The following is a 69,754-nucleotide window of genomic DNA, read 5'->3' as shown; positions in this document are numbered from 1 at the left end:
CCATCTCTACAACCCTTCCCTGCCCAGATGTGTCTCCTTATCGGACTGGGGTGGGAGGAGTTGACACGGCAGCTGGGGACACAGACTCTGCCACTCCATGAGCCCTTGAGGGAGATGTGTAATGCCAGGTGTCAGTGGTTTTCCTCACAACTGTCGGGTACTTAACACCTCTTTGCCCTCAGCCTCAGTCCATAACTACCTATTCTGGGGTAACAGGAAAAGTCCTACATGATATCCTGTTTTGCATAGAGCTGAACACAGAGGTGCAGGTGTGACCCGATCCGCCAAAGCTACACTGAGCCTCTCACAGCCCTTAATCGGTGTGTCACGTTGCATTTGCACCACGTCTGAGCACTGATATGAAAGGAATCCCCAAAAGGCGAGAGCAGACTTCCCAGGAGAGTGGAAGGTCTTCCACCACGTCTGGACGTCATATCCAATAAGCGAGGAGGTGCGCGGTTTCCAAGTGTCCGCTGGCTCTGATGATTTGCATAGGGTGTAGGGGACACGGTGCAGGAGCCGGGAAGGGGGTCAACCTGGGAAGGGCCTGGAGGACAGAGACGTTAGGGTAAGAGGAAAGCATGATGACCTCCAGCCCCACTCACCGTGTCCTGTGTCTGAGGCTGCAGGTGAAGTGGTGTTGGGAGTCACGGGGCCCTAGCATCATGGCTAAGGCACACAGGTGACAAAACATGACACTCATGGTAAGGAGAGATTCTTCCTTTTTCTTTGAGGACCATGAGGACTCGCTGGCCTTCTTGGGGAAAGGTGGCTTCGGAGACACTGGGAGCGTCCTTCTTGGTGGGATTCGAAGAGAGCTGTCAGCCACACTGGGAAGGGACTGTCATAAGATGGACGGAAGGAGCCAGAATGTCTAGTAACAAAGCTGTGGCAAGTCTGCTTATAGCTTTATGTTGAAGAAGAGGATCTAGATGTGAAAGAAGGTAGCGTCTATGATTGCACTTATATGGACAGAAAGGAGAGGTCCAGGAGGATCCCTGGTGGCAGAAGTCAGAGTGGCCCTTACTTCTGTGCTTCGTGCAAGGCCACCTTTGGGGTAGATAGGACAATTCCCTATCACCTCCATCAGTGGGGAAGGTTGGTTATGTGGGTGCCTGCTTATCAAAACTTCCCCAAGCTGTGCACCTAGGATCAGTGAACTTTGCTGCGTCTAAATTATACTGCAATAAAAACAAATAAACAAACAAATCCATAAATCCATAAATAAATAAATCCACCATAAAAATAAGAATGTAAGAATTACATAGAGGGGGTGTTCTTTTAATGACATGAACAAATGCCTATACTGTGGTCTTTAGCAAAAAAAAAAGAAAGAAAGAAAGAAAGAAAAAAAAGAAAAAACCCAAAAAACAAAAGAAAAGACCAACAACAACAAAACACCACAGAGAGAAGCATATAGAATCGGTATATGTGTGGGAACAATAGGCCAAAAAGTGTACATGGGAAACAGTCTCGATTGAAATATATCTTGTGTTTAAAAGGATTGTTTAGGGGCAGCTGGGTGGCTCAACCAGTTAAGCATCTGACTTTGAGTCAGGTCATGATCTCAGGATCCTTGAGATCAAGCCCCGCATCGGGCTCTGTGATGACAGCCTGGAGCCTGGAGTCAGCTTCGGATTCTATGTCTCCCTCTCACTCTGCCCCTCCTCCACTTGAGCTCTCTCTCTCTCTCAAAACTAAACGTTAAAAAGAAAAAAGGATTGTTTGAGATTGTGAGACTGTCTGTTTCTTTCCCTTATTTTCCTTTTTTCTGTTTTTCTTAACTTCATACAATGAGTGCGTATTGGTTTTATTAGGCATTTGTTTCATTTTTTTAAGTTCATTCATTTATTTATTGTGAGAAAGACAGAGACAGCATGAGCAGAGGAGGTGCAGAGAGAGAAAGGAAAGAAAGGATCCCAAGCAGACTCCTCAATGTCAGCACAGAGCCTGACGTGGGGTTTGAACTCACAAACAGTGAGATCGTGACCTGAGCCAAAATTGGACGTTCAACTGACTGAGCCACCCAGGCGCCCCTTAGACATTTGTTTTCAAAACTAAAAGACACATTCACTATTTAGACAGCCCATCTCACTGTTGACTGGCGTTGACCTCGAACCAGGCTGGAACTGCTTGCCAGCTGCCGTGTGGTGCGTTTCAGGAACCGTGCTCGTGCAAAAGACCCTCTGACCCAAGGAGAAGAACAGATGTCTCCCCATCCTGTGGCTGATGCTCTGAATGTGTGGTGCAGAGACGCACAGGCAAAGAGAAGAGAGTAGCCCGAGCAGGTGGATTCAATGTCTGGGCGCGGCGCAGCTGCCCACAGGCCAGCCTGCTCCCCAAAAGGAGGGCTGCGCAAGACACCCTCCAATATGGGCATCGAGTCTAGAGCGATGAACAGGTGAAAAGATCATTTCTCACCGGAAGTCTGAATGCCATCTACACGGGACAGCAGGAGCCTTCCAACGGAAGGGCCAAAGAGAAGCAGAGGCTGTGAAACAAAGTCACAGCACGACAGACTGAAATGCTTCCCTGAGTCTATGCTGAAGAAGTGCCCAGGAGTCCTCACTTGCTTGGAGCCCCCTGGGATGAACCTCCATCCTGAGAGCTGACCAGAATCCACCCCTGGACCAGAAACCCGAGAGGGGTAAATAAGAACCCTGCTAAGTGGTGCTTCCGTGTCTAATTTGGCCACAATTTGGGCAGTCTCATGTTTGGTTGGGAGTGCTCGGCGGACAGTGGTTCCTCAGCCCCTTGGTAGGCGTCCTTCTTTATCAAGGGCCACTACTTTATTGTGGAGATCCCGGAGCTAGCCATCCACAACGACGAGGAGCTTAACAAGCTGCTGGAGCCAAGGTTAAATCCCACATCTGGTGTTAGCGGCGTTTCAGGTAGGCCATCAAGTGCGTGGTGGTCGGCGACGGGTGAGTGCCCCGTGCGGAGGCCACAGGTTGGGCGGGGAGACTTTGCCTGGGCTGGACGCACAGCTTCAGGGACTTGGGAGCGGCAGGGGTGCGGGCAGCTAGCTCGGGGCCGGGCAGGGCGGCCCTTATGTCCCTATTGCGCGCTCCTTAGAATGTTGAGCCCAGTATCCATTAGGAACTCGGTGGATTTCCCTTTCACTTTTTTTTGTTTTGTTTTGTTTTTTCTGGGTTTTTTTTTTCCTCTTAACTTTTATTTTATTTTTTTTTTACGAATAGTTTATTGTCAAATTGGTTTCCATATAACACCCAGTGCTCATCCCCACAAGTGCCCTCCTCCACGCCAATCTCCCCCCCACCCCCACATCCATCAGTCCTCAGTTTGTTCTCAGCATTCAAGAGTCTCTCACGGTTTGCCTCTCTCCCTTTACCCCACCATTTCCCCCCTTCTTCTCCCCCATGGTCCTCAGTTAAGTTCCTCCTAATCCTCCTATACGTGCAAACATACGATATTTGTCCTTCTCTGCCTGACTTATTTCGCTCAGCATAACACCCTCAAGGTCCATCCATGTTGCTACACATGGCCAGATTTCATTGTTTCTCATTGCCATGTAGTATTCCATGGTATAGATAAACCACATCTTCTTGATCCATTCATCTGTTGATGGACACTTAGGCTCTTTCCATGTTTTGGCTATTGTGGAGAGTGCTGCTATGAACATTGGGGTACATGTGCTCCTATGCTTCAGCATTTCTGTATCCCTTGGGTAAATTCCTAGCAGTGCTATTCCTGGGTCCTAGGGGATTCTATTGTTAATTTTTTGAGGAAACTCCACACTGTTTTCCAGAGGGGCTGCACCAGTTTACATTCCCATCCCTTTCACTTTTAGGGTTACCCTGGGTTTGGGGAGGGGTGCCGAACCCCATCTCCCTTAGTCACTGTCATCTCCCATTATTAGAATGGGAGCTTTATACTTTTTCTTGGGGCAATTTTTGGCCCAATGTCCTTCTTTGCAGTAGGCACATTGATTTTTGCCTAAGCGGGGGCGCCCTTTGAGCCATTGGAAGTTTTCCTTATTTTCTTCTCCTGAAGTCAACTGCCTGAGGTGTCTTTTCTGGTCCTTTGGCTCAGCAGTTGCCACGAGTAGGATCTTGGCTAGACCTTGGTTTTATCTCTTTTCAGCTTTTATCTGTTTATCTTCTGCACTTTCCCTGTTGCTATATACCCTTTCTGCCACGACCACTAGATCTTGGAGGCTTTTTCTCTCCTTTTATATTTATTTATTTTATTTATTTTATTTTTTTTTTTAGAGGATCTAATTTGTGAAGTTTTCTCTGAATGTCGGGGGCGGATTGATTGATAAAAGCCATGGCCACTGCAGCTACGTTTGCTGGGGCCTCAGGATCCATAGGGGTGTACTGGCGGAGTGCCTCTGTTATACTCTTAAGGAATGCTGCGGGGCTTTCCTCTGGTCCCTGACTGACAATGTAGCCTTGCGAGCGCAGCCTTGAGACCTGCCGATAGAGTCTGGCAGTAGACTTAGAGACTCTCCTAATTGGAGAGCCTAATTGTGGCCAAAAAAAAGAGCAAAAAAATTCCTCTTTCTACTCCCCTTCCTCTTATGTTCTGTTGGTATTAATTGTCTCTAATCTAAACCCGATTTGTAACAGCAGGGCACCTTCAATGGAAGATTCTGTTAAACTAACCCTTCCTTAGTGTGATGATTGTGAGTTACAGGTCTTACAGGAGATCAATTATGCTCTCACATGCCAAATATGGAGCATTACTGCACTGATTGCCATCATAGGGTCTGTGGCTACTTCCATTGTCTCCCTTATCCAAGAAGTACATACAGCCCAACACGCTGACCAATTAACTAGAAATGGCTCTTTTGCATTGGCCACTCAATAAATAATTGACAGGAAATTGGACACTTAGGCTAATGCCTTAAAAGAGGCACTACTGTTTATAGGAAATGAATTACGTTTCCTAAAATCTCGTTTGGCTCTTCGATGTCACAAGGAGTATAGTTGGATCTATGTCACTCCCCTCCAACATAATGATACCACCCACACTTAGGAGAATATCCAAAATCACCTACTTGGTATTTGGAATTATTCTAATAATTCCCGACTAGCTCCGGCAGGTCCAGGGGTCCCTGAAGGATGGACTGTGTCGTTGGCGAGAGAGAGAGAGAGGGAGCCCCGAGATTCTTTCTGATCACCAGGCAGGCATCTCTGTCCTGTCAGTTTTTGTATCTTTATTTAAAGGTTCAGCAACAAGATGAAGTCATAGAAAGGAATTTCTTACAATGGGATTCCTTTTGTGATATCAATATTAGAATTATTCTGACCAAGGAAATAACAGAATGTTCTTAGTGAAAAATAGGATAGCATATAGGTCAAATTGTATATAGATAAGTTAGGATATTTTGTCTGGCTCTCAAGAGGATGAATGTTTCTCAATTGGTTTGTTTGTGGAGACTATCATGGGGGCCCTGAATGGGTCAGTCTTTTGTCCCTGGGTTATGTTTTAGCTACTCTTATCTTTCCTCATCCCAGCTGCCAGTGTAAGAGAGGGTGTTTGTGGAAAGTAGGCCTTGAGGAAGGGACTATTATGTTTCACCAATTAGCAAAGATATATGTGGTAACTATGTTTTGCTCTTAACCTCAAAATAGGCCCTTGGTCTCAGGGCCAGGGTCAATTGTAATTCTTGTGTTCTTAACCCCCTAAGTCTCAGATCTGCAAGGCCCATAGGAAGAGACTTTTGACAATCGCCCATAGAGCTTTCATCTAAAATCTCTTTTGTAAAGGCAGGAATATGCTTTTCCTTATGAGGTATCTGTGTTTAGAATATGGGTCTGATATGGAATATTGTGAGGTCTGGTCAATACCAGCAGACTTATATCCAACATGAGCCAGTAGTAGCAGAAGGAAAAACCAGTTTTCGTCTCTCATGGCAGCAGCTGTAAACATTGTCACTTCCTTGCCGTGATTGCCATCCAAAGAGGCTGGTGCGGCTCCTGGCATCAGCCCATATAGGAATCATCACCCTGTTTCCCTTCCAATGCGTCTTGTCCAAACCTGTGTGGCCATACAGTCATCTAAGAGGACTGAATGGGGAGCTGCCTTCGGGACCCCTGGGGATCTAGCCAATCACTTGACAGATGAGGAGACAGAAGGGCAGAGAGGGGAAGATCTGGAGGAAGTCAGCACAGTCTGGGACTCCAAGCCTGCTCCTCACTGCTCCACACTGCCCCCTGGGGGTGAGCCGGCCACCACATCCTCAGCGGCCCTGACACTGGATGCGCAGAATGCAGGGCAAAGCCCCCGCCCTGGTGGCGAAACTAAAAGCTAGCCAGTAACACATACAGAAATAGAATGTTCGTCCAGCAGCATCCGAGAGCTCCCCACATCCGCACAGCTCAAGCAAACACAAGGCTGCTCTTCGAAGAACCAAAATCACACTCCCAATTTTCTGCGAAATTGAATATTGATTCATTCGCTACCCATTTTGTGACCCCATAACTTGTGAACTGTAAAGCACACTAAAGTAGCCCACAGAGGGCTGATGTCTGGGAAACACTCTTCCCTTGTTATATTATTTGATCTTCACCACAGACCTATCGAATATGTGGGGGGGGGGCACTTGCCCCCATTTTTAAGGATAAGAAAACTAAGGCTTGGGAGAGTTTCAAAAACCCTGTTCAGCGTCAAGCAGTGGAAGGGTGATGCTGGGCCGTAACCCTGCAGCAAGGCTGCAGAACCCAGTCCTGAAACATTCTTTCCTGAGTTCCACACACAGGGTGAACTCGGAGATGATTTTCACAACTCACTCTCATGGTTGTGATTTCCAGTTGCTGGGCTGTGTTGCGACACAAGCAGACTCCCCTGGATGTGTGGTGGTGGATGCTGGGCTATTTCTGTGGCTTTTCTGACGCTGCCCAGCCATCATTTCCCCTGTTCTCCAAATGCCAGTCATTAGCTTCCCTCTTTCAGCTTCTAGTTTGCTGACATTACCCTGCTCTAGACAAGGACCTCAGGGAACCAATTTTGTTAACATTTTATAAGATAAACTCTCCCTAGGAAAGGATCATGGGATGAGAAACTCCAGGCTTGATGTTTATTGAGTGTATATTATGTGCTACATTCTTGATGTGGCTGCCTCGTGAGTCTCTCCCCCACAAACCCATGAGGCAACCAATTATTCAGCCCATTCCACGCATCAGAAAACAAAGGGTTAGGCCGGGCTTCAAGCTCAGGCAGTCAGGCTACGGAGGCCACCTGCTTAGCCCTGCGTTATGCTGCGTCCCTAGGTTTGGGGTCTCCTCCACCTTTTCTCAGACCACACAAGCCAACACTTCTGATTCTATGGATAAAACGAAGACCCCAGAGGGCACTCCTGAGGCTTAGGCTGGCTCTCCGCTGTGTGGTCGGCTCTGCCGTCAACACCTGCGGGGTTCAGGTAAATAACCAACCACCGAGAAAGCTCCACGTGGCTGCCTGTGCTATCGTCCCAGAATCCTGAACCGGACCCTACCCATCTGTCAGTTCTGCTCCCTTCATATGGAAAATCTCTCATGGCTACAGATAGACTGTCCTCGGAGAGAGGCTCTCTGCTGCCTGTGTCTGGCACGGTACAGGCGCTTGTGAACGCCAGCTGGTCGGCAGGGCTGCCAAATAGTGCCCGGGTGGAGGAAATTTGTGATGACGTGCCCCACAATATTCCTGACCCCAAGAAAGATGAGAGAGATGGGTGATGTGTTCAGCTCACAGGTGAGCCTGTAGGTAAAGCCCTTTAGATGACCAGCTGTTTTCACTTACAGAGAAAAATCGTACTGGGGCGTGAGGTAGAGATGTGGGCTGTGGGCTCAGGGGACAGAGCGCCGTGGGTAAGGGGCACCACGGGCTTCATGTGAAGCATCCCCTCTGTTTCAAGTTGGTTTCAGTGGCTCTCATGGAAGGCAAGTAGTAAAAGAAGCAGAATCTCTCCTTTGCAGCCACACCAGTGATAATTATACAAATTATACAAATTTTATACAATTTGCGGTTTTATACAAATAAGCCATTGGCCTCTGAAGCCGCTTTTTCTTTGGACAGAATGAGGAGGTTTGACTCCATAAATGTGAATGCTTTTCTAGTGTTGATATCCTTCAATCCTTCTCTTTCCTAAACAGACTCAGCGTAGTTGCATGAGCAGAAAACAAAAGAAAACAGTGTCGTCAGGGAAGCCTGTAAATAAGCATTCAGGCTAGAAATCTAGTCTCTGTCCTATTTTAAGCAATTTTAAAAAAAAGAAGAAGAAGAACCAGTCTTTGATTTTTTTTTTTTTTTTTTTGGTCCTGAAATATAGCCATTCATTAAAACTCCGCCTCCCCTTTTCAGTCGAAACCCTGTGTTTCCTACTTTTATGCTGTCTATATGTTCAGTGTGCACAGCTCAGCTAGCCAGAGTGGCTGAGACATCCGTTCCCTTACAAGAACCATCCTGGTAAGTCACCCCACAACCACCTTGCCTTTTAGTTAGCTCAACTCCTGTGATGAGTAAAAGGCTTTACAGGAAACCCTAGAAGCCGAGACAAACTCCTGGGCTCAGAGAGCTTTCTTAAAACATAATCTTTGAGAGGAGAAAAGAGTTCGAATTTAGAATGAGTTTCAGACTGGGATCACATCGAAGATACAAACACGAATGTGAATGAAAGGTTGTTGTAAAGGGAGCATTATTTAAAAGGAAGGAAAGAAGGAAGCAAGAAAGCAAGGAAGGAAGGAAGGAAGGGAAGGGAAGGAGGAATAAAGAAAGTTCACCTTTCAAAAGAAAGCTTTTCAGGGAGATGATTCTTGGCCAAAATCTTGACAGAATGATCTTCGGGGAAGAATGGACACTGACCAGGCAAGATGCCCTCGGAATGTGTGTCCAAGCAGAAGTTGGGTCCAAGTTTATTTCTTTTGTTTGTTTGTTTGTTCCCAGAAAAGAGGGAAGGCTAAAGATTGTCCAAATTAATATTGGATCACAAGTAGCAAATAAAGTGTCCCTTTACTGGATCAGCTCTGCAGCGTATTTAGTGTGTGGCTCTTGCTCTGGCTCAGAATTTAAGGTGATATTTTCTGTATGCGCTACATAGTTTCTGCAGCTATATTTTCATGTGCTATATTTTCTGCAGCTACCTACTCTGAGGTCTAGGGGGGATGAAACCCATGAGGATTCATTAAAGAAACTTCTAAATAGGAACTGGAACTGCAATAGACCAGGCTAGCCAGGCGGTTATGAAGGGTCTGAGCAAACCCAGAATAAAAGGGGCAGCTGAGATGTTTTCTACTTGGATGGCTTGTGTGTGGGGGGAGGGAGCCCTTCCCCATAGCAACTCGGGAACTGTAAGCACAAATGGCAGCCTGGAATTTCTACCTGGCTACTGGCTCCTGTGGCCTTCTCAGGGGACTTGGGCACCGGCCCATTTCTTTCCGACTGCTTCAAGGTGCCAGGCTGATGGTACCATGCTCCAATTCCCTCGCCAAGAAGCAAGAGATGAAGTGAATAAAAGTGCAGGCTGACCGCATTCAAACTCAGCTGCTTTCACACACGTGTGGTTGGCAAGTTACTCATCCTCTCTGCTTTGAGGTTCTGATCTGCAAAATGGAGACAGTAACATGACCTAACTCACAGGGTGACCAGGAGGACTAATTGAATGAACGGATGTGAAGTGGGTGGCCCACAGAGTGCCCTTGAGAGCTGATACTGGCTACCAGCACACACTCGGGGTGATGCCCACCCCAGGGAAGGGCAGCAACAGCAGCAATTGTAACTCAGCATCAGATGGCACCAGGGCCAGTTTCTTGAAGTTGTGATCAAAGCTTCATTCACTCACGTGGGTATCGAGCACCAGGTTTCATTTGGTCAGACGATGCTTTAGTGAACTCCCCCCAGAGTCGTGCTCTCCATCTAGTGAGCAGAGGTGATAGCCGCGATCCTTCTTTTCCTGAAAATGTTCTTTTTTGGCCAGACAAGGGAACTCTGTTAAATGTAGAAATCTAGGTACCCGTGCTGAAGAGCTCATTCGTATATAAGACAGTTTGAACCCAGGGCAGACAGCTTAATCCATTCTTGGGCTTTATAGATGATCACTTTTGCTTTATTCACAGCATCGAGGAACATGGATTATGAAACATCGAGTCCATACTATGACATTGAATACGAGCTCTCAGAGCCCTGCCACAAAGCCGACGTGAGGCAAATCGCAGCCAGGCTCCTGCCCCCGCTCTACTCCCTCGTGTTCATCTTCGGCTTCCCGGGCAACCTGCTGGTCATCCTCATCCTCATCAACTGCAAAAAGCTGAAGAGCATGACCGACATCTACCTGCTCAACCTGGCCATCTCCGACCTGCTCTTCCTCCTCACTCTTCCATTCTGGGCCTACTATGCTGCAGACCAGTGGGTTTTTGGAAACAGAATGTGTCAATTTCTGACCGGGATCTATCACATAGGCTTCTTCACCGGGATCTTCTTTATCATCCTTCTGACCATTGATAGGTACCTGGCTATCGTCCATGCCGTGTTTGCTTTAAAGGCCAGGACAGTCCTCTTTGGGGTGGTGACAAGCGCAGTCACCTGGGTACTGGCTGTGCTGGTCTCTGTCCCAGGGATCATCTTTAGCAGATCCCAAAAAGAGGGTTCGCGTTTTACGTGTAGCCCTCATTTTCCACCCAATCATTATCGCTTCTGGAAGAACTTCCAGACATTGAAGATGAATCTCTTGGGCCTGGTCCTGCCCCTCCTCGTCATGATCATCTGCTACTCAGCCATCCTCGAGACCATCCTCCGGTGTCGGAGTGAGAAGAAGCACAAGGCCGTGAAGCTCATTTTCGTGATCATGATTGTTTACTTTCTTTTCTGGGCCCCCAACAACATCGTCCTCCTCCTGAGCACCTTCCCGGATTCCTTTGGCCTCAATAATTGCAGTAGTTCCAACAGGCTGGACCAAGCCATGCAGGTGACGGAGACTCTGGGCATGACACATTGCTGCATCAACCCCATCATCTACGCCTTCGTTGGGGAGAAGTTCAGAAGCTACCTCTTCCAGTTTTTCCGAAAGCACATTGTCAGGCACTTCTGCAAACACTGTCCTTTCTTCCAAGGAGAGACCCCCGACAGAGCAAGCTCAGTTTACACCCGATCCACTGGAGAGCAGGAAATCTCTGTTGGCTTGTGACCTGGACCAGGTGTTTGTACACAGCCTGGGGGCGGGAGCAATTCTTTTAAAAAGGAAGTGACTGTCATAGAGGGTCTAAGAGCCATCCATGCGTCTGGCATCTGAGTATATCATATCACTCGAGACTGTCACTTCCAGAAAGCCGAATCAATACATGTCGATGATAGGGCAAACCTCCTCCCTTCCCCCCGCCCCCCTGCCCTGCATATGACAATTTATTGACAAACTCCCCCTTTGCTGCAAAAGTTTACTATAAAAAAAAAAAAAAAAGATCCTCAGGGAACTCCTAATTCTTGAGCTTGGTTACCTAGACAAGAACAATAAAAGTAATCAGGATGCATATTGTACAGTGTCTGACCTGCTCGAGGCCACAGGTGCCGGTTGTAAGTGTGCTGAAAGCAGGTGCTTGGGATGATACGTTAAGAAATGAGCCCTTCCAAGAGTGATCTCCCCGCCAAGGTGTGGTTGGTAAGTTCCACAGGCGATCAAAATGGGGTGAGAGCTGGGAAGGCTTCTTCAGGGAGAAGGGGAGTGGTGGGAGGAAGGCTGAGGGCCAGGCTGCAGACCCCGCACATGTGCGGGGTGGCTCTGCGGTGGGAGGTCAGCAGTGGCCGGGGAAAGGATGAGTGAGCCTGGACCGTGGGAAGCGTGCACAGCACTGCTTGTCAAAGCCAGAGCAGAGCCGGGAGACTCCCAGGCACCGCAGCAGAGAGCTCATTGCACGGCAGAAGGGTGGCCTAGAAAGACGAACTTTTAGGTCAGGTGAGGCAAGGAGTCTTCCATGCAGGTCCAGACACCAGGGATGGTGGCACCTTCTCCGCATGTAGGGAGAGAGACAGCAGGACTTGGGGTGGACAGGGGTTGGAGGTGAGGAGCCGTGGGGAGGCAGAGGGAACCTCTAGGCTTCAAGCACGCAGACTGGAGACCCCCTTAAGGAAGTCCTCAGGCATGGAAAGGGGACAAGGTTTGCATCAAAACCAGGAGGGGCTGGTTGAAGAGGAAGGGTCTGGTTGTGCAGGCTTGAACACAGCCTTCTGTTGACAGAAGCAGAACTGCCCCTCGGTGGCTGCTCCTGCCTTCGGAGTTGTCCATTCCGTCACAGCCCCAACAGTAGGGCATCTCCAGGAGACTTGGAAACACTAGGTTTAGGAAACACGTGGGTCTGAGGGCAGGAGCACTTTCACATCAGATGTGACATCCAGGTGAGGACTGATTGTGTAGGTAATGAGCACGCAGGGCTTTACAAGCATTAAGCAAAGAAGCCCCGGAGATGGGAGGGAAGCCAGGATGACTAAGTTTCTGCCCACCTGGAACACACTAGAGTTAAGTCTCAGTGGGCAGAAGGCAGAAGGAACAGCCAGATTCATTTGGAAACAGGCCGCCTCCAGCTGACTCACCTCCAAGAAACACAGTTTTATGGAACTTTCTGTTTCAGGCTGAGTGTGGTGGCTTGGGACACTCCTTTCGATGCCTTCTCTGGACACATCGCAACCCCGAACACTAAGGGATCTGTTCCTTTCAAAGAGAAGGTCATGATTTCATGTTTGGCAGTTGCTACTTGTTTGGTACATGCCCAAGATTGTTTTGAATTTGGGGAGCAGCTAAGACCATTTGGGAAAGATTAGGTGAGGAAACATAAGAGCAGTGAGACTCACTCAAGAGACTAAGGTATCAGAATAATAAGAGGTGCTACTGATTTTTCTCAGCTCTGAGATATGACCTTGAGAGCATGGGTGTCAATGGGGAGCAACCGGAAGTGCTCTTAAGGTTGTTTCAAGGGTATAAATATCATATGACCCTAGCCTCTGGGTCAACTCAAAGACACTCTGATATCTTTGTATATGTATGTATATCATGTATGATATGGTATATCTTATGTATATACAAATTTACAAATTGCTTGTAAGAAAACCCTTACCTAATAAAAACCACACTGTAAAATAACTGACTGTATTCCCACTCTTTCAGTCAAGTGCTCATTTAGAGAATAGCTTTCAAAACCGTGAAAGCCAGGCCCCTGGGTGGCTCAGTTGGTTAAGCAGACGACTTCGGCTCAGCTCATGATCTCGCAGTTCATGGGTTCGAGCCCTGTGTCAGGCTCTGTGCCGACAGCTCAGAGCCTGGAGCCCGCTTTGGGTTCTGTGTCTCCCTCTCTCTGCCCCCTCCTTCATTCCTGCTCAGTCTCTCTCCCTCAAAATTAAATAAACATTAGAAAGTTTTAAAAAACAAAGACAAAAACAAAAAAAACAAAGCTGTGAAAGCATTTTGTAAGTAACTGTTTTGGAAAATTCCATTCATACATATGCAGAGAACTATACTTTTGAAATATTTTTTAAAAGTTGTCCCCCTTCCTGGGTCAAATTATCAGAATAATTTGTTTAAAGATGTTGCTTCTAAGGGTGGCGTTTCTGAGCAAAGGATACTGAAAACTTCCAAGTTTCTAATCTAATTCTATTCCTGGAACCAAAAAAATGACACATTTTGAAAAAAAGAAAAGAAAAGAAAATTGATGTGTTGTGTAAGCTCCTGCCAGCTGTGTTTGAAAATGAGGAAGACATAGTTTGAAACTGAGCCAGCGCCTGGGTAGCTCAGTTGGTTAAGCATCTGACTGTTGATTTTGGCTCAGGTCATGATCTCATGGTTCGTGAATTCAAGCCCCGAGTCGGGCTCTGTGCTGATGGAGTGGAGCCTGCTGGAGATTCTCTCTCACTCTCTCTCCCTCTCCTCTCTCTCTCTGCTCCTACCCTGCTCACATGTGCACGAGTGCGTGCTCTCTTTCTCTCTTAAAATAACTAAACTTAAAAAAAAACTTACAAAAAGAAAATGAAGCAAACATACAATGTCACAGTCTGGTCATTGCTCTGTAATCTCAAATTGCAGACACATGACACATGAGAACCTGGCTTCTATAAAGGTTGCTTTTCTTTCATTTCAAATCTCTTCTAAAACCTTGCCTGTGATTACAGTGATGACCATGGGGTTGTCCTTGACATCTGGATTTCTGTGCCCGTGTCTCTTGTCCCCAGAGAGGACAGGTGCTCTGGGAAGAGGCGACTGGCCCAGGTCACATTTACAGTCTGGGGTAGGCTGGTGTTCGGATTCTCACCTTCCAGACCAGGTAGGTCACTGTCCTGCTTGGAGATCTGGGGAATGGGCAGAAGGCAAGGGCTTTCCCCTCACAACCGGAAGGACTGCCTTCCACCTCCTAGTCAACAGGAGGCATGACCCAAGGAAGGGAGGGAGGGGACTGAGTCGGAGTAGAGGAAGGGTCGAGAGCACACTCCCATCCTCCCTGCGCCCCTTACTTTCTGAGGCCCTCCTCTGCCCCAGTCCTTAGATTGACAACCCGGCTTGAACTCATCATGGCTATCGGGTTCGGACTCCACTTGTCATGTCCTGGGTGAAGACGCCCGGCTCCCTGGCCCAGGGGCCTCTGCAACCTAGGGAGTCACGTATGTGCCATGGATATAGCCCAAGCAAAGCAAACACCCTTAGCAGGGAGGGAAAATGTGCAAATTCAAAAATTACGATTCTGTTCACACTTGTATTCCAAGGTTCTAAATACCTCTAGCTAAAAGGCTAACAGCCTTCCACTGTTGTGATTAAATCAAGTCATTGATTTCCTATCTAAGGGCAAGACAGATTCCTTAATCGAACATCGGCTTTTCATTGTTGACTTTCTGATGAAGGCACAGGAGGTGTGGAGCTGTGAGCAAGGGGGGTGACTGTGAACATCCTGACTCCTCTCCCTCACAGCTAGTCCAGGCCACCCCTCTGCTTACCCTGAGGGCGTGGAGAGCTCCCCCAACCTGTGGCTGCACCCAGGCAGAAACAGGAACGCATTCCCAGAGCTCTTGCTTTTAAGTAAAACTCACTACGAAAGTCCTGCTTGGTATTTTTCTGAAACACAGTCAAACTTTAATATTTCTGTAGGTAGATGTTACAATGGTGCCATATTTTCTAGTGTTTTTTTTTTTTTCTTTTTAGATAGAGAGACAGAGAGAGTGAGCGCATATGGGGAGGGGCAGAGGGAGAGAGAGAATCTTAAGCAGGCTCCATGCCCAGCACAGGGCTCAACGCGGGGCTCGGTCCCACCACCCTGGGATCATGAGAGCCGAAATCAAGAGTTGGCGGCTCAACTGACTTGAGCCCCTCAGACTCCTCATGCCTTCAGTTTTTTCTATAAGTATTTTTATTTTGGGCTTCATATTGTTACTACTTTAATTTGATTGTAAGTTCTGTGTCATTGTGGTTCCGTTTCTTTTTCTTATGGTGGTAACTGGTGTTCCAAACACTTAAAAGTCTTTTCAGAGGAACCACTGGAAGGAAGGCCCTTCGGAGCCATTAAGAACCTTGGGCTATACTGCCTCCCTGTGGTCACCTTGGCATCCAACAAGGGCGCTCCGCAGCCAGCCTTGACTGGGGTGGTTTATACGTTTGGCTGTTTCATGTTGATCTCTGCTGACACCATCGGTGTTGTGCACAAGAGGTGTTTCCACAGCAGCTCAGGGTAGATAATGCTCCACTGGCTGAAGAGGAAAAGGAGGTCCAGTGGAGGACACAGGTCGATGCCTGCGGGGCACTGAAGGTCCCAGCTGTCTCGGGCCCATCTCTGCAGATCGCTGAACCCACGGCCTTGCAGCAAGGCCACAAAATGTTCCATGACAAAGCATTTTTCACCATCCGTAAAACGCCACAAGCACCCCCTGCATGTCTTCCTTGTGTATCCAGCAATGGCTGGATTCACCCGATTAGACTGTGATATGGGTGGATTTCTTCTTTATTTACATGTCCCTTTCTCGATTCCTGTGTCTCCCTCTCTGTGGTCCCTCTTAATGGTATCACATCACCTGAAAACAGGAAGGTTGTTGAGGACCCGTCAGCCCAACCTCTCACGTTATGGAAGAAGGACAGAGCCCACCCCCAGCGCCAGACACACTGACCTAATTAATGGGTGTGGGGGGGTCAGAGCATCAGGCCCCGCCTCAATTCCCACGGGCTTCTCCCATTGCACCGTCAGCCAAGGATGTGCCATTGAGGAAAGCGGGTAGGAGCCATTCTAACTCCCTTGACGCCCGGCACCCACGTCGATGAGGGAGAGAGCTGGATCTGGAATTCATGGGGGCCACGCTCATGGCCCCTGGCTTAATCTTAGCTGCTTCTTGGAGTTCCCTGGGGGGTTTTACACATAGTGATACCCAATCCCGCCCCCGGGACTCTGATTTGATAGGTCTGCAGAAGCTCTACATTCTAAGAGCCGCTGCTCACAGCCCATCAAACTGAGCCTGCTGGAGTGAGGACAGCTGTCAGGAAGATCCCGCAGGCCTAGGAGTGGGTGGCACATAGGCCAGAGAGGGTCCGGATTCAACTCCTCGATGGTCACAGCAGAACATTAACTCTGTCTTCCCACAGGCTGGTCTTCAAAGCGTATACGTCTAGCCTCACTTGGCAGCATAAAAGATCTCTGCTCGAGGCTCCAAGCATCTTTCTTTCATTTCTGCTTTTGGATTATGTTTTAACCAGTCCATTCCAAGTGAAAAGTAAACAAAAATGAGATGTCTGTTGCCCATGCAGAGCTTGGCGGCTTCAGATTCAAGACAGAAAAGTCTCTCCGGTAGAAAAGGTCTGTTCGAGATGTTTTACAAATGAATACTGGCTTTGCTTATGTTGGCAAAAGAATTCTTCCCCCGCCCCTCCCCACCCCATTTCCTTGTCCGTCCAGGGAGCCATCCTTTTAACTGTGTCCTGTAAAGCATTATCCCTGAAGACCTGGAAAGCTCTGGGAGTCTGTGTCAGCCCAGGGTAAGGCAATGATAATTCTGCAGAGAAAGCAACACAGCGAACAAAACAGCAACAGCTCATATTCACCCTAAAATTCCTGTGCTTTGGTTTATTTCCACTAGCTAATATTCCTCAAAAACCCCTTTTAAGAAAATTATGATTTTTTAAAAATATTTATTTAGTTTTGGGAGAGCACAAGCAGGGCAGGGGCAGAGAGAGGGGGGCAGAAGATCCAAAGTGGACTCCGTGCTGGCAGTCTGACCGCAGTGAGCCCTATTGTGGGGCTCGAACTCACAAACGGCGAGATCATGACTTGAGTTGAAGTCAGATGCTCAACCGACTGAGCCACCCAGGTGTCCCAGAAAATTATGATTTTTTTTTTTCTAACAGACCATCAAATCGGGACTCTCTGTTGATTGATTATCTCACTGCTTCCTACAGGGTGGAAAGTAGAGCCTGGTGGACAAAAGAGTGGGGATTTCAAAGTCAGACTGACTTGAGGTCCAGGCTTGAGGCTGTGGGAGCTTGGGGAAGTATCCGTCTGTGGACCTCAGAGTCCTTCCCTGTAATTCCAGATACTACTATATACATCAGTATATAGTATCCGGACCAGCCCTGACGGGAAGGACTCTCTGTAATGATGGAGATGACTCCAGATCTGCACCTTCCAGCACAGTAGTCACCAGACTGGTGCAAAACGTGGCTAATGTGACTATGGGACTGGATTTTTAATTTCATAATGTCCAATGCATATATGAATGGACAAGGGTAAACCTGGCATATAGTAAGTATTTAAGAAATATCAGCATAACTTGGATTCTGGGACAGGGATTCCTAGGCAAGCTGTAATGCTTCTAGCCTCAGTTTCCTCATCCGTGAATGGGGCTGACAACAATACCTACTACGTCATACGTTTGTGAAGAGGATTAAATGAGAAAGCACATGTTGGTTTAACACAATGCCTGGCACGTAGAAGTTCTTATAACTGTTTGCTACTTTCCTAGTAATGGCTATTTCCTCTTTAAATTAGAATTGCACCCCCCCCCCAAAGAATGCTGTTAATATGATGGGTAACCCAACCCACCTTATGCAGTAGAATGGAAGCCCTGTGGACCTGAGGGGGCTCTCAGGGGTGAAATCAAACACTGTGGATTTATAGCAATAGATGGAAAGGGCCTCCCAACTTTGTGACGTTGTGATCAATACATCTGAACTTGTGCAGTGCATTTGGAAAGGCTTTGGGTGGGGTGGGGAGATTAATGAGAAACCGTAATGCTAGCCAGATGTGGACCCTACAGCTCTTAGCAAACTGGGAGATAGGGAGGCAGGCCAACTCCCCACCCCCGCCTTCTGGGATTCCGACAAGCGGCAAGATGGGAACACGGTTCACTTGGGCATTAACGGTGGGCGGCCCACTCACTCACTCACTCATTCATTCATTCATTCAGTGAACATTCATGGAGGAGCTTGCTGGACGCAGTGTGTGGGTGAGTGAGAGTTGCTTAGAAAACTCTTAGAAAAGAATCTAAGGTTTCTTTCTACAGAGGGAACACCATCCTCCCAAGATCATTTATTAAATAATTTTCCTACTAATTTAAAATGTCATTTGTTTAGAGAGAGAGTGGAAATGATGCTCTTCCTGTTTCTAGTTCTGAGACTTCTATGTGTTCTCTAAGCTACCATTTTATTTTTTGGGGGGTGGGGGAAAGGCAGAGAGGGAGGGAGACACAGCATCTGAAGCAGGCTGCAGGCTCCAAGTCCTCAGTGCAGAGCCTGATACGGGGCTCAACCCTATGAACTGTGGAATCATTCCCTGAGCAAAAGTCAGATGCTTAGCCAACTGAGCCACCCAGGGGCCTCTAAATGCCATGTTTATAATATTTTCTCCCTGCTCCCGTGGTTGCCCTATTTCTATATTTTCTGTTAAATGACTATCCCTGGGCATCGTTTCATGTGCTTTGTTCCTCGGGGAGGGCCCTCAATGCGTGGGGCGAGGCCTTCTGCTGCTGCACACAGGGCACACGGCCACTGCTTCTGTGATGTGAACATTGATCGGTGGAGTTGGGGACAGTCAGAGCCACCAGCGTCCCCCACACAGGCTTTGGTGATCTTTTCAAGGGCCATTGCAGTGGTCACAAATTCGAGAGGCCGCCTGCCTACCACCAAGGCCAGGTATGTGTTGTCCAAGGTGAGCCAATCAGGTGCTTGCTCCTAAAAGCAGTGACTACAAATGCAGAGTGGCCGGCAGTGCCGTGGAGGGGGGACTCCAGACCACCTGGGGAGATGCCCCAACATGGAGCTGCCTGGTGATGAGGAGCATGGGGCCAGCTGAGGGCAAAGTACGGGCTAAGGGCATAGGCCCCGCCCCCGGGGGGATCTGTGTGATGATCCTCAGACACTGCCGGCTCCCCAAGGACAAAGGAAAGAGGTGTAAGTGCTGGCCATGGTGATGTGGGAAACTCACATTAAATTCCTCTACTGCCTACAGCCCATTGGCAAGTCCGTGAGACAAGCAGAGAGGCCTTCCTCCAGGAGCTCAGCTGCCTCGACGATGACACTTTGCTGGGGGCAAAGAGAATCTTGGCTTAACATTATCCTGACCACCCAGGAACCTGTAAGTCTACTTTAACATATAAAAATCCTTTTGGAAACTTCCTTTATCTCAACCCCCCCCCACCAAGATATATGTTGGGAATCACACTCCAAGCATATGGCCCCTGATGTACATCTGAAGGGTCTCATGACTGGGGTTTTACCAAACGGTAATAAATGGCATTTTCCTAACAGCAGCTAGTCCCTTAAGGTCCTAGAAACCTTGCTTCCAAAATTCCTTGGAGGCTGACTCTGTCTCTATCCCCCTCCCCACCTGAGGGTATATGATCAGTCACCCATCACAAGCCCAGTGCAGCTCTTTCTGCCCATGGTCCTGTCCCTGTGCTGTAATAAAGTCACCTATGTGCACCATAGACGTCTTCAAGAACTCTTTCTGGGTTGTCGGTTTGAGCCCCACTATCACCCCAAAACCCCAACACCTGGGGTCCGGTCTTTCCCAAGAGAAGACGTGGGGCAGTTCCTTCTCTCCTGTGATTGACCCCGGGGTGGCCCGGCTCCCTGCATCCCTGCTGGGTGAGCCTGCGCTCCCCTAGTACAGTCCCCCACTTCTCCCACACTCAACAAGAGATGTTTCTCCACCCCACATTTTGTAGCTGCCCCTCTCTTTTTCCAGATGACTTGATGGATTTTCGTGCACAGATTGTTTGCCAGCCATTGTCGACTGTGACACCTCAAAATTCATATGTTGAAATCCCACTCCCCAATGTGATGGTGTTGTGGGGGGCTTTGGGAGGGGATTAAGTCATGAGGCTGGAGCCTCACAAGCGGGATCTGTGCCCTCGTACAAAGGGATGTGAGAGCTTGCTCCTTCTCTCTGCCCTTTCCCCTGTGAAGATAAAATGAGAACTCGGCCATCTGCAAACCAGGAAGTGGGCTCCCACCAGACACCACGTCGGCCGGCAACTTGATCTTGAACTTCCAGCCTCCACTTCTGTTCTTTCAGCTCCCCAGCCTGTGGAATTTGATACAGCAGCCTGAGCTAAGACACCAAACCTTTCTTCCAAGAGGCGTTTGTCTGTCCTTTTGGAAATCGCTTTCTTAAGGGACCTTGGGTTAATTACACTAGACTCTGGCTTTTGGAAGAGAGCCCTTTCGCCCCTCTCAGAGTACTGTCCCCCCACCCCCCACGGTATTCCTCCTCTTTCCTCCACTCCCTCCTTCATCTGGCACAGAGTTAACTCACAGATTACGGCAGAAGGGGTCACTAATTTGGGACTTGCCTTTTCAATTATTCAGGTCTTTACCTCATGTTTATTGAGAAGTTCCACCTGCTGCTAGGGCACAACATGGCCGGAGTCCTGTCATCAAGGAATGATGGGAGGCTAGAGCCAGAGAGCCGGACAGTCCCCGTGAGAGTGAGGGAGTGAGGGGAGGGGCGCCTTCCCATGCCCAGGAGGAGTCTTCGTCCCCCCACCCCCCCGACTCCCCTCCCAATATCCCCTCCTTTCCCCCTTCCCCCTGCCCTGCCCCTGCTGCGCTGTCAGCACTTCCCGGCAGTAGTTATGGCTCAGCTGGAGCCTGGGAACAAGGAGGAGCTGACGGATGCCTCTTGGTTCCTTCCATCTGGCCCACACGCAGAAGCACAGATGGAACTGGTCTATAACCCAACCAACTTTCCCTTGTTCTTTTTTTTTTTTAATGTTTATTTATTTTTGAGAGAGAGAGAGCACGCACGTGAACAGGGGAGGGGCAGAGAGAGAGGGGGAGACACAGATTCTGAAACAGGCTTCAGGCTCTGAGCTGTCAGCACAGAGCCCGATGAGGGGCTCGAACCCACGAACCGTGAGATCATGACCTGAGAGAAGTTGGATGCTTTGACCGACTGAGCCACCCAGGCGCCCCCAAACTTTTCCTTGTTCTGAGCCCTCATGCACACATGGCAGAATGCCATGCCCTCTGACCCGTATTTACGAGTGTGTGTCCCCTGTCCGCCCCCGCAAGGTGCCCTGAGAACATAGCCATGAAAGGCACCTTTCTCCGTGATCCAGCCTGTGTGTGTGGGTGGGGGTGGCCATACAAAGAGGAAGTACAAGGACAAGTGTGTATATGTGGGAGGAATTTCGGTGGAAACAGCGTTTGAGAAACACAGGGGCAACTTCAGGGAACTGCCGATGGTTCTGCGAGAGCCGAAGGAGAGAAGAAAGTAGGAAGAGACATGACTGCAGAGGGCAAACAGGCTGGGGCTCACACGGAGCGCTGAGGAGTGCGGCCCCCAGCAGGGGGGGGGGTAGGGTTTGAAGACAGGCATACTCTGGACATCTGATTGGCCCCGCCTTGCGGAGAATGGACTGGAGGAAGGCAGGGATGGAGTCAGAGACCCCAGACAGAGGTTTGGCTGTGCTCCTTCTGGGACATGGTAGAGGTCTCTGCCAAGGTACAAAGCTCTGGGTGGAGACAAGTGAGTGGACCTGAAAGCTGCCAAGGACAAGGACTCATCAGGACGTGGATTGAGGGTGTAAGGGAGGGGAGAGAGCAGGGCTTGGGCTCCGGCCCAGCCGGATGGGAAGTACTGGCTACAGGGGCCATTTTTAGGACAGGCTGAGTTAGAAACCCTGGGGGACACCTAGGTGGCAGTGTCAGAAGAAGCTGCCTTGGATCCAGAAGAGCACATGCGTGGATGAGACCCACAGTCACAGGCAGCGGACACCACAGGGGTGGACATGGGTCCAGACAGAACCCAGAGGACAGGCAGCAAAGGGGCTCCCCAAAGAGAAGAAATGCTGGGAAAGGCAGGGCCCGTGCAGAGAGGGGGCCACACTGGGAGGGAGAGGAAGTAACAGCAATATCAAGTTCTGCAGATATGAAGCAAGGTAAAAGCGGAAAAAACATGCACTGACTCTGTGATGCAATCAGAAAGACAAAATAATTTAATGGCCCCTGGCTTGTCTGTTCCTGTGCCGACTCACGGCTGAGGATACAGAATCATATTTCCTCTTTCCTTGTGGAAAAGCACTCACTTTGTGCCCAAGGTATGGACCTTCTGGAAGGGACAGGACCTTCAAGCCTGTGTGGTTTGACGGTCCCGGTCAGCTGCTTAAGGGCCCCTTTCAACCACCCTTTCCAGGGGGTGTGGCTGAATCCTTTGGGACAGGAAGGCAATGGGGACCTTGAACTCTGGTGCAGAGATAAGAGCCCCAAGGCCTGCCAGGGAATGGCTGCAGAGCTCCGTGGCCGTCCCATCCCTGGGACACTGGGCAAGGAGCGAGCACACCTTCAATGTCCAACCACAGGGGCTCACAGGGGCCTAGACCCTACGAGGGTCCCCCAGCCACCACCAAGGCAAACTGTCCTACGCACATCAAATCTGTTGTGGTTTAATTTTGTTAAAAGAAGGGGCGCCTGGGCGGCTCAGTGGGTTAAGCATACAACTCCAACTTCAGCTCAGGTCATGATCTCATGGTGCATGAGTTTGAGCCCCGCGTTGGGATCTCTGTGGTCAGCGTGGAGCCCACTTCAGATCCTCTGTCTCTCTCTCTCTCTCTCTCTCTCTCCCTGCCCTTCCCTCACTCGTGCTCTCTCACAAAAAATAAATAAAATATTTTAAAAAATAAAATAAAAGAAGAATGCCACCTTGTTAGCTTTTACTTCTATTCACAAAAAGAGATTTTTAAAAATCTATCTTAAAAATGGCTGCTCTCAGACGAGTGACTGTCCAACCCTCCTGACCCTGTGGAAACGGGAGCGTGGCCACCTACGTGGGGAAGAAGACAGAGGAAAGAAAAAGCTGGAGGATGGGGCCGGGGGTGGGGGATGGCAAGGCCAAGTTCCTCTTCGACTCTTCACACTTGGACAACAACGGGGGACTGACCACAGGACAGTCACGTAGAGAGACTGGACGGTGTGCCCTCGCGAGACTCATAACTCCCTGGGGGTGCACACAGCGGGGGTGTGGTCTTATGACAGAGCTTTCAGAAATTTTAGCTTCTGGTTCTTGTTATGCAGGGCACATGAACTCTGTGGGAGACCCAGGACTGTCCCCGCCTTCCCCCGCAGCTGGTGCGGTGAGGCTCTGCCCCTTTCAGGGTCGGTGCACTCACCCTCCAGCTGCTGGGGACGGGTGCCACCCTCAGCCACTGGGACCTGCCCCTCCCCTCCGTGTGGGACAACGCTGCAGGGCCATCCCGGGCCCACGGTCCCCCACAGGGTCAGCTGGGGCTTCGGGATCTGCTCCACCCTCTGTCGGATCCTGCCTCCTCGCCCACCCCCTGACAGGGGTGCCTCCTGAAAGCTCTCCCCAACAAGGCCCCTCTGCCCGCTGCTGTCCCGCTGAGCTCTGGATTCCCAGGAAGTGGATCTGAAGTAGTCTGTCTCCGTTCCTCCCCCACTTGTGCGCTCTCTCTCTCTCTCTCTCAAAATAAATAAATAAAAAATTTTAATGCATTAAAAAAAAAAAAAGGATGGGGGCCTGGGTGGCCCAGTCAGTGAAGTCTGACTCTCTTGACTTCAGCTCAGGTCATGATCTCACATTTTGCGAGTTCGAGCCCCACATCAGGCTCTGTGCTGACAGGGTAGAGCCCGTTTGGGGTTCTCTCTCTTTCACTCTCTCTCTGTTCCTCCCCCACTTGTGTTCTCTCTCTCATGCTCTCTTTCTCTCTCTCTCAAAATAAATAAATAAACATTTTAAAAATGCATCTGAAATAGTCTGGTTCCTGATTGCAACTTTCTCTTCCACAGAAACTCGGTCCCAGATGCCGATAAGTAAGAAAATGTCTTCCCCTTGGCCCGTCTCTGAGGTTAGGACCTGAGGAAGGCTTTAGGAGGAGAAGGGAGGCAGGGAGAGGCCATGCACGCTCACCTGGCTGACTTTCACCCAGGCTTTGTGCTCCCGCCGGACACCTTCCCCGGTCCCCCTGGGCCAGGCGCTTCTCCCGGGACAGCACGAGACTCCCCGGATTAGAATCACTTCTGTACCTGACCGGCTCCGGTTAGGACATCGATGCCGGGAGGGCAGAGAACAGGTCTATTTGCTCGCCATCTTCTCGGGGGGCCCTGGCCAAGTCCCTGGAATCCTGGAGACGTGTCCTGCAGAATCTTGGCAGGAAACAGATGGCGCACTCAAGTGAGGCAACTGAGGCAGATTGGTAAGAGGACACCTCCCAAGGTTCAGACACGGTGCAGGGAAAGCGTAGTGCATAGTGCAGTCTTGGTGCGGGAGGGCACGGGCTGCCAACCCCCCCCCCTCGGGGAGCAAAGCGCAAAGGAGCCGGGAGGGGCTCCCTAACACGAGCTGTGTAAGGTCAGAGTCAAGGGACACACCAGCCCCACCAGGAAGGAGCCGGGGAGCTAAACTCCTTGACTTCAGTCTCTACCCTCCTGCCCAAAGCCCCCACTGGCCAAACCCGTCTTCGACTCAGAGGCAGGGGAGTCTGCAGTTAACAAGATGAGCTTACGGGACACAAAGCAGACTCGAAGGTGTTGGAGAGTCCGCACAGAAAGGCAAAGGGGAGCGATTTCCCAGCCAACAGGCGCAAAATGTCTGTGAAATGAACAAATAACATTTCTCAGGTATTTACTGAATCTTCACTCCATGGGTATTTATTATTTTGATCACTGATGTGAATAAAAGGCACACGCACGAAAAGACCATGGATGGAGCGGAACTCCATCGCGGAGGCAGACAGGGAGGCCTGAGGCCACGTGTGATGGGGAGCCGGTGCCCAGAGGCCCCCACAGAAAGCTAGCACCAGAGGAGGGGCACGCTGGACGACATACGCCCACAGGTGGGGACAATAGAGAAGCTGGCCTGGTTTTGCCTAGACTCGAAGTGGTAGGGGGACATCTCTGAGACCCCCAAACCTGTGTCTCATGCAAACATGAAGTTCAATTTTATAATGGCCTCAAAAGGGAGACCCCCAAAACTCAGATTCAGCTCAGGCCACGGATGCCCCCTTGTGCTACGGGAAGAAACAAATGCAGCCCTCCTCCCAAGGGGACTGCTCCCCCTGCAGGCCATAGAGCATTGCTGCAGGGCCAGGAATTCCCCATAAATAGGAACTCACTAGAACACTACACAACACACGAGGAAATGAGTCACCATAGATGGCCAGGCCTAACAGCCCCTAGGATTACAACCCTGAAAGACTTCATGAAATCATTCGTCGATTAAAGGTATTTTTATAGGGGCTCCTGGGTGGCTGAGGTCATGATCCCACAGTTCGTGAGTTTAAGCCCCACATCAGGCTTCTTGCTGACAGTTTGGGGCCAGCTTGGGATTCTCTCTCTCCCTTTCTGTCTCTCTGCCCCTCCCCTACTCGTGCTTTCTGTCTCTCTCAAGTAAATAAATAACCTTTATTTTTAGGGGCACCTGAGAGGCTCAGTCGGTTGAGCGTCCGACTTCAGCTCAGGTCATGATCTCATGGCTCATGAGTTTGAGCCCCACATCAGTCTCTGTGCTGACAGCTCAGAGCCTGGAGCCTGCTTCCAATTCTGTATCTCTCTGTTTCTCTGTGCCCCTCCACAACTCATGCTCTGTCTCTATTGAAAATAAATAAACACTTTTTTAAAGTATTTTTAAAAGTATTTTTAAAGCTTTTTTTCCTGTAAGTTTATTTATTTACTTGAGAGAGACAGAGACAGCCTGAGTGGGGAGGGGACAGAGAGGGAGAGGGAGAAAGAATCCCAAGCAGACTCTACACTGCCAACGCAGAGCTCAACGTGGGACTCAAATCCGCGAAACCGTGAGATCATGACCTGAGCTGAAACCAAGATTCGAACGCTCCACTGAAGGAGCCACCCAGATGCCCCTAAAAAAGTATTTTTATAAGGAATCAAAATCCTGAAAACAAAAACAAACCAGAATATCATTACCAGGAGCCACTGAGTGTGAACAAGCGTGTATTAGACTCTCTGGCCCATGTTCCGCACATCGTCTCAGAACAGGAGAAGCCCAAGGAACCCTTCTGGAAGAGGAGGGCTTTTACTCAGTAGGTATTTTTCCTTTCTTTTCCTAGGGATACACACCCCCCTTCCACCCACTTGTCTCCCAACTGGAGAGTATTGGGATAACTCTCAGGATTTACAGATTTTCCCTCTTTCTTCAGCACTGTGCCTGTAAGAGCATTAGGTTTAGACGTCGCTGTAATGCCCCATCTTTCCAAGTTTTGAAACAAGGTTGTACCCTATTTCATGTTCAGTTGCTACCGGCAAATTTTTGGAATTTTTGTTGGTGTAGCTGTTTTGTGGTCATCTTATAAGGTACCGATGGAGGGACAGGCCATGACCCTGCTTCCTTCTACCATCTTTACTGGAAAGGCCTGTACGAATGTGTTTTTAGATTGCGTGAGGTCCTCAGAAACACCAAGCGCGGCTTCAGCATGGGGGGCCCTGGATGTAATGGTGCCTGTACCCTGTCCACCTTATCGCGAGTAGGGGGATGGAGGACACTTCCTGCTCACGGGCGCGCCGTGAGTCAGCTGCCCCCCTTCACAGAGCAGTTCATGACCTTCCCCCACGGGATGGTGTTGGTGACCACGGGGAGGCCGATCTCAGAGGAGCGGTGGAGACAGATGCCAGGCTGGAAGGGACTGAGTAGGGAGTGAACTAAGATAATGTGGGAAGACTGGGTTTGGACAACGAATGAAGGCTGCCCAAGAAGAGGGAGGGTGTGTTGTTAGAGCAACGTGTGGGGCTAAGGATGGGTTTATATTTTTTTTCCGGTTTTTTTCATGTATCTTTTTTAAAATTTTTACATTTTTAAAATATAACTTATTGTCCAGTTGGCTAGCATACAGTGTGTGCAGTGTGCTCTTGGTTTTGGGGGTAGATTCCAGTGCTCATCCCAACAAGCGCCCTCCTCAATGCCTGTCACCCATTCCCCACCCCCCACCCCAGTCCCTATCAACCCTCAGTTTGTTCTCTGTGTTTAAAAGTCTCTTACGGTTTGTTCAGTTTGTTCTCTGTGTTTAAAAGTCTCTTACGGTTTGCCTCCCTCCCTCCCTCTCTGTTTGTAACTATGTTTTTCCCCTTCCCTTCCCCCATGGTCTTCTGTTAAGTTTCTCAAGTTCCACATAGGAGTGAAAACATATCTCTCTTTTCCTGCCTGACTTATTTCACTTAGCGTAACACCCTGCAGTTCTGGCCACACTGCTGCAAACGGCAGGATTTCATTCTTTCTCACTGCCAAGTCGTATTCCATTGTGTAGATAAACCACATCTTTATCCATTCATCAGTTGATTGACATTAGGCTCTTTCCATAACTTGGCTATTGTTGAAAGCGCTGCTGTAAACATCGGAAAGGATGGGTTTATCATCTTTATTTAAGGGAGACACCAGAGCATTTCAATATCATGAAGAATCCAGTAGACACTGGAACTGACACAAAAGGGAGAAACAGCTGCTGGAGGCCAGAGCACCAGAGGAGAAATGAACCTTTAATATCAGAGGAACGGCCCCATCCATGGCGGAGGAAAGAATGGAGATGCCATCATGACATTGGAAGCCGGGGCCCAGGGAGTGGAGGAAAGCAGAAGACGGGGCCGTCTCTTGAGCACAAGTGTGGGCGACAGCAGTGGGGGTTCGAAGGCACCAGAAGAAGTTTTGGGTGCTTGGAACAGCTGATGGAAAATAGGAGAAGGGAACAATTTGGGACACTCAGAAGGGAGACTAGAAAAGTCTTAGAAGCTAGCTGAAATGGGAGCCCACAAATTACTGATAGGTCTTCTCTTTGTGGCTAAGTGGTTTTAACCAGCGATCCTCAAACACACATACTCAGAGAAAGAATGAAAAGGAGAAGCAGATGGAGGGGGCTGATCTAAGGCCGGGGCTTCAAGGGACAGCGGGGTATTGACCGGAGAGAGCGGCTAAGTGATAGACTAGGATCCCCGTGAGACAGGAGGGATGTGACCACCCGAGGGTCTCAGGGGGAGAGGCTGGGGGGCTTGAGGAAGTAGCACGGGTGGGAGCAGAAAGTGAACGGAATGAGAGGGGTCAGAGCAGTGGAAGCTGTAATCAAGAAAGTGAGCAAAGTGTGCTGCAAGGCTCCAGCGGTGAATCGGCATTAACGGACCTGAGTGAAGTCCAATTCGTGAGTTCATGGACATTATGACCCGGTACTGGATGGGGGTCACCATGGCCGGTTAAGTCGCCAGGGACATGGAGGAAGTTGGGGTGGACAGCAGCTCATTATTCATGGCTTTATTTTTTAAAAGATGAGGGGGAGGGGGGGAAGCAGGGATTTGTTGGAGCAGAGGGTGATACAATTAGAGGGCTGGGGACCGGAGGCATCTCCTCAATACCTGGGAGCAACACCTGGGAGCAAGTGACACGGGAAACAGGAATATCACCTCCTCACCCCCAAGTCGGAGGTAGGTGTGAGAGGGAAGGAGTATCCTCCAGGGATGAGAAATGTTAGGAATATTCTGGGATTCGTTAAGGAGGTCAGCAAGAGAGTCTGTTGTGGAATTCAGATTCCAGAGGGAGTCCCAGTGCTCATCCCAACAAGCGCCCTCCTCAATGCCCGTCACCCATTCCCCCCTCCCCACCCCGTCCCCATCAACCCTCAGTTTGTTCTCTGTGTTTAAGTCTCTTGTGGTTTGCCTCCCTCCCTCCCTCTCTGTTTGTAACTATGTTTTTCCCCTTCCCCTTCCCCATGGTCTTCTGTTAAGTTTCTCAAGTTCCACGTAGGAGTGAAAACATATATCTCTCTTTTCCTGACTGAGGAAGATCATGGGGGGAAGGGAGCATGGAGAAGTGAGCTGAAGGCAAAGGTAGCCCGAGGAAGATAGCAATGAGAACCAGAGAAGGTACGTGACCTGAGGATTTGACCCAGATGGGGCCGTGACAGCACACCTGGTCCCATGTGTTCTAGAAAGCGCGATCCCAGCAGGCCACAGATAGATGGGACGCGGTGCTGCAAAGCGTGATCACTCTCCAGCAAGCCAAGGGCTCAAGAGTCTAGAGACGGATGCCTCCCTTCCGAGGCCGCGTTAGCTTGGCTCCTTTGAGATGGGATGATGTGGCGTAGAAGAAATGTATTACAGGAAAAGTCTCTGAGAGACCGTAAGGGAGACAGGAGAAGCCGGGAAAGCCACGGGTCACAGAGCAGATCTGACCTCCAAGTAAAGAAGAGAAGGAGGGGGCAAGGCTTGGGGGTGGGGGGAAGCACCAGCCAAAGTCACCATCAGAGGAGCCCACCTCCCAGGACTGGGCCTGCACCGGTGTCCCTAAGAAGGTCACTGGCCGGAGCAGTCCCTGGTAAGCATGGCCTTTGGAGGGAAGGTGAGGGTGTGTTTCAGGGTGAGTGTGTTTTGGTCACTAGGCTCCCTTCAGAGAGGCGGAGGCCCATCCCCATGGCCGCCCCTTGACGCAGTACTGTGTGTGTGTCAAAAGCAACACTTCTCAAATTGTGTTCTGCGGAGCCGGTGGCCCCTAAGTACCTGTTTGCGAACATAAAAGGGGGTTCCACGGTCAAACCATTTTGGGAAACACCGCAAACCCTCTCTTCCTCGGGGAGGATCACCATGCTTATTAGCAGACTAAGAGTTCCGAGAAGTCCTGTAGTAAAGAAACCTGCTTCAATTTTTCAGTTCCGTTTAGTTCCCGGGAGGAACACACTTGGAAGGTGCCTTCCATCCCAAGGATGAGATTCAGAGCTTGTTGGAGATGGTGTGACTGCAACCCACTGAATCACATGCTTTCCAATGTCCCTTAGTAATGGGGGAAAAATGAGATCGTGAGCATTCGTCATCGGGCCCCATCATGTGCCGCTCCTGTGCACACCTGTCGCCAAGCTTCCTCTGAGCCATCCTGTGTAAGATGGGAACTCTTGAACCCCCGTGGCCCTTCCTACCCTCTTTCCTGCTTTGCTTTTCTCTACAGAACGTCTCTCTGACGACCTTACAACTTACTTACTTATTCTGTTTCGTCTGCAGCATGTAAGTGCCGTGAAGTTCAGGACGTTTGCCTAGTTTGTTCATTGATGTTCACCTGGCTTACCCAGAGCGGTGCCGGGCATATGCTAGGCACTCTATACATATTTGCGGAGAAGGTGAATTGAATCAATGAGCGATCTGTGTGTACAGGGAAACAAGAGTTACAGTTTCCTACTTTCTTAGGCTGAAATTGGGGAAACCTCACAGAACCTGGTGAGGCTTCACAAATGGTGAAGACACCCTCTCATGGCTCCAGCTAGTTAGAATGGTGATAACACTCTCCTCTTGCCTCCGCTTCAGACCTCTAAAGCCTTCCTTCCTACCAATTTAGAAGTTTCTAGAATCCGTGGCCTTGGAGGTCTAACACACAGTGCAGTGATTAGAAGCAAGAGAACTGTATAATACTCATCAAATTTGCCAGCAGAATAGATCCGAATTGTTCCCACTACTAGAAGAAGTGGTGGTGGCGAGGCAGGAACTGAGATGCTGGCTGACCTTGCAATGGCGATCCTTCTGCAATATAAACGTTCAAATCAATACACTGTGCACCCTAAACTTACACAGCGGTAGATGGCAATTGTATCTCAATTTAAAAAAAAAAAAAAAAAAAAGGAAAAACTCCCTGGCCTGAGTGTGAATAAGCAGAATGTTGGGAATCAAGTCAAAATAAAATAATACTGAAAGTGAAGACTGTACTAATATCAGGAAGTTAGGGTGACCCTGAATTTCCAGTGTTTTTCCTGGGGAAATTCAAATTCCATGCAATTCTGTGACACCCCTGAGGTCCTGCTGGCGGCTATTTTCCTCTATTTAACCACATAGTGTGCGTGTGTATAGCCACGGGGCTTTTCATGCTTTGGAGTTGACTTGACTACTCGTTGCCTCACCCGGGATGGATCAGTGAGACTCAGACAGTAAGGCACCATGAGCCAGCATCCCTTACTCACTCAAGGTTCTGGGGTCGTAGGGTTGGTGTGGCTCCAAGTAGCCCGGGCACGCGTGGGAGGTAGAGCTCCAGGCTCACGGTCCACGTCTGGTCCCAGAGCTATGCCCAGTTGGCAAGGCTTCCCGGGTTGGGTGCCTCCCGCTCACTCACAGAAGCCTGTTGGGGGCAAGGCTTGCTGGGAAATGCTCACAGCCAGGGTTCCCACTGACACCAAACCCCTCCATGCAGAAAAACATCATCTTTGAGTGAAATGTAATGTTGGACCACATGTTTGTCTGAGCCCTTTGATGTTTGTTTTCCTTTTCTTTTAATAGTGCGCTCATTTCTATTTCCATCTCCGCAGGTCCACGCTCCGTGTCAAATGCTTATGTCAGACACGTTTCTGACATCCATTAACAGGATGTCATTTTACCAACTCTGTGCATGCTAAGCCACAGTGTAGGTCTGGCCCCCAAGTTAGGGCAGTCACAGGTACAGAGAATTGATTCAGAGGGAGTTTGTACAGACTTTCCAGCTGGTTCACACTCCTCCTTCTTCCAAGCCACCCTCATCCAGCCCCCCACCGGCGAATCCCTCCCACCCTCCAAAATCTGGACTCTTCCCAGCTTCCTTTCTCTCTGGCCTCAGACCTCATCCCACCCCTGCCTCAGTCAGGGGGTGGCGTGTTCCCTCACCGCCTCTGTAGCCCAGACTTGGCACGGCTTCCATGGAACTTCCTGGCGTCTTCTCAGAGCAGGGTCGTCACCTCGCGGCTTGCCTAACTGCGGGTTTTCCCCTCTGTTGGTTTTCCTCAAATCCCACAGCAGCCCCACGCTCACTGGTACTGAGCATCTCGGCAGCAACCCTCTTCCCTGTCCCAAGTAACAGCCCTTCGTGGCTTCCTTTGTCCCAACCAGGTCCTCTCTCGGGACCCCACCCCTCAGCCACAGCTCAATGTCTCTCGACAGTGACAAGGAAAATCCAAGCATATGCCACTCACTGTGGTTCTCCCGGAATGTTCTAGATGCCCTGTGGTTTTGAGCCACTGCAGGGGAGTGCCAGGCCCCAGGGTCTGGACACAGAGCTACCACAGGACACTTTCTCCTCCGCTGCTGGCTGTTACCTGCTCAGAAGAGCCCTCCTATCACGCCACCTAGTATCGCTGGGGAACAGCAGTGACAAGCCAGTTCCCTTATCTGGGGCAGCCAGCCGGACGCCTGTCTAAAGGCCACGGGGAAATCAAAGGCGGGGTCCGGGGCAGGGGGGGGGGGAGCCGGGAGGAGAAAACAACTTCCTGGTTTGGCTCAGAGGCTTGAGAAACACTCTAGGGGTCTGCAAGAGCTTTTGAGTTGCTTTATTTGGGTTATTCCTCGAGACCGGGGGCTCGTGGTGTAGACGTAGACCTACCGAGGGCTAAAAGTGGCTTCTGTTGCCCCTACAGGTCCGGACTGTCTGCTCAGAAGAAAGCCGGTCTCCCAGCTGCCCTCAGGCCTTTCCCACAGCAGCTCAGATGGTGGGCCAGGAAGCCGTGCCCTCCTCCCCACCCCCGGAACTCTGTCAAGTGGTAAGTCATCTCTATGTTTGACCAGTGACGTTCCTGTTGATGGTTGGGGATGGTTTCACTTTTGCAAACCTTTGTTTCTATCCTTCGAGAGGAGAACTCAGTCGCCAGCCAGCCCGTCACAGGAAGCTCTTTCACAGGGTGAGCAGACCTTCTGAACACATAGAAATTAGGACCGAGACCGATTACAATGAAACCAAACCACAGTTCTCAGCCCTCTTGGTGGCTTCTTAGACAGTGTCCTCAGCGAGGCAAGTCTTGTTTCCGCCAGGAGAATGAAGTGCCCTCAAGATGCAGAAGGTTTCCTTTTATTCCCCTGTGGTGTTAGTACCCTCCTAGAAGTACCTCAGGGCTGAAGGAAGGGATGCCTTATAGTAGCCACACTCCGCAAGCAGGGATGTGTGGCAGAAATGTTTAGTGTCAGCCTTCTGAGATGTAGACTTCCTCCGGGTACAACGAAATGCCAGGAGAGGGAAAGTATGGCTTCATGGACACTAATCCGATGTTTTTTCCCCTGCAGGACCACCCAGCTGTATGAAGGAAAGATAACCCTTCGCTTGTCCCCAGCGCGGGCTGAAGATGACTAATTACACATCAGCCCCGGAGGAGGACTACGACGTCCTCATAGAGGGGGACCTGAATGGCGATGACATGGAAACATGCCCTCCGTACGACGCCAAACTTCTCTCGAGCCGGGTGGTCCCTCTGCTCTTCAGCTCCGTGATTCTGGCTGGTCTCCTGGGCAACACCTTGGCTGTGCCTATCCTGGCAAAACACAAAGGACTCAGGCACACGGAAAAAGTCTATTTCCTAAACGTGGCGTTTTCAAATCTATGTTTCTTGCTCTCCCTGCCTTTCTGGGCCTACGCCGCATCCCATGGTGGGGTTCTGGGCAACCCCATGTGTAGAATTCTCATCGCATTTTCCTCCACAGGCCTGTACAGTGAGGCTTTTTTCAACGTCCTTCTGATCGTGCAAAGATACCTGGTGTTTTTCAACATGAGAACCTTCCTCCCCGCCAGGATGGTGCGCTGGGACATCGTCTCGAGTGTCCTGGTGTGGGTCCTGGCCACACTGGCCGTTTTGCCTGAACTGGCATTCTATGAACCTCAGATGGAGAGCCAGAAATACGAGTGCTTCCTCAGCAGACCTCACTTCCTGCCAGCTGATGAAGTGAAGTGGAAGCATTTTCTGTCCCTAAAGATGACCATTCTGGGCTTCCTTATTCCACTGTGCGTCTTGACGTTTTGCTACGCTCGACTGCGAAAACCACTGAGGTGTAGGGGACGGGAGGACCACCCTCACAACCTTGTGTTTGCCGTAGTGGTTGTTTTCCTTCTGATGTGGGGGCCCTACAATATTGCACTCTGCCTGTCTACCTTCAAAGAACATTTCTCCCTACACGACTGCAACAGCAGCTACCGCCTGGATGGAAGCGTGCAGATCACCAGGATTGTCGCTGCCACCCACTGCTGCGTCAGCCCTCTGCTCCACGTGGTCCTCGACACCACGTTCCGAAGACACCTCTGCCATCTTTGCTGTCTGTGGCGTGACAGGCCACTTCGGGCCACCGAGGATCCCGTGTAAGATGTGTCCGTGGAAGAACATGACCGTTCCACCAAAGTGTAAACTGGCTTCCGTCAACGGCAGGATGAACACTGGGTTTTGTATTGCTGCATTGTTTTTGTGTATTTACTTTTACACACCTGTATGCAAAATAGGATATGAGACAAGGGGCACCTGGGTGGCTCAGTCAGTTAAGTGTCAGACTCTTGATTTCAGCTCAGGTCATGAGCTCATGGTTCATGGGTTTGAGCCCCTCATCAGGCTCTGCGCTGATAGTGCCAAGCCTGCTTGGGATTCTCTCTCTCTCCCTCTCTCACTGCCCCGCCCATGTGCGCGCTCTCTCTCTCTCTCAAAATAAATAAAATATAAACGTGAAAATATTTTTAAAAATAGGGTATGAGAAGAAAAGTGGGGAGCACTGAATTTGTCTCAGGTGCTGTGCTACGTAGGTTTTTTGCAAACACGAGCCCCTTCGTGCCTCAACACTTGTCTGTGGGTATAGATGGAATTTATCTCATTTCACTAAGGATGAAACTAAGGCTCAGAAATTGGTCTAGGCTCACACAGCTAGACAGTGGCAGGGCTGGGACCCAAATCTGAGTGCCACTCACTCTAGAACCTGTTATTTGTCCAGCACCCCCAAACTGCCAAACAGTGGGCAAGGAAACACACGAAATAAATATGTATTCTTAAAACTAGACCACATTCCAAATTAGAAGCAACCAGTTGATATACAAGTAATTGTTCGGGCACATTTTCTTGCAGGCAATTGAAGAAACTGGCTAGCTGAAGCTACAGATAAAAAGGTAAAAGTGACTTGCTCTTTGGAATTCACTAGGTTTTCTTACCACGTGAATCGTCTGCACAAAATAACTCCAGGCAAGAATATTTTGAAGGAAGTGGACAGAACACTAATTCAGTACAGTCTGAAGTGTGATCTGCTGATACGTGTGATAATTGATGGGAGTTAAAAGTCTCATGTGGCCAAATTTACAAGATTTGTAAATCTTGTAAATCTTGTAAAGTCAATGGTTATTCACTAGCAGTGCTTTGTGGGAAATATTGGAATTTACGATGTGCATTAAACCAGCAGTTTCAACAGTGAAGCCCATTTGCTGCCATGGGCTTAACTGTCTTTAATTCTGTGGATTTTTTTCAGAAATAAAAATTTCATATCGTGACTCACCCTACCACACAGCAGTGTGGTGGCTCGGCAGTAGCAGATTGAGTTCAGGGCCACGACAGAAATTTTTCTGAACAAGAAGGATGGTCCTTATCTATTTTATAGAACACTGAATGGCTTTGAAAATTAAATTGCTCTGCCGAATCCATTATGTTTCCTTTTTTTTTAAATTTTTTAAATTTATTTCTGAGAGAGAGAGAGACAGAGTGAGCAAGGGAGGGTCAGAGAGAGAGGGAGATGCAGAATCTGAAATAGGCTCCAGGCTCTGAGCTGTCAGCACAGAGCCTGACGCGGGGCTCGAACCCACGAACCGTGAAATAATGACCTGAGCCGAAGTTGGAGGCTTAACCGACTGAGCCACCCAGGCGCCCCTCCGTTGTCTCTTAATAAGCTCAACCTAACATTACAAGGCAAAACAGCACTTGTATATGAAACATACACTGTAGTAAAATCACTTGAAAGCTAATGTTGGAATCACAAGAAACATCAAGACACTTTATATACTTCTGATGTGCTACCAAAGTTAAGTCGAAGATATGGGTGGACCTAGAGAGTGTCATGCTAAGTGAAATAAGTCAGACTGAGAAAGACCTCACTCGCATGTAGAATCTAAAAATCAAAACAGGGGCACCTGGGTGGCTCAGTTATTTGAGCGTCCAACTCTTAGTTTCAGCTCAGGTCATGATCTCGAGGAGTGTGGGTTCGGGCCTTGCATCGGGCTCACTGCCATCAGCTCAGAGCCTGGAGCCCTCTTGGGACCTTCTGTCCCCATTTCTCTCCGCCCTCCCCTGCTCGTGCTCTCCCTCTCTCAAAAATAGGCATTTAAGTAAAAGTTTTAAAGGTTTTCACCTTTCCCTATGACGCCTGTATCTGTACATTCACTGTACCTGATGCAATTTATTGAAAATACCAAGTAATCAAAAACCTTTGGGATACTCACCAATCCTACTCCCTATTCCCTCCCTGCCCTAGAAACACATGCATCCACAAGCGCACACGCACACATGCATGCACACGTACACGTGTGCACACATACACACACAAGGGCACATGCGCACACACAATCACACGTGCACACACAGGTGCACGTGCATGCACACACGGACACGTCACATACACACACACACCAGCACACGCACACATGCACACCTGCACACACATGGCAACAATCGCGTGAAGGCCCGGATGCCCCCAAGGAACCCAGCTCCTGGGCCTGTCCTCTGGTTCCAGACCAGCAGGCCCCGAACCCAAAACTGCAGGAAAGAGGAGGCACTGGACCTGGGAAACACACAGGAAAAGCACAGCTGGGCCCGTATTCCATCAGACACGTTTTCAGTATAAAATTCTAGAAAAGATGAAGGATGCCTTCTAAGGAATGAAAACCAACCCGCTTTCTCATTTCCTTTATTGCTAGAATGACAGCAGGGGGCTGCGAAAGCAGGTGACTGGCCGGAGGGGGAACAGCCCAGTGCCCCGGGCAGGGCCCAGAGCAGGGCGGGCCTGGGGCAGAGCAGGGAGGGAGGCCCCGGAGTCTTCAGGTGGCTTTACCTCCTCAGGAAGGCGCAGGCTTCCAGAAGCGCTGTGGGACACACCAAAGCAGAAGATTCAGAAACTCATTTCCTTTTTTATTCAATAGTTCCAGCAAGGAGGGCACTAAGACACAGACCCTCCCCTGCCTGCGGCCAGAGCTTGGCTCACATGTCCCCCTTTGCCTTCCTCCTCACGCCGGCCCAGCCGCTCCGGCCCTCGCTGACCTGGGGGACGTCCTGCCCTGGCCTGACGGACACAGCCCCCACCCCATTTGTCTCTAACGGAATCAACTGTCACACTCAAGTTCACAAGACACGATGGCCCTCTCATGTCTGAAAGGGGGCAGTCCACGCCCTCATCTCCATGCAGATCTGCTCCCCGGTTCACTCAGTCACCCACAAACTCTCGAGGGGGCCTGCTTTCTGCGAGTCACTGTGCTACGTGCTGGGGGCTTGGCAGGGACGCACGGGCCCTGGCCTCATGGGGCACGCGGTCAGTGCAGTCCTGAGCCCGCTGCTCCCAGGCACGGCCCGACGGCCTCTTTCTCAAACTGTAGCCCGCCCAAGGACCACCGGGTCACCGTCCCCTGAGATCCCGGGTGGTAAAGAACAGGGACACTATCGACATTTGGGGCCGGGGAATTCTTTGTTGAGAGGGCTGTTCTGTAACTTGTTTAGTAGCATCCCTGGCTTCTGCCCACAGACACCAGCAGCGTCGCCTAAGTTGTAAGAATCACGAATACCTCCAAGCACGGCCAGATGTCCCCGGGGCGCGGGGAGAACTGTGCCTGCTTGGGAACAGCTGATACAGAGATTCTGGGGACCATCCCTGGACCACCCACCATCCCGATGCCTCCAGACTGTCTGCATGAGGTCTGGGAAATAAGACTCTAGGTGATACCCCCCCATCCCCTGAATAGGGGAGACAATGCACGTTGACATTTTAGAATCGCTGCCTGGAGCCTTACAACACTGCCATGTCTCATAAATGTTTCACAAGGAGCGACTTATTTGTCAATATATTTTCCTGGCTAAGATACTTACTGAGAATTTGTATTCTCGACAGTTGGTATTTATGATAATTGTCTAGGGACCAGAATTTGTCATTTTTTAATACATATGTATATATACACATACATATATGTGGGGGGGTATAGGTACCTATACCTACATATAGATACACACACATTTCATTCTACCGAATACAATGAATTCTCAGTTTCTAAAAACCGCACGACAGGCACTATCAGGATTATAAAAATTTACTATATAATCTACTGCTTTATTTTTCCTGAGTCTTCCACTGCATCAGTGAGACTATAACTTCCCAAGGCAGGGAGATATCTCATTGCCTTAACATTTTTATTCCCATCTTCGCTCCTGGAATGCCCTTCGGCCCCCCAACCTTGCCCTTCACGCGTGGTGGTGTCTCCCGGGCATCCTACTTACGGGAGCTCGAGCACTGTCTCAGGTTACCAACGGCCGTGACGTATGCCGATCCCAAATATTCTTCATACGACCTTTTGCCTTGGAGTCTGGCCAGGCACTCGGTGTTGTCATTGAACAGGAGGTTTTTGGCTTTGGACCGGAACAGGCAGAACTCTCTCGGGCATTTATCTCCATTTTCCCCAAACTGAGCCTGTATCAAAAGGGCAGACAGTAAGCGAGTCACTGAGGGAAACAGGAAAACGTGTGGATTAGGGAGAGGCCAAGGACATGCCTTCCATCCCGGCTCAGCCCTGGCTCACCCGCGGAACAGAAGGAGCTGAGTTCTGGAGTCCTTCTGCTGCCTCGACTGAGCCTCCCCCTGCCAGCAGGTCATCCCGCAGCCCGGGCCCCGGGTGGCCGACCTGCCAGGCAGTGCCTGGGACCCCCTCCCTACCTCTGATCCACCTCCTGCCCCCTTCCCCTTGTTAATCTGTGGCCTTTTCCCTTAGAACTTCTGGGTGGCCAGGTGACAGCTGAGGACACCGGAGATCACCCACAGCATTCCAACCGGCCAGCTCTCCCGGAGGAGCCGTCTGCATTGGAAGTCTCTGCCTCCGAGCAGGTCATTGTCTTGGGCGGGTCGCTTAGCCTCCCGTGGCCGCAGATCCCCCTCCAAGCCCAGGCATGAGGGCAGAACCCCTCTTACCAGCTCTGGTGAGACGCCACAGTAAGGTGACGCACCTATTACTACTATGCTGGGGGCACTGTCTTTAAACACACCTAGATGCGTGGCGTTTTAATACAAAACTAGAAGCTCGAAAAGAGAATCCCAGGGGCACCTGGGTGGCTCAGTCGGTGAAGCGTCTTGACTTCGGCTCAGGTCGTGAACTCATGGTTTGTGAGTTTGAGCCCCACATTGGGCTCTGCGCTAACAGCTCAGAGCCTGGAGCCGGCTTCAGATTCTGTGTCTCCCTCTCTCCTTGTCCCTCCCCACTTGCTCCCTCTCTCCCTCTCCCTCTCTCTCTCTCCCTCTCCCTCTCTCCCTCTCCCTCTCCCTCTCTCTCTCCCTCTCCCTCTCTCTCCCTCTCCCTCTCTCTCTCCCTCTCTCCCTCTCCCTCTCTCCCTCCCCCAAATAAACATTAAAAAATATTTTTAAAAAAATAAAAGAGAATCCCAGACTTTAAGGAAATTGCAGTTTCCTCCGAACCACTTGCTACAGATACCCTTAAATCTACAGGCGTTCTGGGTGTGTCTTCTTAGAGATTACAAATGTGGATGCCTCTGCTGGTCTCACAGAGACTCCGGGTAGCTCCTCAGCACGAGCCAACACTGGCCCCACCCACGTCAGGTGAAGGGACGAGACAGAAGGGCTTTGGTGGGCAGCTTCCCCTGCGAGCGCCCCGCCCAGCGAGAGCCCGGGCAGTTAAGAAAGGGCAGGAGGCTCTGGGATTCGCACCTGCTGGTGGAGCAGCACCTGCTCCAGGTGTTCTGCCTTATCTCCCCGAGACACCACGCCATGGTTCGGAGCCCTGGCCAGGTGGCACCTCTGAGCCTCCGTCACAGGCTGCCGGGTGCCATCGAGGCACAGCAGCTCAAAGTCCTCCGGCTTCAGATCCTTCGCCCATGCATCAGGGTTCTCTCCTGGGGAGAGAAAAAGAGGCGGCATGAGCCACGGCTGTCCAGCTTAGTCAAAGGTCCTCTCTGGGTGGGCTGGACGTGTCCACCGGCCTCTTGAGACGCACACAGGAGGGTGTCAGTGACGCGAGGGAGAGGGAAGGAAGCTTTGCCTGCACAAATTTCCAATATATCACACGTTAGCGCTGCTTCCGTTCAAGGGAACAGGATTCAACAGTCAAAGGGAGGGAATCATTGACATGTTCTACAACGTGGATGGACCTTGAAAACATGATGCCAAGTGAAAGAAGCCAGTTGCAGAGGGCCACATGATTCCATTTGTGTGAAACGCCCAGATCAAGCCAATCTACAGAGACCAAAAGTAGACTCACAGCTGCCAACTCTGGAAGACGGGGGAAGGGCACAGGGTCACGTGATGGGCTTGTGTGAGTTTCTAGAATCGGACCGTGTGGGTGGCCGTGCAGCTCTGTGAATGTGCTGGAGACCACTGAATCACACACTGAATGCATGGCTTTCATAGTGTGAATTAAAAAGAACCCCTTCCATCCATGCCATATTTTCTGGTGAGCTCCAGAAAAAGGATTATCTGTTTCATGGTTAAGAAGAAATTGCTTTCTGCTTCCTTTCGTGTTCAGATGACCTTGCTATAACTAGGATAAGGCGAGGAACCTCTATACATTTATCGAATATGCTCAGTAAATTCCAGTAAAACACAGTTGTGAAATCCCAAAGTAATTGACATGCAATTAAATCTGACATCACTCTCAGGGATCAAGAGTCCCCTTATCCTGAGGAGCACTGAGGAATGTACAGAAGTGTCGAATCCCTATACAGTATATCTGAACCTGCCATCACACTGCAGGGTAATTATCCTTCAATAAAACACCTGACATCAATGTGATCCTTGGACATCACTAACAGTGATGGCTCATAAATTCAAATGTAGTTGTATGCACATCTGAGTGTGTGCAAATACAGGTTCATTGCTTGGGCCCCTGCTTCTCTCCTTCAGCTCTCTCTCCGCAGAAAAAGGGGTGCCTGGGTGGCTCCGTCAGCTGAGCAAGTGACTCTTGATTTTGGCTCAGGTCATGATCCCAGGGTCGTGGGGTGGAGCCCCTGTGTCAGTCTCTGTGCTGAGTATGTAGGCTGTTCATGAGTCTCTCTCTCCCTTTCTCTCTCTGCCCCTCCCTCCAGCTTGCGTGCTCTCTCTCTGTCTCTGTCTCTCTCTCTCTCTCAAATCTAAAAAAATTAAAAAACACTTCATTCTCTTGGCCTTGTCTGTTTGATACTGAGATCATTCCGAATTCACGCGTCTGTCCTCAGTTCCTCTCCCAAGAGCTATGGGGAAGGACAGACGGAGGGGGCAGCAGCTGTGAGTGCCGATATTTGAAGGACAGAGGCTGGCAGGAAGTCCAGATGGCTCTTTCTCGGGGGGTGAAGTGGCTAGTTGCCTGTTGGGGGATGTGGGGGCTGAGGGGGACTGCAGTAGAAGGCGGCAGTTTGGAAGGCAGTCAGATGTAGGGGTGCTAAAGTTGGCAATTATTATCATTCATCTTCCATTATCTGTATCTGCCTGTGACTTTGTCCCCAGTGACTCCCAAGGAGTTTTCCAGACTGAGAGCTCACATGGGTCCAAATGAAGCCCCTTACTTTCTTTTTTAAAAGGGGAAAATTGGGGCACCTGGGTGGCTCAGTTGGTTAAGTGTCTGACTTTGGCTCAGGTCATGATCTCACAGTTTGTGAGTTCGAGCCCCGCATTGGGCTCGCTGTTGACAGCTCGGAGCCTGGAGTCTGCTTCGGATTCTGTGTCTCCCTCTCTCTCTGCCCTTCCCCCACTCGTGCTCTCTCTCTCTCTCAAAAGTAAATAAACATTTAAAAAAAGGAAAATTGTATTTGTATGTATCAAATTGTTTTTAGTATCATCCACATTCAGTGGTCCATAGGCAGGAACAGGCAGATGGTGTGGTTCATGGTTGACTAGACAAAGCCAGAGAGACATTTGCTACTGAGCATGGCTGGTGTGTGTGTGTGTGTGTGTGTGTGTGTGTGTGTGAGAGAGAGAGAGAGAGACAGAGACAGAGACAGAGACAGAGACAGAGAGGGAACTTGGTTTCAAAATCAACGTGACACTCACAGATATACCATGGTGTGTAATGAGGTAAAGAATTTTGGAATTAACTAGATCCAAAGCCTGGAAAAGGTAAGAAGAGCTTCCCAACTGCACATCTGAATACTGGGACGTATTCACTCACCGTTCGTGTTCTGCAAGACGGTGGAGTCTTTCACAAAGGCGACGTCTCCAGCCCTCTCAGCCAGGCACCTAAAATGTTCCAGAAAATAAACACATTGCCAGAGAAGAGAAACTATTAGGGTTTTCACAAACATTTATAATATACACGGGACAGACAAAGACAAATATTCCTGGAACGTATGATTTAAAACGGTAGCTTGAACACAGATGTTCAAGCTTAGAACCTTCCCTGCTTCTAAGATCCCAATGAAATAACATTAGTGAGATTTTTTTTTACATTAGAGAGTTTTTTTTGTAAACCGTAAACCATGAGCAAGAGAAGGGCAGGAGGGAGGGAAGATAATATGACAATGTTTGGAAGGTGGAGAGCAAATCAATGAACAGTGGTTTCCCCAGCAGAGCAGAGAATAGCCGCACCATAAGCTAGAAGTACAGGAAGCTCAGAAGAAAATGGATGTGCAGGGCAGAACTCCAGGAAGACTCACCAGTTAGAAGTCCCAGGTGCCCTCCCACCCCAGGCACCTGGGAGCTCGCTCCCCCTCCCCCCACCCTACAGAAGACCAAAGGTTTGTTCACAAGAGCTTGAACCTGAACAACACTATGGACAGATAGACAAGCACAGCAGAGGGCAGAGGCCCAACACTGAAATCAGAAAGCAGATTGAAAATTTCTATTCTGGAAGATTAAATCATAACCCCTTCCCCTCCTCAGCCTCCGGAGAAGCATACAGGGTGATTCTTTTCCTGGAAAAGCTGGCCAACCCAAGAAAAATACCTGTCGATTCCAATATTCGGATGCCCCACAGTGAAATGACACAAACCACCTGCCCCACAGGGGAGGCCCCTACACGCCAAGATGTGCTACCTGAGGCAGACCTGTGACAGCTCCAGTATTTCCTTATTAAATAGGGACAAATGGCCAGAAACCACTGGATGGTTGAAGAAATACCAGGGGAAAAAATGGAGACCAAAGTAATAGTACTCAGAAAATACAGAGACAACACAGGAGAGAGAATAACACTTTTAAAAAACTACAATGAATGTCTTTAAAGAAATGAATGGGCAGCATTCCTGAAACAAGAATGCAAAGTCTGAAAAACGGGCGGTCAGAATACAAAGAGTCTTAAAAAGTTGAAGAACCGGGGTGCCTGGGTGGCTTAGTCGGTTAAGCGTCCGACTTTCGCTTAGGTCATGATCTCGCGGTTCGTGGGTTCGAGCCCCGCGTCAGGCTCTGTGCTGACTACCAGCTCAGAGCCTGGAGCCTGTTTCAGTCTGTGACTCCCTCTGTCTCTGACCCTCCCCTGCTCACGCTGTCTCTCTCTCTCTCCTAGAAATAAATAAAACATTAAAAAAAAAAAGTTGAAGAACCATCATCATAAAAATTCTCAAAAATGACAGAACGATTAGAAGGCTAAGCTGAGCAAATATGCCAGAAACTAGAAGATAAAGAAAAGCACATAGGAAAAAATAAATAAGAAGGAAATGAGATGCTAATCCAGGAGTCTGTAATTTACGAATTAAAGGGAAGCAAATTTGAAGAGAAACCAGAGAAAACAGCGTAGGAATCATCAAAAATAATGAAGGAAAATTTCCCAGAACGGAACAACTTGAGCTTCCGGATGAAATGGGTCCACCAAGGGCCCAAACCCAAAGGATGAAAAGGAGACCTACATACGGAAATATCAGTGTGAAGTTTCAGAATACTGGAGATTTTTAAAAATCATGTTTTTTAAAAACTCAGCAACTTTTTAAGAAACTTGTTGTCGAAGCGTGTTACACTGGATAAAACCCCGAATGCATTTTTCCCAAAAGGTATTTTTCACTCATTGTTAAATCTCTGTGAATTTAGAGAGAAATATACATGTAAGAGAGAAGAACTATAGGTTTCTGATTTCTTTACTCTTCGTAAAGCATTCCTGGCAGACACCTATGCGTCTAGGGCACTTTCTAAGCCCTCTGAACATTATTCTCTCAGGATGAGGAAATTACAAATAAATTGTTCAAAATTCAAAATTAGAGTTTTTTCAAGATGGAAGTGTCATATACGAAGAATCAGAAATCCAAAGTGATATCTGATTTCTCAACAAGAGCTCTAGATTTTGAGGACAACGGATTAATGCTTTTAATGTTTTGAACTTGCTGTATATTCTGTTTTTCTACTAAATTCTGGATAGTTTTTCATATATCTTCCTTAATTCTCCTTTGACTGCGTCTATGCTGTCAATCTGGTCAATTGCATAGCTAGTTTCAGTTGCTGTGGGGTTTTTTTCCCTTTTCAGAAGTTCTATGCATTCTTTTATTATACAAATACTACCTTGTTTTTTTCTGCTGGATTTTGCTTCTGGTAGCTTTCCCACTGCGTGTTGCTTAATATTATTATAATTACTTAAAAATTTTTTTTTACATTTATTCATTTTTGAGAGAGAGAGAGAGACTGCAAGTCGGGGAGGGGCAGAAAGAGAGGGAAACGCAGAATCCGAAGCAGGCTCCAGACTTCGAGCTATCGGCACAGAGCCTGATGCAGGGCTCGAACTTGCAAACTGAGAGATCATGACCTGAGCCAAGGTTGGACGCTTAACTGACTGAGCTACCAGGTGCCCCTGGGATCATTTTTAAAGATATTTGTGAGTCGAGAATTTCTGGATCATCCTAGGGGATCCAAATCTGAGCTATAAATCTATTCGGGAGCTGGCTCATAGTTTCCATTTCTCAGAGGGTGGTATGCATTCTCCCTCCCTGTTTTCCTCTGCATCCAGCAACTTGATGTCCCCTAGGAGTGGAAGTTACTTCCGGTTCACTCCTACCTTAAAGGTGTAGGTAAACTCGAGGTTCATGTCTGTCATGTCAGGAAGATGTCCTGAGGACAAAGTAGACGCTTAGCTCTCTGAATTCCTAGTCTCCCTTAGAGTTTAGTCTAATAGTCCCTTACTACTTTGTCAGTTACTCAATACTCTAAAGAACATGTGTGTGAAGGGGCGCCTGGAGGGCTCAGTCAGTTAAGCGTCTGACTTCAGCTCAGGTCATGATCTCACAGTTTGTGCACTTGAGCTCCATGTCCGGCTCTGTGCTGACAGCTCAGATTCTGTGTTTTCCTCTCTCTCTCTGCCCTCCCCTGTTGGCACTCTGTCTCTCTCTCTCAAAAATAAATAAAAACATTTAAAAAAAATTGTTAAAGAACATGTGTGTGCGCACGTGTGTACTAATCCAGCACTTTTGCTTGTTCTTAGTGAGAGAATCAGTCAAAATAGCTAACGCTACCATTTCCCAGATATGGAAATCGTGTCAAAATCCTTAGGGAGAATGTTTTTCAACCTCCACTTAGTTATCCAGCCAAACTATGAGTCATTTCAAAGAAAGAAGAAAGATGTTTTCAGACATGTAATACTCAAAACACAGCAAATCCAAGTCCCCCTTTCTCAAAGAGATGTGTTCTATGCCAACAGAACCAAGAAAGCGAAAGATATGGGATTCAGGAAACAGGTCATTTAAACACAAAGTACAACAAAGGGAAATCCCAGCACGATGGTCAAGGGAACCCCAGGACCACGCATGCAAGAGGCTGGAGAAAACCAGCCTTTACCATGCAGGTGCAACATTCCCCCAGCATCTGATGAACCCAGGCCAGTACTCACTCTGGGTGTGCATTGTTAGGAGGTTTACACTACTGCCTAGGGGTTTTGAGATGAATTAGTGATTTTTTTTTTAAGCACAGAAAATTAAGCAAATAAAAAATAAGATACCAGTTAACTCTAGAGTAAACAAAAACTTTGTGCAATAAAGGAAGTACAACCTTATTATACCACACATGTAATAGGAGAATGATATTTACATATTCATAGTCACATCAGCACTGAACATGACATAAATTTTTTGGAGGCTACAAGCAGGGTGGTTGTAAGTGGAACAGGCACAGGAGAGTCTAGAACCTCTTCTTCCAGAATAGAAAGTCTGCAGAAAGTAGCTGATGATTGAAAATTAAGAACTGGCACTATAAGGATGTTAGTTAGAAATACAGTGGTAACAAGACTTAGGGTCCCAGTTCTCAATGTGAACAAAAGACAAAGCGTTTCCTTCCAGTATAAACAGGAATACCAAGGTGTAGGAGTTTCCAGTGAAATAATACCTTCCCACAGGTTTAAAAGAGAAAACCCATGATTCCTTTGGGTTTGGATCAGAGATGTGTCTACTCAATGTTTCTGAGCGCAATCACATCACAAGTCTTCCATTTGCAACCCCTTAAAGATATTCTGGTACGTTCACAAAATATTTGTATGAGCCACTGAGACTACAGTAAAAGCTACTGCTATAGCATCCCGTCACTGGAGAAAAGGCTTACTGAATTTATGTATTAAAAAGCTCAGAGGCACCTGGGTGGCTCGGTCGGTGAAGTGGCCAACTCCTGGTTTTTCGCCTCAGGTCATGATCTCGCGGTTTCGTGAGTTAGAGCCCCATATTGGGTAGGTTCAGCTTGGGATTCTGCTCTGCTTGGGATTCTCTGTCTCTCTCTCTCTCTCTCTCTGGCCCTTCCCCACTCGCCCTTTCTCCACGTCTCTCAAGATAAATAAATAAACTATAAAAAAAATGTTAGGCTCCAAGTCCCAAGTCTGGCCACTGCCATTGTCAGATCCATGGCGCCATCTGGAGGTGAAATATATTCTTGGTGATTGAGGAGGATTCTCCCAGCCACCTACCCACCCCCTGCCCAAAAAGTGACGGCCAGCATCCACAGGAATGGGATTATAATTTCGAGTTGTGGATAGTTGCTGTGACTCACTAAGTGGTTATCACTGGTGAATACTGAAAAACCTATGCTTTGGTTTATCTTTCACTTTCCTAGTGGGGAGTAACACTGCAATACTGCTTTGTCTTTGCCATTTCTAAGGCGGCAATCAAAGAGGAAAGTGAAATGTGAGACGTGATGACAGCCGGGAGCAGGGGAGAGGGTGGTGGCTACAGGGAAGAGAAGGCTTCCCCATCAAACTGAATTGTAGAAGGGACTTAAGAGACCACTTACTCTCCCCCATTTGATTCGAAGGATGAGGCCGACGCTGGCCCCAGACCACAGGGAGGGGCCCAGCAGAGCTGAGGCCAGACAGCCCCCTGCCAGCCTCCACTGTCTGCAGGGGCTTGTGGGAGGGAGGAGCAGCCCATTAGCGGACCTCCAGGCTGCCCGCTGGCTCTGCTGGGACAGGCCTCAGCTGGCCCCTTAGAAATCACTGCCAAGATGCCAGGGGGGGAGGGACCGAGGGCGAGTCCCGGTCCTGGCGAAGCTCGGCCACCGCACTCACCTGAAAGCCCCATTGTAGCCAAAGTATCTCTCAGTGCTGTTGGCCACACACTTGTTCTCACCCTTTTCGTCGCCAACACACAGCGCACAGAGACTGGAGCTCAGTTCGGCCCCAGGGGCACAGCTCTGACTGAAGAATTCATCTGCGGAGAAGGAACATGGAAGTCAGCTCTTCCTACCGGAGTTGAGATAAAAGACCTTTACCCAGCATGCGACGCAAGTGGGTCTGGGCTCATCACATTGCCCAGGGCAGACAGAGCTCGCTCCCTGTCGCCAAAGGCAGCATGCCACCATGCCACCACCCACCGAGGGCCCGCCGGGAATCAGAGTAGCTTCTCACTGCAGGACCGATGGCAAACCTGACTGCGGCCGGCAAAGAGGGTCTGTCACCACTAGAGAGAGGGCCCCGTCATTACAGCCTTGAGCTGGGGACTCAGCTGGTGAACCTGGCGGTGCCCCATAGGATCTGATGTTCCCTTTCCTCAGAAATAAAAACCCTGCGGCCCCAGGCTCCTGGTCCCTAAGAGTAAAGACCAGCCTTCCCAGCCGCCCCGTGCCTCGTTGAGCCGTGTGGCTAGGAAGGCGCCAGTGAGACTCACGCAGGAGTGCTGGGTGCCAGCACCTGGGGAACACCCTTAAAAGACAGTTGGCACCGGCCTTTGGCCTCTTCCTCTCTTCCCCTCCTCATTCTCCACGTGGGAAGCAGAAGCGGGAACTAGACCTCCATGGGCCCTGAGGCGGCCACGGGGGTTGGACAGAGCAACGACAGCGAGTGCTAGGGGTGCGGACCAGAGCCGCATGGAAGCCCGCCCGAGCCGGGATCCAAATCCATTCCAAATGCAGGAGGGCCCCGCACGAGAGGTGCGCCCCGGCGGGAACGTGCCACATACGCCCATCTAACCAGGCCCGCCACAGGTAGGGCATGGGGTGTGAGCCTGCGTGTGGTGGGGAGAGAAGGCCCCAGAAGCAGGTGAGCCAGAACCCTTGAGGCCTTATGTGGTTTCCTTGCAACGTGGGGCAAGAAGTCATGAGGCAGGCGGGGGCCTTTCCCCAAGTTAGGAAGCCAGAGCCTATGCGAAATTTGGATCTGGAGCTCCAAGAGATTAAAAATAATAACAATAACAGCTCTACTTCTCAAAACCTGCCTCTACTCCGAGGGTGCAGAGAAACAGACTGATACTCCAGTGGTTTTATCTTGGGCTGGGGTGGCTGGGGCGCGGGAAGTGCTGGGTAGAGACCCACTCAGTGTTGTAGGAGGGAGCCACACAGAGAACGCTTCTACCCCGAAGGCAGCCCATGCGCCACAGTCAGCCTGCACATCCCCGCCCCCGCCATTCCCTGAGGTTCCTCAGCTAGAAGTGTCTACCGCCCACGACGCCCCCCGGCCTTACCAAATTTGCAGGAGCCCGTCCGGTTGAAGAGCAGGCCCATGGGGATGTTCCAGCCGGCAGTCCTGCCCAGGCCGGTGTGGCAAGACTTCCTGCCTCTCAGAGAATTCCAGGTGATATCGGCATCCGATTTCCTGACAACTGCCACAGCAAGGTAACCTTGAACAACAGAAGAGCAGGCCTTAACCTCCAGGGGGCCTGGCATTGGACTTTAGGGCACCCGTCTGCAACTCAAGCCAAAGCAAGTCACGAGGCATCACCAGGCAACAACGCCCTCAGATATCTGGCTATTGGCAGAAGCTTCAGCTGCTGTTCTATGGGGAGGTAAGAACAATCTAGACTATGAATTGAGATAAGAAAAGCTGATCTTTAATGCTTATTTTTGAGGTGAGGAGGGGCAGAGAGAGAGGGAGACACAGAATCAGAAACAGGCTCCAGGCTCTGAGTACTCCCGGGGTACTTCGGGAGTCTCCCCCGGCCTCTGGTTCCTCATCCCTAAGGGACAGGGATGTAACATCCTCCTTCCACAGGGCCAGAACGCGATGAAGAATTCTGAAAGTTCTCTGCCAAGTGTGAAGGGCAGTAGAACATTAATTACACTTACTCATCTACGAATTATTTCCTCTTCAAAAGAACTCATGGCTTCTATGGCTGTATCTCTGTGAGGTTGGTTTTTTTTGTTTTTTTTTTTTAAGTGCCTTCCACCTCCTCCTCCGGCAATGAGAACTTACCCATGACCCTGAAATTAGCAGATTCCAACTCACCTTCCCTTCGTCTGTCCTCACAACGTCCGTTATTAGGTTCCTGTGATTCTGAAAGGAACAAAAACAAGCAAAATGTCATTAAACACTCAGCTTTATTAAGAAGCCACAAACGCTTAAATCTCAGTGATGCAGGATCCAATCCAAAGAGACCGTCCAGGAATCCCATGCAGCAGAAAGGCATATATGTGTGAATTCACCAAAAGACACAGACACGGATGCTCACGGGAGCACATGCACAACAGCCACCAACTGGAAATGACCCAGATGCCTCTCCCCGGGAGAATGGACAGATAACTAATAGAGTCACACCACAGAATACACACACACCATACAGCAACGAGATTCAATATTCTTTGGATGAATCGCACGGCCATAACACTGAGCAAGAGACGTACAAAGCACATGCCTTGTGTATAAGGTTTAAAAACAGGCAGAATTGGGGCACCTGGGCGGGGGGGGGCTCAGTCGGTTAAGCGTCTGACTTTGGCTCAGGTCACGATCCCGCCGTTGGTGAGTTCGAGCCCCGCGACGGGCTCTGTGCTGACAGCTCAGAGCCTGGAGGCTGCTTCGGATTCTTTGTCTCCCTCTCTCTGCCCCTCCCCCAGTTGCACTCTGTCTCCATCTCCCTCTCAAAAAATGAATAAAAGTTTTTTAAAAAATTTAAAAACAGGCAGAATTGATCTCTGCGGTTTGAAGTCAGGGGTTACTACCCTCGCTGGAGTATGGGGGCTGGTGGCAAGAGGGTTCCCGGGGCCATCTGGAACTTGCTGTGTCTTGATCTGGCCACTGGTGCATGGAGACGTACCAGTTTGTGACATGTCACTGAGTTGCACTTATGGGCCCTTTTCTGTATGTATATTATATTTGACTAAAATCCTGTTTTAAATGAAGCAGAGGAAACCGATCTGTGCTTTGTCACCTCTCACAGCAGGCCAGGTGGGTGAAAGTCTCTTTCATCTATTCTCTCCCCCTGACTCCCCTGTTTGAATGCATCCGTCCATCTCAGCATCTCCACCTGGGCCCGCCAAGTGGAGTTACTACTCCCATGGGCCAGACGGAATAAACCAGAGAGGACACCCTCCCCGCAACACCGACTTACTTTGGTTCTCCGCCAGGACAGGCACCAAACCACACTTGCCAGCGACATAGATCAGGCCTCCATCCAGGCTCAGGGCGTCAGCTTCTCCTTTCTGCAAAACCAGAGCCCACCACAAACATTCAGAACGCCCGTGCGCAGCCTGCTTGGTGTCCCCGGGTCGCGATCACCACCACCACCACCACACCCCCCTGCGGAGCCCGCCCACCTACCAGGATCAGGGCGATGCAGTCCTCGCTCGTGGGTGCCGATTCGCACGTCACGTTCCCGTGGCTCGCGACACTCCACTGCTGGCACTTGCTCTCCTCCTCTTTGCCCACCGCGCACCAAGCAACGCGCTGGCGCCGCTCCTCCACTTCCGAAGCCTCTGCGCACAGGGACACAGGTCGTGGGGCCAGAGCCTGGTGGGGACACCCAGGCGCCGCCCACTGCCCTGAAGCCCAGTGCGGGGCACCTGCCGCTCTCCCCCTCCACTCTGAGCAGCCCAACCCCTTCTCCAGGCGCCGTCACCCCGGGCCTCCTACTTCCGTTCCTTTGGAGACTTCTCTGGCTTCTAACCCACCCTTCAAGCCCTGGTGGCAGTGACTTGCCCACGGGATAAAATCTCGAGGACATGGACAGTGGCCGCCCAAGAGATGGCCTAGGGGACGTTGAGCACAGCCCTGACCTCCCCTAAGTCCATCACCACCATTAACTGAGTCCTGATTCCGGCTGACTCCACCTCAGTACCCCCGGGAGAGGAGGAGCCATGGCTGAGCCGGCCTCCTGTGGTCTCCCGGTCAAGTCCAGGGCCCCAGCCCAGAGCTTCGTTCACCAGGTCTCCAGATTCATCCCAGGAGGGGCCCCCATTCTCTTGGTTCATGTGCATATTTCTTACTTCATAAGGAGGCAATTTGATGTTTCTGTCCTGGCCGCGGAGCCAGGGACATATAGCGGCATTAACTGGGTGTCTGTCACATTAGTTTGGAGACTCCCGGCATGTTAAAATGCCCTGGCTTGGTTGACAGTACACTGGCATCTGCCTCAAATGGAAAGGAGGCCACTTCAGAGCAGGGCTGCACTGCCGGAGGGGAGAGTCCTTTCTGGAAGGCCTCACCCTGGGCTTAGCGCCCCCACCAGCCTGACCCCAGGGCCTGCCGGGCCTTACTCACTTTCCCTCAGGCCCTGGATGGCAGTGAGGTAGTTGAAGCCAAGGTACAGGCCAGCATCGACCTTCGAGGGGACCCTCAAAAACCCAATGGCCGAGTCTTTGAACAGCAGATCCTTCATCCCTTCAGGGGAACCAAAGAGCTGGAACGCAGATGACTTTTCTTTTCCAAATTTTTCCTAATTAAGGGGAAATGGAAGTACAGTGTCAGAGGGACATGGAGAGGGAAGAAAAGCACAATGTTGAAACACAGTATCTGGAGCGTGGGGCTGATGCTGACGGTGGGGACCTTGGTTCCCTTCCTCGTGTGCAGGGACTGGCCCCGTGGCTCGGTCAGCCGTGGCTTCAAAAGTTGCCAGGGTCCAGGCACCGCCGGGTCCTGAGAATATTGCCTCATCCTGCCCCCTGCTGCTGCTCCAGCCGCTGAGACGGCGCTCATCAGTAACCCGGAGAGACCTTTACTGGCTCTGCTGTCCAGGGCACACCGAATTTGTTAACTTTTGTGCAGAGAGGCTGCACAAAAGAGAGAAGTCTAGGGACTTCTAGAGCAACAGGAAATTCTGGAAGGAAGGAACCTCCCCACAGCAAATCCAAGCCAGTGGGCAGGGCCTCAGGGGGCTGGGGGAGGTAGACACCTGCGCCTTTTGGAGAAGCTTCCAGATCAAGTCCTCCTTGCCATTTACACTTCGGGCCACAACAGCGTGAGAAGGGATCCGGGCCAGGTGACAATCCTTGAATGCATCCACCGGCTTCCGAGTGTTGTCTAGGCAGAGCAGCTCGTACTTGTCTTGGTCGGCCTTGTTTGGCAGGGTCTCTGGGCGAAAGGTGGAGGCGGAGGGGAACCCAGATGAGCCCACTGTAGGCATTAACCGCGAGCTGTAGTTCCCCTTCCCCCACATCGTGAGCTAGAGGAGACATCATACAAAACTGGGGTAGGGGGCCAGAAGGGTAGTGGATTGCTCCAGGACTCTCAAAAAAGTAAAGATAGTAGCCAGAAAGCCTTGGGGGCCCAGTGTTCTCTGGATCATAGAGGCTGCTCTGGGATTGTTGCACCTGCTGCCCGGTCAGCCAAGGAGGCTGAACCAGACCCCATCTGTTTCTATGGCAACCCCTCCTAGGAAAGGGTCTCAGGGCAGAGGCAATCCCAGTGCACCAGCCAGGGGGCACTGCCTTACCCACCTCTCTAGAAAGAATAAACAATTACAAACATTTTTAAGGCAGGATGTACAGTTGAATCACTTCCCAACATGAGGCGTTATCAAAAGAAGGGAAAAGTCTGTTTTTTATGAGTGAGGTCAGCCCAATGTGGAAGTGTTAATGTATCTCAGATAGAAGCATGTATAGTGACCATATGTAAAGTGACAGGAACCTGCCCAAGTCATTTTATGAGATTAGTACAACTTTGATCTCAAAATCAGAGAGAGCAATACAAGAGAGAAGAATTACAGGAAGAATACCTCAGCAGAGTATTTTGAAAACTGATAGATCAGGATTAAGGCTTATCAGTTTATTCCATTAACAAAAGAATGGTCAACCGTCTAAAAAAGCCAAAATATTCCATATTATTATTAATAAGCACCATGAGATAATCTTAACAGATGCAGAAAAAGCATGTGTATGTTCAACATCTAGTTGTGGTTGGGTTTTTTTGTTTGTTTCAGGAAACTAGTAATATGGAGAATTTGGTAACATTCTTGAACTTGACAAATACCATTTATCAAAATAGCTACAGAAAAAGCATACCGACAGAAGAAAATGTAAGCATTCGCTTCAAAATCAGGAACAAAGCAAAAATGTCAGCTGTCATATTGCCAACACAGTGCCGGATGGCCTGGTATACACAACTGACAAAAGAAAGGAGATGTAACCACCGGAAGGAAGAAGACAAAGTTTATTTAAAGATGATGTGATCCATGGGGGTGCCTGGATGGCTCAGTCCATTGAGCGTCTGACTCTTGATTTCTGCTCAGGTCATGATCTCAACAGTTGTGAGACCGAGCTCCGTGCTGGGTGTGGAGCCTGCTTGGGATTCTCTCTCCCTCTCCCTGTGCTCTTCTCCCACCCCTCAAAAGCTAAAATTAAAAAGTAAAGATGATGTGGTCATCTACATAGAAAAGCCAACAAAACCAAGGAAGAAGGAATAAAACCAATAATGGTATCCAGCAAGGTAGCACTTCCAAAATCAAGTATTATTCTCATTAGCAACAACCAAGCAGAAGCTAATATAGAATATCAGAGGCTATAATAGCAACCCAAACCATTAAGGCTAGTAGCCAACCGCACACAAAGAAATGCAAAAGACAAACAAAGAGAAATTTTGTAAGTTCTATTAAAGGACGTAAAAAGAGGTATGATCAAAGGAGGAAGATTTATCACGATCAGGCATTGGAGAATTTAACATAGGAATATAGTTCCCCATGGACCAATTTAAACTCAAAACAATTCTAATTAAATTTAAAATGTGACGTTTTTAGAAATCCAGCAAAATAACTCTACACTTTTAGTTTTAAAAAATCTGAAAATGAACAGCAAAGTGTAGGGTGAGAAATGTCTCCACCAATCCCACCTCTGCTCCCCATGGGATACCCAGATATTAAGGGTGCAGGCTTGGGTAAGAAAAACAGAAAAATACAAATACACCAGAGAAACAAAATAGCTCAGAAACAGATCCATAGCTATGTGTAAACTTGAAGTGGCTCCATATATAGGGTGGAATTTTTTTTTAAGTTCATTTATTTTGAGAAAGAAAGAGAGTATGTGTGCATGAGTGAGTGGGGTGGAGGGTTAGGGAATCCCAAGCATGGCTGTCAGTGCAGAGCCCGACACGGGGCTCCAGCAAACAAACTGAGAAATCGTGACTTGAGCCAAGATCAAGAGTCAGATGCTTAACTGAGCCAGCTGGATGCCCCTAAGAGGGCATCTTTAAAAGACCCCATAAGCACAAACCAACAAGATAAAACTGATGGATTTAAGCCTATCAATATCAAGGACTTCTGTTCCACAAAAGGTGCTATTGACCAAAACATTTTTTAACCAAGAAAAGATCTTCCTAAAGTCTAGAATCAACAATGCCTTGATATCTAAATAGGAAGAACACCAGGGCTCCTGGGTGGCTTGGTCATTTAAGTGTCCAACTCTTGATCTCAGCTTAGGTCATGATCTCACGGTCTGTGGGTCTGACCCTCACGTTGAGCTCTGCACCAACATCACAGAGCCTGCTTGGGATTCTCTCCCTGTCTCTCTCTCTCTGCCCCTCCCCCACTCACTCTTGCCCTCTTTCAAAATAAATAAATAAACTTAAAAAGGAAAGAATGCCTCTCCTTTAATCAAAATCATGAAGAAACAGGCATTAAAGTCAATAGAAAAATAATCAAGGTTATGAAATGACTAGTAAACATATTGAGATGGTCAATGTAAGCCTATTTCTGGAGGTCCCGGGTCAGTGGGGTGGGTCTGTCTCTGGTGGTCCTGGTAAGAATGTGTTCAGCCTGTGCATGCCCAGAAATGTGCGTCAGTGTGTGGTGTTTCAGGAATCTTCTCCTGCAGGACAGTCAGAGGACACAGAGGAGAGCTGGGTCATGGAGCTGTTTGTGGTAGAGGGAAGGACAAGATGATCTAAGGTGATAGATAAGTAAAAGCTGATGGACCAGTTCCGAGGAGCATTCCTCAGCCGTTGGGACCACTGAATGAGACATACGCACAACACAGATAAATCTCCAAAACAAACTGCTGAGCGGACAATCTTGGCAGCAGCAAGGTCTCTAATGCTCAAACTTCTGTGGGCTTAGAACCCAAAAGCCCATGTCAAGTACCAAGGCGGGGGTATCTCTGAGGAAAAGAGAGGTGGTGGGCATTAAGGGATTTAGAGAAAATTCATGCTTTAAAATGGGAAACAAGGGGCGCCTGGGTAGCTCAGTTGGTTAAGCATCCAACTTTGGCTCAGGTCATGATCTCATGGTTTGTGAGTTCAAGTCCTGCATTGGGCTCTGTGTTGACAGTTCGGGGCCTGGAGCCTGTTTCAGATTCTGTGTCTCCCTCGGTCTCTCTCTTTCTCTCTCTCTCTCTGCCCCTCACCCACTCATGCTCTGTCTCTCTCTTTCTCTCTCTCTCAAAATTAAATAAACTCTAAAAAAATTTTTAATAAAAAAAGAATAATAAAATAGGGGCTCCTGGGTGGCTCAGTCGGCTTGGCGTCCACATTCAGCTCAGGTCGTGATCTCACGGTTTGGGAGTTTGAGCCCTGTGTCGGGCTCTGTGCTGACAGCTCAGAGCCTGGAGCCTGCTTCAGATTCTGTCTCCCTCTCTTTCTGCCCTCCTCCACTTGTGCTTTATCTCTCTCTCTCTCTCTCTTTCAAAAGTAAACAAACACTAAAAATTTGTTAAATAAAATAAAAGTAAAATAGGAAATAACATCAAATAAGAGGCATGGCCCGTAGGGAAGCTTGATAATCACGTGCCAAGAAGAGGGGAGTCCAGTTAGCTCAACACTCAGAATTACGGGAAAATAAAATAAAAGGGGGCAGTACCCACATCTCTTCTCCCGCCTCTTACCAAACACTGTACTGTGCCTGACAAACGCCACATCTCCAGCCCCTTCTTGCAGACACCTGTGAGATGAGAAAGCCCCAGAAGGGTCAGCACGGTCAGCAGCTGTCCTCAGCCTCTTCTTCATGCCTCCTGGGGGAGCGGGGCGCTGGGACCCACCTCCTCTGAGGCTTTGAAGCCACCCATCTGGGAGGGTGGCGGGCAGCACCCCCGGGTAGACTGTGAGGGAGGATGGCCCAGGGGCTGGCCAGCGCCCCCCGCCTCCCGCCTTAGGGGCTGAAGGGCAAAGCGGGTCTTTCTATATAAAAGGGTCTGAAGCCTCTATATCCTTGAGCAGGTGGTTCTTTCTCCCAGGACCGAGTGGGCAAATGTGCGCTGGCTGGCGGCCAAGCGTCTGCCAAAAGGCCTGAGCTCAGGAGGCAGATGTGGGGAGAGAGGTAGGTCAGCCTCAGCACGGGGGTGGGGGGGATGGGAGTGGTGGTGCCGGGGGTGCAGGGGGCAGTCGGGCAGAGCTCACTGTCTCCCGGCTGGAGGAGATGCCTGCGCAGGGCAGACCCCATCAGCCCGGACACTCCAGCTGTCCTTCCGGCAGCGAGGGACTGGTCGGCTCCCGACAAGACCCCGTCAGTCCCTCTGTGGGTAGGGAGAGGGCAAGGGAGCCCAGGATGTCCCAGCCCAAACAAAGCCAGAGTCAGGTCTCTACGGGGACAGGGAATGACCACTGTCAGGGTGATGGCTCACAGGCTGGAGCAGAAGTGAGGGGCACGTGGGGGGACCCGGGGGCGGGGCTGGAGGGGCACATGCACTGGGCAAAGCCGGTGCCCTCTTTGGACCTGGTATGTCCATCTGCCCACCAGGAGGAGACAGGACTTGCTCTGTGGCCCCTGTCAGCAGGCTGGGCTGCGTTTGGGACCAGAGGAAAGGTGCCCTGGCCTGAGGACACATGGTGCTCAGGCAACTGGGGAGAAGACGGCCTTCTCACTCACCTGAAGGCACCAGCGTAGCCGAAGTATGGCTCCCGGGAGGAGCAGGCACATTTATTTTCCCCCGTCCCCGCACACAGGCCACACAGGTTGGGGTACTCTTTTCCATCCGCGCAGGGCACACAACTGGCAGAGAAGAAACTGGCCACCGCTGTTGAACGCAGAGAAATAGACCACAGAGTGTGAGCCAGTCTGGCCACAGCTCATCGCACCTCCCAGGGATGAGACCACAAACTGGGGAGGGGCAGAGAGAGAGAGGGAGACAGAGCCCATCCTCCACCTCTGTGGGACAGCCTCACCCCTGCGGGACAGCCTTGTGTGTGAGGCTGGGAGCCCAGAGACGCACCCTGGCCGACAACAGACTCAGCTGCTGCCTCCCAAGGGCCACTGGTGCGGTGGGCACGCTGGGGTTCATCACACATGTTTGCAAAGTGGCCTGCGTGTGCAACCCCGCCCAGAGATCGGCCATAATCCTCCCACCATCTTACCTTTCTCAAGGGGCTCGGGTGGCCCTGTCCAGCTTAAGAATGGGCGAAGTATCCCCATAGGGATGTTCCATCCGGCGGACCTGCCAAGGCCTGTGTGGCAGGACTTCACGCCTTGAAGTTGGTTCAGCTGGAAGTTGGTTCCCTTCTTTGCGATGGCCACAGCATAATAGTGGCTTTGGGGCTCTGCAAAGGGACAGAGAGAATTGAAAGCTCTTATCCCAAACCAGAGGGAGAGAAACAGCCCAACTTGACCTTGCCCTGGTGGAAAGGGGAGCGATAGGCTGCCTTTTCCTCAGACCTGCTCTATTTCCCCAGGGAGCACACGAGTGTCCTCCCGCACTGGGTCAGCATCAGGCCAAGGGAGCCCAGGGACTCTGTTCCCGGCAAGCCAAATGGTGTCTGAGACCCCACCTCTAGATCTCATCCATTCTGGCTGCACAGAGCCCAGGGCCAAGGCCAGGGCCACCCCAGCTTCTGGGTCTCCAGGGAGAACTCACCCGCTTGGGTCCCATAGACCTCAACCGCTATGGGGCGCAGTTTATTGGGGTCCAGGCCAGCCTCGAACACCAGACCACTGTCAAGGGTCACAGCATCTGCCTTGTTTGCCTGAAAGCAAAGAGGCCAGACCAGCTGCAGGAGAGAGCCCGCCCTAACCCAGGCAATTGGGTTTCAGGAGGTCAGAAAGATCTAGAAGGATCTTCAAAAGGCTGGAAGGATCTTTAGAACGGTCACCTTTGGGTCATATTCACTCATGTTCGCTTGGTTGGATGAGCCAAAGTTCCCTTTTTTGAAGGCAATGGCATCAGCCCAATAGCTTTAACTACCAAGGTTGGCATATTGTCTCTTTCTCATGAGCCTCCCTGCCTGTATCACCTCATTGCTCCTGCTCTTCACAGTCATTTACATTTACAGTTGTTTATTCTCGGGGCACCGGGGTGCCCCAGTCAGTTGAACATCCAACTCTTGACTTCGGCTTAGGTCATGACAAGGGTCATGGGATCGAGCCCTATGTCAGGCTTCAAGCGGATCCTGAGTGTGGAGCCTGCTTGGGATTCTCTGTTTCTCTCTCTCCCTCTCTCTCTCTCTCTCTCTCTCACTCCCCCCACCTCTCTCTCTCCTTCCTCTTCACCCCTCTCCCCTGCTCACTTTCTCTCTCTCTCTTTATCAAATAAATTAATACAAGTAATAATAAATGAAGTTGTTTATTCTAGATGCTTTCCCTAGAAAACCCTATACTGATTTCTTTTGAGTTCTTTTTTACTGAATAGAAAATATAACTCTTCTGCTACCTTAAAATTATCATAATAAACCATGTTCTCCTTAGCATGTCACCTCTCATATACTTCCATATTTCTTATATTTGCCATCTGGTACAGATAATGTGTTGTGGACTGCTTCATTCCTCTAAAATGGCATGTATTTTCATACTTCCGCAGGGCTTCTATTGATTTTAGTGACTTCATAATATTTTATCATAATGTTGTGGTTCTACAATTTGCCAAATAACTCCTCAGATGCTCAGCACTTGCTTTTTGCTATGAAATTTATGCTTGCATCGATAGCTTTGCCCTCATAGAATTTTTCCTTCTGATGCCCTATTGCCTCGAGATAGGCATCTGAGGGTAGAATCACTCAGACAATAGCATGTTTATCTTGGTGGCCCTGGCTGCTCTTGCTACTCTGCTTTCCAGAAGATTCGCAATGCCAATTTGGAAGGCCACCAGCCACGAAGATAGTTTCACTATAAAATCACCAGCAAGGCAGGCTTTTGTTTTATTGCCATTACTTTGGAAAATGTAAGTGCTGGGGCGTCTGGGTGGCTGAGTCCATTAAGTGACTGACTCAGTTTTTTCTCAGGTCATGATTTCACAGTTTGTGAGTTTGAGCCCCACGTTGGGCACTGCACTGGCAGCGTGGAGCCTGCTTGGGATTCTCTCTCTCTATCTGCCCCGTCCCTGCTTAAGTTGTCTCTGTCTCTCTCAAAATAAATAAATAAACTTAAAAAAAAGAAAATGCAAGTTCTAACAGATTGCTTACACTTGCATTCCCCCGGTTACTAAATTTTATATTTTTAATAATTATAAACTTCCTCTTAGTGATACTCTGTTCATATCGTTTTTCATTTATAACCCTACATTACTTAACCAAATTGAATTAGTTCTTTATAGAGTATACAGTACATAACAATCACTTGTCAGAGCTGGTGCATAGTCATTGTGGTATTTTCTAAACTTTCTGTTTAATTTTTGTTTAATTTTTTAATGTTTATTTACTTATTTTGTTGTTAGCGCAGGGCCCGACCTGGGGCTCGAACTCATGAGTGGTGAGATCAGGGCCTGAGCTGAAATCAAAAGTCAGATGCTTAACCCACTGAACCACCCAGGTAGCCCTGTTTAAATGTTTTTAATGGCTATTGGGGCGCCTGGGTGACTCAATCAGTTAAGCGTCCGGCTTCGGCTCAGGTCACGATCTCATGGCTTCTGAGTTCAAGCCCCTGCGTCAGACTCTGTGCTGACGGCTAGCTTAGAGCCTGGAGCCTGCTTCCGATTCTGTGTCTCTCTATCTCTGCCCCTCACATGTTCACACTCTGTCTCTCTCTCTCAAAAATAATTTTTTTTCAGTAAACATTAAAAAATTTTTAACGTTTTTAATGGCTATAAGTTAAATTTTTTTATATTCTTAAATCTGCCCGTTTCCTTCACAATTCAGTTCTTTGCTTAAAAGCTACGAGAGTTCTCTTTCCTCTATATTTCTGTAAATTAACCTGTCCCCTGGTTCTCTGATAATACACATTTTATTTCCAACCATGTCATCTGTCTCAACTTTGTTTTGATGTGTGGCCCGCAAAACTGGTTTCAAATGGAGCTTTTATTAAAAAGGCAGATTTTGCAATCTTATCACAGATAATCGGTTGAATTGGTTACAATGCGGTCTAAGAATCTGCATTTTAAACCAGCAGGGTATGCTGGCGCTGTTTTTCCCCAGGCCACAGTTGTAAAATAATAGCCTAAAACCTTGTTCAAACTACATTTTTTTTCTCTTAAGGGATAACCCTCGATATTATTAGGAACTTTTTAATTTATTTTTTTAATGTTTTATTTATTTCTGAGAGACAGAGAGAGACAGCGTGAGTAGGGGAGGATCAGAGAGAGAGGGAGACACAGAATCTGAAGCAGGCTCCAGGCTCTGAGCTAGCTGTCAGCACAAGGCCCGGCACGGGGCTCGAACCCATGAACTGCGAGATCATGACCAGAGCCGAAGTGGGCCGCCCAACCGACTGAGCCACACAGGCGCCCCATTAGGAACTTTTAAAAAAACTTTTAATGTTTATTTATTTTTGAGAGAGAGACAGAGACAGAGAGTGAGCGGGGGAAGAGCAGAGGGAGAGGGAGACACAGAATCTGAAGCAGGCTCCAGGCTCTGAGCTGGCAGCAAAGAGCCCGACGCGGGCCCGAACCTACCAACCGCAAGATCATGACCTTAGCCCAAGTGGGACGCTTAAGTGACTCAGCCAGCCAGGCACCCCTATTAGGAACTTTTACCCAAATTACCCACTCTGTGCTAGAGTCAAGTACGTACAACATGCACATAGCAGGCGCAAAGGACATATATGTTGAGTGAACGAGTAAAATTTCGGTATAGATCTTATATCTCAAAAAACAAAAGGAATCTGAAATTATGCAGAAGTCATGATTCCCTTTTCTCTACCTCTGGAAATGTGTCGCACAAATGTCTTTCCAAAGCTTGGCACCCTGGCCGGCAGCTCCGACAAGTCAATATGGTAACTACGGATCAGCTGAACTTATTTTGCTCAGGGTTTGGCAGGAACAATCTTCGAGAGGTTTTACCTTTCGGAGGAACCCTGTCTTTTGCCAGTGTTACATACTCATTCAGTATGACTGAATGCTGTCATGCTGAATGTTTGCACAGCTGTTATTAAAAATTCACGTTGAGGGGCACCTGGGTGGCTTGGTTGGTTTAACCTCTGACTCTTGATTTTGACTCAGGTCTTATCTCTTCATTCTTGGAATAGGACCCCACGTCTGCCTTTGCACGGACAGCGCAGAGCCTGCTTGGGATTCTCTCTCTCCCCCTCTCTCTCTGCCCCTTCCCTGCTCATGCTCCCTCTCTTTCTCTCTCAAAATAAATAAATGAACATTTAAAAAAAAAAAAAAGGAAAAAAATTCGTGTTGCAACCACAGTTTCCCCACACGTGGTGTCTCCACTTTAAAACGTTAATATCGGCTTTCAAAATACCCGTGTGTCCTATGTGGAAGGAGCACTCCCAGCCTATAGGTGCCCAGGAAGAAAAGCAGAGGAAGGAGGGGCAAATACATTTTTATTTTATTCCATTCCATTCCCTTCCATTCAGTTCGGTCCCAACCAATACACGGCGCTGCCTCACCTTGATGGCCTGGATACATTCTTGGCGAGAGGTTTTCCTTGTGCAGGAGACAGTGGGACCACCCACCCTCTTCATATTCCGTTGGAATTTGGAGCATTTCGTTGCCTCTGCTTTCGATATGGTGCACCACCGAACACCTTTCCTCCGGGCGCCCAGACACAGTCCTGGGGGAAAGAAGCCAGGGAGCAAGGGCTCAACCACTGCCCGTGGGAGAGACCACCCACTTTCTGACAGACTTATCCAGGCTCCTCCGTCTCTCTGCTCCTCCTGTCTCCTCTCCATTCGGCCCCCAAGTCAGGCCGCTCTCCTCGAGGAGAAGCGTCTTGTTGTCTGGCGAGCACTCTCTGCGGGCTGGAGGGGTTGTGATTCTCAGCAAATGCAAGGAGACCAGTCAGAGACTCCGGATTATACCCCTTCCTGTCACCAACACATCTCCTACCTCTAAAAACTGATGATGCTCTTTGGCCTCAGTTTGTGGAGCTCTACTACCTGCTTGTCCCACTTGGAGCCGGGAGGTGGGCACGAAAGGGATTCTTGCTCCCGTTTTGTTAGTGTGGAAACTGGCTCTTGAGGAGGCTGAGAGACTGACTGCTCAGCAGTGGCAAAATCCAGCCTAGAATCTGGGTCTCTCTAGACTGTGGTGTCTACAAGAATCCCCCCCTCCAGCTGATGCCAAGGCAACTTAACCACACCCGACTCCTCGTCAGTAGCTACACTGAGTGGGTACCAAATGGGTGAGTGTGCCTGAGTTACCACCACTCGCCTCTGTATCAGAGGGTCTGACTCTCCTACCGAGCCTACCTTGCTGGTAGAATCGATGCAATTAGGAAGGAAGCTGGACCAGATGTGCTCACAGCTCTTAACCACCGCATGGTTGCCTGATAAATGGCATCTATGAAAAACTTATAGTTTTTCACCATTACATTAAAATGGTGAAAGACTGAATGCTTTCCCCAGAAGATCGAGTCTCCACCCTCAGTTTTCCTACTCATCATAATACTGGAGATCCTAACCACAGTAATAAGAAAATGCAACGGAAGTCATCGAGACCAGAAAGGAACCAGTAAAACTGTCTTCAGTTGCAGACGATGTGATCCTCTATGTAGAAAATCCTGAGGCGTGCACAGAATGCTATCAGAACTAATACACAAATATAACAAGGTCACAGGATTCAAGATCAATACGCAAAGAGCAATTGTATTTTTGCATATAAGGCTCGGATGATCCAAATATAAAACTAAGAAAACAATTCTATTCTCAAGAGCATCAAAAAGAATTAAATACGTAGGGAAATATTTAACAAAACAATGCAAGATTTACACTGAAAATTAAAATTTTGCTGAAGAAATTAAAGATCTAAATAAATGGAGAAACATGTTCATGCTTAATAAATTCAATATTGTTAAGATGGTAATTCTCCTTAAATTGATGTAGAGAATCAGCACAAACCCTATCAAAATCCCAGCAGGCTGGGAGGAGGGGGAGGTTTGCAGGAATTGATGAGCAGATTCTACAATTTACGTAAGATAAATAAGTTGATGTAAAATAGCCAAAATAATTCTATATAATTTATATTTATAGGCAAGCAATTTTGAAAAAGAATAAATCTCAACAAATTTTACTTCCTAAAACATACTTTAAAGCCAAAGTTCTCTAAACAGTGTGATATTAGTATAAAGATGAACTTATAGATCAATGGAACAGAATCCTTATATTTACACTCCATTGATATTAGACCAGGGCACTAAGGCCATTCATTGGCAGAAGGACAGTATGTTAGCACAACATACATCTGCACACAAAAAAAGATTAATTTAGAGCCCTACCTCACATCATACACAGAAATGAACTCAAAGTGGATCATAGAATTTAGTGTAAGAGATAAAACAATTCAACTTTCAGAAGGAAACACAGGGGAAAACTTTGCAACCTTGGGAGAGGCAAAGTTTAATTAGCTATGACACCAAAAGCACAGTCCATAAATGAAAAAACTTGAGAAAGTGGCCTATCAAAATTCAAAACTTCTGTATTTCAAAAGACAGTTAAGAAAGAATGAAATCTGGCCATGTGTAGCAACATGGATGGACCTTGAGGGTGTTATGCTGAGTGAAATAAGTCAGGCAGAGAAGGACAGATACCATATGTTTGCACGTATAGGAGGACTAGGAGGAACTTAACGGAGGACCATGGGGGAGAAGATGGGGGGAAATGGTGGGGGAGAGGGAGAGAGGCAAACCATGAGAGACTCTTGAATGCTGCAAACTAAGGACTGATGGGTGTGGGGAGGGAGGGGGGAGATGGGCATGGAGGAAGGCATTTGTGGGGATGAGCACTGGGTGTTATATGGAAACCAACTTGACAATAAACTATTTGTAAAAAAAAAAATAAATACTACATGGCAATGAGAAAGAATGAAATCTGGCCATGTGTAGCAACATGGATGGACCTTGAGGGTGTTATGCTGAGCGAAATAAGTCAGGCAGAGAAGGACAAATATCATATGTTTGCACGTATAGGAGGATTAGGAGGAACTTGACGGAGGAACAAGGGGGAGAAGAAGGGCGGAAATGGTGGGGGAAAGGGAGAGAGGCAAACCATGAGAGACTCTTGAATGCTGACAAAAACTGAGGACTGATGGACGTGGGGGGGAGGGGGGATGGGCATGGAGGAGGGCACTTGTGGGGATGAGCACTGAGTGTTATGTGGAAACTAATTTGACAATAAACTATTTGTAAAAAAAAATAAAAATAAATAAATAAATAAAAATAAAAATAAACATATAATGGATAAAATAGATAACCCCTAAAAAAAAGACAGTTAAGAAAATACAAACACAGGGGTGCCTGGGGGGCTCAGTCAGTTGAGCATCTGACTCTTGATGTCAGCTCAGGTCATAATCTCACAGTTTGTGAAATTGAGCCCCTAGTGGGGCTCTATGCTGGCAGCATGGAGTCTGCTTGGGATTGTCTCTCTTCCTCTCTCTGCCCCTCCTGTGCCTTGCTCTCTCTCTCTCTCTCTCTCTCAAAATAAATAAATAAACATTTTTTTAATAGGCAGATGAGGGGCGCCCGGGTGGCTCAGTAGGTTAATTGTCTGACTTCAGCTCAGGTCATGATCTCATGGTTTGTGAGTCTGAGCCCCACATCAGGCTCTGTCCAGGCAGCTCAGAGCCTGGAGCCTGCTTCAGATTCTGTGTCTCCCTCTCTCTCTGCCCCTCCCCCACTTACACTCTGTCTCTCCCTCAAAAATAAATAAACATTTTTTAAAAAATTTTAAATAGGCAGAAGATGTGACATTTCACCAAAGAAGATCTATGAATGGCTGACGAGTACATGAAAAGATGTTCAACACTGTTAGTCTTTAGGGAGGCTCAAATTAAAAGCGCAATGAGATATACATTTCACACCTACTGGGCATAGTTATAATAACTAAAACAGAGGATAACAAATGTTGGTGAGGATATGAAGACATGGGACCCCTTATACATTGCTAAGAATGGAAAGTGGTTGGAGCCACTTTGGGAAACAGGTTGGCAGCTTCTGAAAATGTTAAACGTTTTGACCCAGCGATTCCATGTCTAGATATAGACCCAAAAGAAAAAATATATGTCTCAGGAAGACTCCTGTGTAAATATTTACAGCAGCATTATTCAGAAAAGCCCCAAGCTGGAGACAGCCTGAAAGTCCAGCCACTGGTGAACGAATGGCTAGGCAAATTGTGGTACATCCACGTGATAGAGTATTATTTGGCAGTAAAAGGGAAAGAGCTAGAGATATGCACTACAATATGAATGTGCCTCATTTATGCTTAAATGAAGGAAGCCAGACACAGGACACCACCTGCTGTACGACTCCACTTGTATGTGAAAGGTCTTCAAAGGCAAATTTATAAAACAGAAAGTAATTAGCAATTGGCCTGACGCTGGGGTGAGAATGAAGAGTAACTAGAAATGGACACGAAGAATCTTATTACAGGTGTAGAAATGTACTAAAACGATTTTACAGTGATGGTTGTGCTACTCGGTAAAATTCCTAAAAATCATTGAAGTGTACACTTGAAATAGGTAAATCTTATGATATGTAAAATATACCTCAATAAACACACACATGCACACACACACACTTGATTGCAAAAGCCGCTTTCCTATTTGGATATGCATTAGGGTGGAACTTTCAGCCCTCTGCTACCTCCTATTCATGAGCCAGCCCCTGCACAGTCAGACCCACCAAGGGATTTGAGGCTCCCTGGACAGGGGGGGACACAGTGGCTCTCCACTGGCCATAATCCCAGGAAATCCCAAAGGGTAGAATCTATCCCAATGCCCTCAGGGAACTGTCCTGCCGTAAATATTAATCTGGTCATATTCAGCCACTTGTGACCCAGTAGCATTTACTAGATGCCTTCTGTATACACGGCACTGTGTGTCATACAGAGGAACATGTAAGCACACAGGACAAGACCTCACCTCCCATCTGGAGAGAAAAAAGGCAAAAAAGAGGATGCTAAGTATGACGGATGCTCTGGAAGAGACCAATGCCAGACCAGAAGTGAGCTCCCCAGGACCTCAGCCAGTAATGACGGCGGTGGCATTCCTGGAGGCGAGAACAACGGACTCCGTGTGCAGCTAACGTTGCAAGCACGTTTTATGGCAGGTTCTCTACTCAGCACTTCACATCTTCTCTGTCCATCGGTCCTTCCAACCCTCTACACTGTGAGTTCTGCTAATATCATTTCCAGGTGAGAAAATGGTGTCTTTAGCTAGTTACGTGGCTTGCCCAAGGCCCCACAGCTAATAAGTATTGGGGCTAGGATTTGAAGCTATGCACTCAGACACAACCCCCGCCTGCCCTGCCACGAGGCTAGCCTGCCTGCTTGGGCTGGCTCAGTTAGAAGTGGGCTGCAGTAGAGATGGGACTAGTGAAGGATTTGGGGTCAGAGCATGGAAAGCCCTCCAAGCCGGTCGGAGGAGGTCTTACTCCAGAGGGAATAGGGCTCTCTCATGGAGAGTAGAGATAAGGGCTCTGCCGAGAATGGGGGAGGGGGTGGACTGAAGGCCAGGAACCAAGCAGAAAAGCACTGGGAATGGAAAAGCGACGGGAAAAGGGAGCTGGTGTCAGAAATTAGCTTGGTGACGGATGGGACCTGGGGGTGAAGAGGGAGAGCCAAAGAGGAGACCATGCTTCAAGGTGGCGCAGAGCATGAACAGCGGCAGGAATGGGGAACCCACGTGTGGGGCTCATTTCTTCCCTCGGCAAAGGCTGAACTGGGAGACAGAAGGACAACTGAGGGGTTTACCAAGATCCACAGTCCCCGCCCCCCAAACACGGCGGGGGGGGGGGCAACCAAATGCACTACAAGCTCACCCCCCACCAACAGCTCTCACCAGCCGGCTCTGAATCCACAGTCCCCCCTCAGGACCACATGCTCCCCAAAACAGGTCTGGAGCTGCCCCCTCCTGTACCCCCAACCCAGCACCTGAACTGTGTCAGCTACTCAGATGCTGCCCCCATGTGCCTGGACGGAAACTTCTTGAAAGGAGGCATCCTGGGATTGCTTCTGTGCAGACACGCATTGTTCTGACCTCAAAGGGCAGGAGCCGGGATGAAGCTACCCTTCTCGGCCCAGCCGGCCTCTGCCAGCCAGGACGCTCTCTGGGTCTCATTTTCCTTTCATGTAAAAGCCTGCAACAATCCTATGGATACCAAAGGTCCAGGTGGGACACGAAGGGACAGGTTCCCAGAAGGCCCGTTGGGACGTTTTGCGCAGCCCTAGAAACTCCGGGATCTGCCGGGAGGAGCTCTGCTCTGGCTCCTCCCCAGGCAGGTGGGAGGGACCCGGCCCTTCCCCCCCACCCCCTCCACCGCAGCCTCCCAAGCTGCAGGCTCTGGGCGCTCACCCCCAGGGGCTCGAGGACACCGGCGCACACCTGGCAAGGCGCAGGGACAGCGGGGCTCCCACCCCGCGGGGCGCAAGGACACCGCGCCCACCTGACAGGGCGCAGAGGCAGAGGGGCGAGCACACGGCGGGGCTTGGAGACACCAGCGCCCATCTGGCGGGGCGCAGGGACACAGGAGCCCACCTCGTGCGATGCGGGGACACGGGCGCCCATCCGGCACGGCGCAGGGACAGAGGGGCGCCCACCCCGCGGGGCGCGGGGACACCGGCGCCCATCTCTCGGGGTATGGCGACCGGGGCGCCCACCCGGTGGGGCGCGCCCCCAGGTCCCTGCACTCACCAAGGGCCCCAAGGAACAGCAGGGCAAGAAAGACTAGCTTCATTCTGGGTTCCTGATGCGACCGCCGAACAAAGGAAGGCTCTGTCAGCCTAGCTGGCTCTGCACCCCTTTATCCAGGGCTTGGTGACCTCAAGGGGTGTGCCCCGCCCTGTGGCCCAATCGGCACCCCCCCTCCCCCGCCTTCCCCTCCTCAACCCCCAACTAGTTCCTTGAGGCCAAGAAGGTGGGGGGGGGCGGTGAGGGGGAACAGAGGTGGGTGGGGACAAGGACCGGTACCTGAGCCGCTCAGCACCACGAGAGGGGAAACCCAGCCCACAGCCCAGCAGCGAGCGCTGCTGGTCCCGCCCGGTTACTGGGATTGTCTTTCCGTCTGAGTCTGCAAGCCCTTCAGGAGTCGTCGCCCTGAGTCTGGTCCTTGCCCTGGTCTCAGCACCTTCTAGAGGGTTGGATCCAGAGCAGGGATCCTAAGGAGAATATTTGTGATCCTCTGTGATTGTTTGTGATCAGAGCTGTGAGACTCGACTTTTCCTTTAGCAGATGGATCTAAAGTGCCTGGGAGCCCATCAGAGCAGGGGTCCCCCACCTTGGCCAGCAGCCAGCCCAGACCTCTGCAGCCTCTGCCTGAGGTCAGCAGCCTGGGACAGCTAGCAGAGGTGACAGACGCTGCCCAGAGCCTGACCCTGGCTGCCCACGGGGTCTCTCCTGGCCCCACCGAGAGCGCAGTACAGCTCCCAGAAACCAGAGCCAGAGGTCTCTGAGGAAGTGACCACTGCCCACTGCTTAACGGCTGTCCCCTCGTCCCCTCATTTGCCAGTGAGAAGGCTGTCCTCACTCTTGTTTTATTTTTGTTTTGGTTTGTGGCAGTATGAGGTGGGAGATGGGAACCCACTTTTTTTTTTAGTTTAGTTTTTTTTTTTTAGTTTAAATCCGAGTTAGTACTACAGAGTGCAG

The 69,754-nt window shown here is 49.4% G+C and overlaps 3 protein-coding genes across 6 annotated transcripts; 2 read left to right on the top strand and 1 right to left on the bottom strand.

Moving 5' to 3' along the window:
• Positions 1 to 8,352: 8,352 nt before the first annotated feature.
• LOC120229184 (C-C chemokine receptor type 5-like) lies at positions 8,353 to 13,069 on the top strand. The gene is made up of 2 exons (XM_039227975.1): positions 8,353 to 8,412; positions 10,059 to 13,069. Exon 2 carries the CDS (start codon positions 10,070 to 10,072, stop codon positions 11,123 to 11,125), a length of 1,056 nt encoding a protein of 351 aa, XP_039083906.1. The 5' UTR covers positions 8,353 to 8,412; positions 10,059 to 10,069; the 3' UTR covers positions 11,126 to 13,069.
• A 17,175-nt stretch (positions 13,070 to 30,244) lies between these two features.
• CCRL2 (C-C motif chemokine receptor like 2) lies at positions 30,245 to 34,655 on the top strand. Of its 4 annotated transcripts, none has more exons than XM_039228031.1 (3): positions 30,245 to 30,267; positions 32,755 to 32,877; positions 33,442 to 34,655. In XM_039228031.1, exons 2-3 carry the CDS (start codon positions 32,824 to 32,826, stop codon positions 34,459 to 34,461), a joined length of 1,074 nt encoding a protein of 357 aa, XP_039083962.1. In that variant the 5' UTR covers positions 30,245 to 30,267; positions 32,755 to 32,823; the 3' UTR covers positions 34,462 to 34,655. The 4 variants fall into 4 exon arrangements, with proteins under 4 accessions (XP_039083962.1, XP_039083961.1, XP_039083964.1 ...); XM_039228030.1 differs by lacking the exon at positions 30,245 to 30,267 and adding an exon at positions 32,623 to 32,643; XM_039228033.1 differs by lacking the exon at positions 30,245 to 30,267 and having other exon boundaries at positions 32,623 to 32,877; positions 33,395 to 34,655.
• A 2,362-nt stretch (positions 34,656 to 37,017) lies between these two features.
• Positions 37,018 to 68,867, bottom strand: LTF (lactotransferrin). Its single transcript, XM_039228234.1, has 17 exons — positions 68,804 to 68,867; positions 62,569 to 62,732; positions 58,661 to 58,769; positions 58,164 to 58,346; positions 57,679 to 57,826; positions 56,699 to 56,754; positions 52,783 to 52,961; positions 52,152 to 52,326; positions 51,213 to 51,367; positions 51,004 to 51,094; positions 49,905 to 49,952; positions 49,144 to 49,299; positions 47,754 to 47,895; positions 42,468 to 42,535; positions 40,037 to 40,221; positions 38,602 to 38,791; positions 37,018 to 37,202 (listed from the first exon to the last, which is right to left on the bottom strand). The coding sequence occupies exons 1-17, from the start codon at positions 68,844 to 68,846 to the stop codon at positions 37,168 to 37,170; spliced, it is 2,127 nt and encodes a 708-aa protein (XP_039084165.1). The 5' UTR covers positions 68,847 to 68,867; the 3' UTR covers positions 37,018 to 37,167.
• Positions 68,868 to 69,754: the final 887 nt, after the last annotated feature.

Source organism: Hyaena hyaena, unplaced genomic scaffold (assembly GCF_003009895.1).
Source record: "Hyaena hyaena isolate Hyena2069 unplaced genomic scaffold, ASM300989v1 scaffold_30, whole genome shotgun sequence".
Classification (NCBI taxonomy): domain Eukaryota; kingdom Metazoa; phylum Chordata; class Mammalia; order Carnivora; family Hyaenidae; genus Hyaena; species Hyaena hyaena.
The sequence above is the reverse complement of the archived record's forward strand: the minus strand, read 5'-3'. Positions and strand labels throughout refer to the sequence as shown.

What these genes read in the sequence shown, in the direction of transcription:
- LOC120229184 (XM_039227975.1), top strand. Translation starts at nt 10,070, where the DNA reads ATGGATTATGAAACATCGAGTCCATACTATGACATTGAATACGAGCTC.
- LTF (XM_039228234.1), bottom strand. Translation starts at nt 68,846, where the DNA reads ATGAAGCTAGTCTTTCTTGCCCTGCTGTTCCTTGGGGCCCTTG. An exon ending in ACTGCATCGCCCTGATCCTG is followed by an intron (nt 51,095 to 51,212) that starts GTAGGTGGGCGG and finishes CTGGTTTTGCAG; the next exon opens with AAAGGAGAAGCTGACGCCCT. An exon ending in GGCTACAATGGGGCTTTCAG is followed by an intron (nt 42,536 to 47,753) that starts GTGAGTGCGGTG and finishes GGAACATTTTAG; the next exon opens with GTGCCTGGCTGAGAGGGCTG.
- CCRL2 (XM_039228031.1), top strand. Translation starts at nt 32,824, where the DNA reads ATGGTGGGCCAGGAAGCCGTGCCCTCCTCCCCACCCCCGGAACTCTGT. An exon ending in CCCCGGAACTCTGTCAAGTG is followed by an intron (nt 32,878 to 33,441) that starts GTAAGTCATCTC and finishes GCTTGTCCCCAG; the next exon opens with CGCGGGCTGAAGATGACTAA.